The 72,089-nt window shown below is 35.9% G+C and overlaps 1 long non-coding RNA gene across 1 annotated transcript in view; it reads left to right on the forward strand.

Annotated features, from left to right (window-relative positions):
- LOC125147177 (uncharacterized) overlaps positions 1–1,563 on the forward strand; it is a 24,560-nt gene extending 22,997 nt beyond the window's left edge. The window contains exon 3 of the long non-coding RNA XR_007145041.1: positions 1,381–1,563. This is a non-coding gene — a long non-coding RNA (uncharacterized LOC125147177). The remainder of the gene's footprint in view (positions 1–1,380) is intronic.
- The last annotated feature ends 70,526 nt before the right edge of the window (positions 1,564–72,089 follow it).

The following is a 72,089-nucleotide window of genomic DNA, read 5'->3' on the forward strand; positions in this document are numbered from 1 at the left end:
TAGACTCTAATACATTATAGCTGTGATAATGAGTCATGAGAAAAAGCGAAATTAGGAAGTGGAATATACGTGATAAGAATATCCTTACTTAGAAGTGTATGTAAACAGAATTGCCACAGAACATACTCCCATTTAATTTATCCCTTGTGAGGAAAGGAGTATAATTCTTGAAGATGGAGGTAAATGGTTTCCTGTAGAATTTTTATTTCTAAGCTCATAGTATCTCTATGAAAAACAGAAGAGGGAAGAGAGAGAAACTGTACTTTTAGCCCAGTTAGTATATAAAACTCATGCTCCTGAGTCTCTTTAGGATCCATCCTCTGGAGCTTTCACTCAAACTTACCAGGGACCAGTCATGTTTGAAAAAATATAAACGAGGAGAAGGGCATTAACGAGATGATCAAGAAGTTTGGTGAAAGAGAAGACAGCCCAAGGCCAAAGATGTCCCAGTGATTTAAATCTGTTTACATCCCTGCCTCTAGCACAAAAGACCCAAACTAACAGATAACACATATTTTAAATATTATAACACCTTCATTCAACTATCATCATTAACATCAATGTGTTCTTGTGTTTTCAATCTAGCAATATCAGTGAGAAATGAAATACTAGGATAAGAAAAAGATGCTTGTCCATTTTAAGAGGCAAACACTTGTTTTCTAATGATTTCATGGGAAACTTGTTGTACCATACTCCCTTGCATTTTTTTACGAAGTAAACTTCTCTCTAAAAGAAATAATGTCGGTAATGAAAAGGTTATGGAATTTAGAATAGAGCCTGGGTTTGGTCTTACTTTCTCTGTAACTTGCAACAAATGACTTAACCTCTCTGAATCACAGTTTTGTTATTTGTGAAATGGAGATAATGACACCAATATGGGGGCTGTTAGAGGATTAAATATAAATACAAGCAAAGTACTTGCCTCAATGCTAAACCAACTGAGTCACTAAATTAATAGATTTTTGAGTAAGTGAACAAAGTAAATTTTTGTTTAAATCATCTATGCATTTTGTTGGTGAGGGAGGATTTCCTGACCTAGGGTTATGGGTATGGCCAAACACACAGCACTTGACTGAGCAAATAACAATCCATTTAATAAAATGGGTCGTTTGTCTGGGGCACCTTATCTGTGGGAAGAGGATAATGTGATCTTAAATTTAGGCAGTTAGAGGCCCTCCGAATTTCTCCCAATGTTAAAGTAACATATAATATTGAGTTTTAGTTTTAGTTCTGAAAGCAGAGTAAAAAGCTTAATCTTCCTGTGGTCATCTTTATCCAATATTTTCCTTTAAAGAAGAAAAAATACCCATGATATTTATAGTTTTTAGATGACTAACAATCCCACAGATAGTATTGTAATCTGATCATAATTTTACACAGAAAAGAAGAAGGAAGAAGCGGAGGAGGAGAATAATTACTTAAGCCAAAGACTTCTTGGAACCAATTTGGGAAGTTACATCAAGTGATGCTGGCTCTATTGATCTCGTCTTTGAATTAATATTACAAATTTAGGTAGGAAATGCAGGAAAAAATGGGATAAATGGCAGTGTTTGTATAATTTAATTATTGGCTGGTTAAAATAAAATGAAAGCAGAAAAAAAGTGTCTGTTTTTCTCTAATTCTTGAAAAAATAGTAATCAATGCCTTTTGACATACAGCCAAGAATAACAGAACAATGAAACACAATTTACTCCATTTCATCCATCTAGCACGTACCTCAGCCCCCTGTCTTAACCTCCAGCGATCTCTTATGGATGAAAGTGACTTATCTCACATGACTGGAAATTTCATCAAAATGTCACTTCCCCTAGTTCAGTTCATTTTGCATCTCTAAACTTATCCTTTGTGTAATATTTTGCATATTACCAATACAGTAAAGGAAAATTTTATATCAAACTTTCTAGTTTGACAATCCTTTCTAACTCCAACATCTCTCATTATTAATCAAGGGGCAGCAAGTATTTTCATTGTGTCCTGGTTTCAGAGTATAAGAGAGGAACAGCAGTGTCCAATTTCAGGCTTTTGAGCTCTTAAGTAGACTTTGTAAAATCTATAGGAAGAAAAAAAAGTATCTTAAAACTCACACTTTTAGAAAAAAAGTTCTAAGAGCTAGCAACTTGAAAGATAAATGGTGTGTGTGTGTGTGTGTGTGTGTGTGTGTGTGTGTGTGTGTTTTCTTCTGAATTCCAAATGGCTTGGCTTGGAATGATCAAGGGCCAAAGCCTAAAGAAATGCAAAATGAAATGTGTCAACTAAAGAAAAGGAAAATGAGAAAACAAAGCTAAAATTCCAGAGTAAACTCCAACTCAAAGGAAATTATAGTTCTACCTGCTAGACCATAGATGTGATTAGAATAGAAACTGTCTGGGTTCCTGAAAAGAAGCCCTGTGCTCATGATAATCACTACTCCCCACCTCTATCCCAGTCTTGGGGCTAGTTTGAATGAAGTTCATATTTGGCATAAAGAATATATGCATCTGAAGAGCATAGGGCATTTAGGCCATGGACATCAGTAGAGAACAACACTGCACAATAAGATCTTTCTGCCTTACAACTCAACAGAGGCCAGGATGGACAAGGGACAGCAGGCAATGTGGGATGTCCCTTCCCCCATACCAAGATAACACAAGCCTCACCTTCTCCTACTTTCAAGTAGAAAAAGAAGAGAAAAGGAAGAAAGAGAATACCTAATCAACTTAGTTGAACTAAGGAATCAAATTTTTAAGCTCAGGAATGACGTAATTTACATGAATTTGCAGGATTAGGTACCTTCTACTGAATGAGAGTAGAAGCTTAGTTTTACTAACTTCCATAAAGTGGTTTACTTTTGTATACCTTATTAATGACTATCAGTTGTAAGCTCTCTACATGGATAATGCCATTAAAACAAAAATGTATTTTATTTTAAAGTTAAAAAAAATAAAAAAAATAAAAAGACATCCCAAACCTGAAAGGTTCTCTCTTAAATATGGCCATGTAACCTATTGGATGCTTTCTCCTCAGTCCATTATTGTCTGAATAATTAAATACTAAGCAAACATAAAAATACAGATTTCAAACTGATAAGAGATATTTATGAACTTAAAGTCATAAGGATAAAGATCATTCATTTATGCAAGAAGCAAGCATATAATATGGAAAATATAAAATCACATCATACTAAAGTAAAGGAGACAAAATGGCACATGTGATAAACCTCTGCCAGAGTCATCTCCGAGGCATGATGAATTGGGACTCAGCAAGGTTGCAATCAAAAGATGTGATATCATCAGCTTAACGTATCCAATGACACAGCAAATAGGTGGTGGGGCTGTCCCCCTTCACGCCTTCCACTGAAAAACTGTTCACTACTCTGTCCATTTAAAATACAAGTTTGGCTTTTATGGTGTCTTAAAAACATCTTAGACTTTTATAATTATAAGAAACTTAAAAATTGTTTTCGCATTTGTTTACTTTTGAGAGAGAGACACACAGAATGCAGGCAGGGGAGGGGCAGAGAGAGAGAGACAGACAGACAGAATCTGAAGCAGGCTCCAGGCTCTGAGCTATGAGCTATGAGCACAGAGCTGACGTGAGGCTCGAACCCACAAACTGTGAACTCATGACCTGAGCCGAAGTTGGACATTTAACTGACTGAGCCACCCAGGTGCCTCTATAATCATAAGAAACTTTAGAAGACATTCAGTCCAATCTTACAAAAATACAGGAATCTCTTGCAGTTTAACTGTTAGCAAATAGGCAACTTCATGAATTCTTTCAACGACGGAACATGTAATGCTTTGTTGGTCAGCTCATGACAAGGCAAGCTAGTCATTCTTTAGGGTCTTCTAATAAATGAAACCTTCCCTAGCAAACATCCAAAGCTCTTTTCAAAATAACATGTAATAACAGAAAATAACATCACATAATGAGCCATTTCAATATGGCAGGCACATTTGACTACTTTAGTGATATCCTTTTATTGGATTTTCACAATAAGACTACAAATAAGTATTATTATTTTATCCTTTTACAGATAAGAAAAGTGAGGCAGAGTACTTAATAAATTGCCAAAGCTAGCAGAGCCAAGATTTAAATCCGGTAAGACTCTTGAGCATAGTTTCTTAATCCCTAACTCAGGCTGTCTCCCCAGTGTTACATATATGTTGTGATTACTATTAATTAAAAATTCTTAGTTATATGTAGTGGAAGCCAATAGAAAACTAGTCAGATATGATTTAATTAATCAAATTAGCTCACTGTGACTTTTTCATACTAAATATTGTTTAATATTTACTGAAAATCATTGTAAAATAATTGATACCAATTTTCCCACTGTTATATTATAATCTGAGACCCAGGAATAAAACTGATGACCGTCTATATTCATACAATTTAGTAGTGACCACATTAGAACCAAAATACCTAATCTCTTGATTTTCAGTACAGTGAATCTTCTGCCAACAGATACCATTATCTGCTAGGATATCAGGGTTTAATAAGATGTGTCTGCCTCCAGAAACATTAAAATCCAGTTGTAAAGAACAACATGCACACACAGAATTTCAGTAAACTGCTATGTATGACAAATTCCTTCAGAAAGACATATATAAGTGATAGAGTTGTCAACTATGAGTTGATATAATCCAAAACAGCATCCTGGTCTATGGCAGAAATAGTTAGGATGATAGGTTATCAGTCAGCCCGTTCTCTCTGAATGTGCCCTAGCCAAATCAGTTGCAAAACAATTGGAATATTTCCTTAAGATGGTCATCTATGGATTGTACTGAATAATTCTGCCATTACTGCTGTTGCCTTAGTTACAATTTTCACTGGCATGTTTTATTTTAAGATAGCATCCATCTTCACATGTTTGTTTTCTTAAATTCACTTACAGGCAGTACCCACTTTCGATGTGGTGTGTTCTTGGAGATTGGATCTTAAAGTGGATCTGTCAGGCACAATCTGAATGTGCAGGCTTAGACTTTGCATATGCCCTTAGCCTCATCTGTTCAAAAACTGGTGGAAGTTAATGATGTATGATGTAGTGGCAAGAAGCAAATTGTATCATGTTTTCAGGAACTTTTTTTTAAATGTTTGTTTATTTATTTATTTATTATTTTATTTTAAACATTTATTTATTTTTGAGACAGAGAGAGACAGAGCATGAACGGGGGAGGGGCAGAGAGAGAGGGAGACACAGAATCTGAAGCAGGCTCCAGGCTCTGAGCTGTCAGCACAGAGCCTGACGCGGGGCTCGAACTCACAGACCACGAGATCATGACCTGAGCTGAAGTCTGCTGTTTAACCGACTGAGCCACCCAGGTGCCCCAATGTTTGTTTATTTTTGAGAAAGCACATGTGGGGGAAGAGCAGAGAGAAAAGGACAGAGGATCTGAAATGGGCTCTGTGCTGACAGCAGTGAGCTCGATGCCCGGCTCTAACTCATGAACCATGAGATGATGACCTGAGCCAAAGTGCGATGTTTAACTTCCAGTGCTCAACAGACTGAGCCACCCCAGGCACCCCTGTTTTTAGGAATTTTTGATTTAGCAAATAGGGTAAATGAGAGCTTCCTGAATTTCAAAGCAAATCCAGGTCTATGTTTCTATAACAAAATTTTGTTTTAGTTTTTGCTGTTACCATACAAGGGGGAAAGAACTACTCTGGTTCAGGAACTTGTCCACACCCTACTATAATATTACAGTTACACCTTTCCTTGGTTGCAAATGACAAAGAAACACAATTCATTTGGGTGAGCCTAGCTGATACCACATGGACCGGAGTCCAGCCCAAACTGCCAACCCACAGAAATGTGAGCAAATTCACATTTGTTGTTTAAAGACACAAAGGTCAGAAAGAAACACACGCTCACCTCAGTCCCCAACACACAGAATTCATTAATTAAGGAAAATAAGTAAAAGAAACAAATCAGTACCAAGTTGGTTAGTAGAAATAAATCAAATTTATAAAACATATAATTGCAATGAACATAAAGAAATCAAGCAACCTAAATGAATCAATCTCTAAATTTGGATTGTGTGATATAGCCAGAGTTATGATTATCTCAGCAAGCATGGTCAATTATTTGTGTAATACTGGAAAGACTCCTTTCAAAATTAGGAATAAGAGAGGAATGTTACTATACTTGAGACCAACCTAGTATCAAAGGGCACACACAAAGGCAGGCTTTAGATTGATTGATCAAAGCAAATTAAAGTACATACTCTTGTGCCATAATGTCAGGTCCAAACAATTTTATTGTGAAAAATGGAGGATTAATAAAATAATCAGAATTCCAGAAGGCTTGCGGTTTCATCTAAATACATTCTGGACTATGGTGTGTCCCATACACTTACGGACAGTTTAATGCTTAGGTAGCAAAGGGGATGTTACGGGTACCATGGCTGACTGAGACTTCAGAGACAGAAGCAAAGATTCTAGCAAATCCCTCATAGACTAGAGCATGTTGTGTTGCCCACTGAAAATACTGGGAAATCAAGGACACTCAGTTCTTCTCCTTTGTACATATTGGGTGATGTTGTACTTCCCTAATTATCCTCCACACTCTATTGAAGGTAAACTATTGAGAAGAGATTCTTGGGAGAAGAACAGATAGGAGACAAATCTCAGGAACATTACATTTAAATTTACGCTATTGTGGGAGTGTTTTTTGTATGATTTACTGTAATAAGCAGAATAAAGAAATAGGATAGTCATCTTAATGCCAAATTGTAGGGGAAAATACATGTATAAAATATATATAATAAAAGCTAGAAATTTTTTTAATCTCATGAAGGTCTACCAAAATTCCACAGTGAAGATAACACTGAATTTGAAGTATAAAAATCATCTTTTAAAAATTAGGACCAAGAAAGTGGTACTAATGCTTTCTCTATTAGACATATCATTGGAAATCTTAGCCACACACAATATATAAGAAAAAGAATAGTTTATAATGCTTGGAAAGGAAAACAAAACTGTTATTTTTAACAGTGATATTATCATCTACATAGAAAGCCCAAATGATATATACAAATTGGAACTTATAAAATATTTTTAGTTCAGAAGTTGAATAAAAGGTTAATAAATATAAATTGCATTTCCATCCATCATCAACACATAGTAAGAATGTTGATATTTATTTTAAAAGATAACACTTTTAAAAGCAATCAGATACATAAACAGAAGAGAAAATATGTATACTTGTGCTGGGGCAACTTCAACGTAAATAAAGTTTATCTTCATAAGAACTTTTGGAGATACACAGTGGCTTTCCCCTATTTCCAGTGATTTCCTTTTTCCAGACCAATAGGAGGATTATACTTTCCTGATTATGTAATTTACTTTGGCCAGTGAAATATGAGCAGTTCTGATTTGTGTCTAGGGGGAAGCATTTAAAATCCTGCATGTCCTTTCCCTTTCCGTCATAAATACTGAATCTTTCTGGTGAGATGGTGGCATCATAAGTTGGGGATTCCATATATCTGTCTCTTCAGGATGCTACAATAAGCAGAGTAGATACTGTCTGCAGAAAATACAGAATGCTGTTACTCTAAGGCATGGAGAGTTTGGAAGGATTTGTTATCCTAGCACAATCTAACTTCTGTCATGAGGAACACAATCACAGTCTCTCCAAAACCAGTTCAAATATTTATAATTTGCATTGAAGTTTGCATAGGCTAAGACTTCTATTCATCTGTCTGATGTCGTTTCTAATCCAGCTGAATTTTCAAATTCAGTCCGACACAGTCACCATAACAAACCAAGATTTTAGACCAAACAGTGAGAACTTCTCAGAATGAGAGTGGGGAGTGGGGGTAGGGAGAATACACTTCTCTTTAGAAGCCCTATAGGCATATTTAATTTCCTAAAAGGGTCTTCTGTCATATTGTAGTGTTGAGATTTCCCTTGTATGCATATCAGGCAAATTCTGGAATTTTTGTATCTTTGCAATTGAGATACATGAGTCCTACATGACAAAGAATGAAAAAGTAAATGAAAACTGTATTTTTACTATCCTCATTTATCAAAAAGGAAAATATAAAGGAAAGGAACACAAAAATACATTCACATTTATATTTATGTCAGTAATTTTATTTGCAAAAAGTATTATCTTTACAGTAACTTCTGACAAATAAAACAAAGGTCACAGGAAAAGTATACGAAAGATGATTTAAAGTTCTCTCTGTCTTTAAGTTAGATGAGTGCAGTTCATTCCAATTCTTTTGGAATATTCTAGAAATAAAGAGTATGTGTGTGATAGAGAAGAATCTGTCCTAACAGAACATTTTATAAGAGCTTAGGCTCTAGGTGTCGTGTTTTGTAATTCAGTTGTATAAAATGAGATGTGGACCCTCAATATATGGCATTTCCCATAACAATGCAGGTGCCATTAATAATTGCTCAAGAATGCCATCATTTGTCTTTATGTATTAAGACTAACACAGTTTACACCATGTGTGTTGACCAAAGAGGGCTGCTTGTGGATAGTGATTATGGTTGATGCCATCCCAACAATTATGGCTGAATGGTGTAGAAGTGTAATGGAGGTGGGGAGGACAACCAAAATTTCTGCAAAAAGAGGATTTAGGATTAATTTTTGCTGTATGATTCCCTTCACCTTATTTTCCTTTGCTACAGATTGAATTGTTTCGTCCAAAACGATATGCTGCAGTACTAATTCTTAATACCTCCGAAAGAAACTTCATTTAGAAATAGAGTTGTTGCAGGATGCCTGGGTGACTTGGTCATTAAGCATCTGACTTTCACTCAGGTCATGATCTTATGGTTAGTGAGTTCGAGTCCCACAGTGGGTGAGCTTGAGCCCTGCATCGGGTGAGCAAAAGCCATGTTTGCCCCGCTTTGGGTGAGCTCAAGTCCCACTTTCAGTGAGATCGAGCCCCACTTCATATAAAGAAAAACACGAACCGCGCTGTGGGTGAGCCCCACTTCTTTCTCTCTCTCTGCCCCTTGCTCACTACTGCCCTCCCTCCCTCTCTCTCAAAAAAAAAAAATAATAATAATAATTGAGTTGTTGCAGAAGTAATAATTTAGGACGAAGTTATGTTGCAGTAAGGAGGGCCCTAAGTGTAATATGACCATTGTTCTCACAACATTATATGAAGGAACAGAGTAAAATACCATGTGGCCAACAGAATCAGAGACTAGTGGTATGTAGCTGCAAACCAAAGAATGACAAGATCACCTAAAACAGTAAAAACAGGTATGAATACATGGTTTCCAAAGACTCTCCTGGTGATAAAATTCACAAGAGAAATTATTGTGTGGAAGATAAACTATATTAAGTGAGAGAATTTTATTTATTTCTGAGAGAATTTTATTGATTTTTTTCTACATTGGTGCATGGAGACTAGTAAGTGTATTTTAGACAATATTAGTCCTTGCAATTTTCGAAATATAGCAAGTAGCACTGATTTAAATCCTAATTTACTCTGTATTTTAATTATTTTCCTAAGTTGTTTTTGTGCCCATTATTGATAATCCACTGTATGCTAGGTAAAAAGCAAGAGAAGAGAGGATAAAGAACATCTTCATCATTCAAGGATCCTTACCAGCTTTAAAGTAAAAGACATATAATAATAATAATTATTATTATTATTATTATTAATTTGAGAGAGAGAAAATCCAAAGGAAGCTCCATGCTCAGAGCGGATGCAGAGCCTACCATGGGTCTCAGTCTCATGACGCTGGGATCATGACCTGAGCCAAAATCAAGAATTGGATGCTCAATCAGCTGAGCTACCCAGTACCCCAATGATTATTATTTTCCATAACTTTGGTATTGCTTATATGTTTTCTGAGAAAAACAAATATATTTGAATTAAGGTGTCTTCCAAATGAGACTATAAAAATGCTAAATTAGCTAGTAAGAACCATATCCCCAAACGTAGCCTAACGGAAGTCTTAAATTTTCCAGTTTCTAGACTTGTATATAAACTCCAGAATATCTTGGCTACAGAGAAGAAGGGTTATATCTGTATGGTTTATGGCTTTTTCCAGTCCCATCAAGGACCACCTGGATGAGAAAATCAGGCACTTGCATTTTTATGGCTTATTCTAGTAAACAAAATTAGTTAGTACTGAGGTGCTGATTAGATTTCCTGGGGCTTTTTGTTTTTTTCTTTTATTTTACAGAATTGATACAAAGACAAGAACAGAAAAAAAGGAAAAAGAGAATGAAAATTTCTTTTTTGTAACCCCCATTCATATATATATATTATATATATAATTATTAAATACATATTATTTAATATATTACAATTATACATTATTTAATTAATTTAATTTGTTATTAATTTATTTAATATATTTAATAATATATATTATTTAATATAATTTATTTAATATATTTAATAATATATGTTATTTAATATGTAATATTTAATATGTATTAGATTATTTAACATATTTTTATATATTATTTAATATATTAGATATATATTATTATTAAATTTTTTTTCTCTCCCTCTCTTCTTCCCTCCCATTCTTTAGATGATTTTTATAATGCCAAGGAAATTTAAACATTTGGGATTAAATTATGGGAACACCAATTAAAGCCTTATGATTGTAGCTAACCTCAACTCATGTCAGGGTATTTTGTTGTTTTTTTCTCCCATCTTTAAAATGGAGTGCTCATAAAATTCAACTCACAGAGTTTGGGTGAGAAAAATGAGAAAAGATATAAAAATGTTATGCCAAGTTTACCACTATGTGTTAGTCAACAGTAATAATTATCAGTTGTTTTGTTTGAAAAACAGTCTTTATAAAATATTAATAATTTAGAAAAAAACTAGTTGTTTTAGAGTAGAATTTTTCTATATATTTATATTTTTAGGTGTTTTCTTTTTTTGTTTTTCTGTGCAAGAGAGGTCTCATTATTCCATGTTAAATACATACAGTATCCCATGATGGTCTCACAATACCTTATCAGTCTATGGGGTAAAGCAATTATATCCCTTCCCACTTATGGGTCTACTTTTGCACATATAGTCCACTTTGTCTCTAATTAGGAAAACAATTATTATTTTCCTTACTCTGCTTCTTATTACAGAAGTCATCTTATTTGTTTACGTACTTCACTAATAGCACCTACTATCTCTTCCCCAGTCTTCCGCCTCCTCCCATGAAGAGTACTTCTGATTCAATATTCAAAGGTTGAGAGTTGTAAGTATTTATGATTATTTAGCAAAAATAAGATTTTTCTCATCTCCAAAGAAGAGAGTTATTTTTTACACTCTGAATCAGAAATACTCTATGAACAATGTATTACCTATCACTTATGAATATTCCTGAATACTAAAACTTTCATGTGATTTTCATTAGTTTATGATATATTTTCTAACACAAAGAACTTCTCTTCAAATATTTTAAATAATAACATACTTAATATCATCACTATTCTCATTTACTTTTTCAGAATGTTCAATATTCAATTCTCTGAAGATAATTGATTCCAAAAATACTTGTACAAAAAAACCTCTTAGACTACAATATATAGACTACAAATAATGATGCAAAGAGTTAAAATTTAATTATGCATTCCAGTTATTGAAATCTAGTGCACATGGATTAACTTGACAATAACTGGCACTTGTCATGCTTCCAATCCTCTCTGCTATTGGATGAGTAATTACTGAGGGTCTGTGTGTATAAAAATAGCAAAAAAAAAAAAAAAGGATTCCTATGAGATATCTTTTTTCCGATAGCAACATAGAAATGTCACTTGAAATAATCTATAAAGTTGTATTTGACTCTAACATTGGTGCTTAAGAGGATAACATATGTTTGGGTGAACATACTTCAGGGAGAGGAGCACTTTGGACAGAGTGAGCTTGATTGAAAATGCTATGTTACCAACCATGACCTAGTGAAGTGTTTTACAAGAGTGATTTTTATTGTAGTGAGGCTCTGGAGTGTTGAACCTGAACAGTGAAATTGAATCACTCATGAAGTCATGCCAGATGTTATTCATATCAGATGCTGATTAAATGCATACACTTCACTTAGAGGAACTTAATATTGAGTTATTAAAATGGGAAGCTGTCAGTTTCAGAAATGATTGATAGCTGGAATTAGAGAGATTTACGAGTTCGGTTTGAAGTATCTAGAACATCCCTAGCATGGATTTCTTCAAGTTGGAAAATGATGAAATTATATATATTTTTCATTTTTCTGCCAACTTGCAATTGGTACCTACTATAACAAAGACTCTGAGAGAGGGATTGTGACCTATACTGAGATGGGTTGTAATTCATAGCTAAATGAGCCATGGATCATGCTCTCAAAATCTGGATTCAAAAGTATATGCATATCCTGTGGCACCTGGGTGGCTCAGTCAGTTAAGCATCTGACTTTGGCTCTGGTCACGATCTCATGCTTTGCAGGGTTGAGGCCCGCATGGGGCTCTCTGCTGTCAGCCCGGAGCTTGCTTCGGATCCTCTGTCCCTCTCTCTGCACCTTCCCCACTTGTTCTCTCTCTCTCTCTTTCTCAAAAATGATAAACATTTAAAAAGTCTGTTAAGATGGCAAATTTTGTTTAAAAAATGTTTATATATATCCAAATGGATATAAAGGATAGACTTAGAAAGTAAAATGGTTGCAGGCAATGGTGGAGCCAGATCATAGAGAAATCTGAATGACAAACTCAGAAGTTCAGATTTTACTTCACTGACAGTGGGGAACACCCAGAACTTTCGTTTGCTTGTTTTTTTAACAGAAGAAGACTATCAAAGGATCTAAGTTTTCCTTAAAAATACTGGGCTCTTGGGGCACCTGGGTGGCTCAGTCAGTTAAGCGGCCGACTTCAGCTCAGGTCATGATCTCGCCGTCAGTGAGTTCGAGTCCCACGCTGGGCTCTGTGCTGACAGCTCAGAGCCTGGAGCCTGTTTTGGATTCTGTGTCTCCCTCTCTCTGGCCCTCCCCCATTCATGCTCTGTCTCTCTCTGTCTCAAAAATAAATAAACATTAAAAAAATTTTTTTAAATAAATTAATTAAAAAAAATACTGGGCTCTCTGTCTGCCCCTCCCCCTCCCCCAAATAAATAAACTTTAAAAAAACGGGGTGGGGGGCATCTGGGTGGCTCACTCCATTAAGTGTCAAGCTCTTGATTTTGGCTCAGGTCATGATCTCATGGTTGTGAATTTGAGCCTCTCATTTGGCTCTGTGCTGACAGCACGGAGGCATGGATCCTGCTTGGGATTCTTTCTCTTTCTCTCTTTCTCTCTCTCTCTCTCTCTCTCTCTCTCTCTCTCTCTCTCTCTCTCTTCCCCTTCCCCTCACTGGATTCCACTCTCTCTCTCTCTCTCCAAGTAAATGAATCAACTTTAAACAAAAAAGCACCGGAAAATTCTTTATAGAGAAATAGATACAATCGTATTGTTGGTTTTGAAGACAGCTTTGACTTTTGTGACAGCCACCAAGGGTGTGAATTCCATTTTTTTTTTCTAAGTTGCTGATCTTGTCCTCTGTGATACTAGGCTCCTATAGTATATAAAGTAAAATGTTAGAGTATCCAAATTTGCAACAGAATTATTAGGACTTGAATAATACTTTTGGACTAAATAACAACTGAGTTAACCTGGAATTTCAGAACTCTTCTGTGAGAATGTTTTGAAAATAATACCTTAATAACCCTTTGATACAAACGTAATGCCTCTAGATATAATAGAGTGTATTTTCATTTGCATTCAAATAAGAAATTTATACCACGCATATACAACTTTGAAGAACTTAAAAAAAAAATTGGAAAAAAAGAAAAGAAAAAAAAACCAGACCCCAATTCAATTTGCATTTCAGTATATAAGCTCTGAGTGGTTTAAGTATCTCAAGTGAGAAGTCAAAGTTGACATAAAAAGATAAAACATTTCCTTATTTTCCCAGTCTGAGTTCTGAAGTTAAACTATATAATTCATGGCTTCAAACTGAGAAAGAATGCCCACTTTGCCTTTTATTATAAGTAAAATGTCCCTAGTTTCAGCCCTGCCAAGTGCTTGCTTCCTGGCATTAGAAACAAGGGCCAGATGGCCAACCAGCAATATCAGCACCCTATGGTGATGAACAAGTGACAATTTGCTTGGTGATCAAACATAATTTAAGGTCTTTTAACCTTTGAAATCCAAGATATCATAGTGACAGATTCAATTATTCTTTAAAGTACAAACAATTACCTGCTCTGCCCCCAACCTTCTCCCCACTGTGATCAAATAAATACTCAAACTTACATTGCTCAGGTATTAAGCCTCTTTGCATGTCTCGGGTATAAAATGTTTTATCACATATCCCAAATGAGAAAAATGCCATCCAGGCTGTGGACAAGCAGACAAATGGAGACTCAAGTGGCTTCCTGGAAGAGACTAAACATCCCTACCTACAGAAGTATTAAAAAACTGAGTTCCCTACATGCATGGTCAATTGGGTTTTGCAAAAGGTGCCAAGATAATTCAATGGGGAAAATGTCTTCTTAGAAAATAATGTTGAAATAATTGTGTATCCATATGCAAAAATGAAGCCTGGACTTTTTCTTCACATTATACATGTTAAAATGAGATGGGCCATGTATCTAAATTTAAGAGCTAAAACTATATAACTTCTAGAAGAAAATAGAGGCAAAAGTCCTTGAAACTTTGGATTAGGCAAGTATTCCTCAGATAACACACAAAAGGCACAAACCATAAAAACAAACAAACAAAAAACTATGGATCCAGTTGCCAATAAGTTTATTTTTCTTTCTAGGGCACTTCCTTCAGAGATCCATCGTAATCCATTTTATTCTATGTTATGATTTTTTTTATTAAATTTTTTTTCAACGTTTTTAATTTATTTTGGGACAGAGAGAGACAGAGCATGAACGGGGGAGGGGCAGAGAGAGAGGGAGACACAGAATCGGAAACAGGCTCCAGGCTCCGAGCCATCAGCCCTGAGCCTGACGCAGGGCTTGAACTCCCGGACCGCGAAATCGTGACCTGGCTGAAGTCGGACGCTTAACTGACTGCGCCACCCAGGCGCCCCTATGTTATGATTTTAATAAGACTTTGTATTTTGCTAAACTATGAGATCCCTTAAGGCAGAAACCATTTTTCAGACATCTTGGTATTTTGGCATCTAATATAGTGCACATTACTTTAGAAAGACTTAGTGTTTTTTAAGAAGAAAAAAAAAAACTAATACACTAAACCTTTATCCATTTATTTTATTGCTATTGCTATAAGACACTGAATCATTATGTGTAGATATTATATATAATATGTATATAGTATATGTTATATACATATATGTGTGTTTATTTTTAGACCTAGAGCCATATGTCTAGTCATGGAAGCTCCAGGAAACAAAGCCAGGGCGTTACTTTCCCTTTATAGAAAATATAGAGATCTCAATCATACATTTGAGCTTTCATAGTTTTATATTAATACAATAAAATTTTGGTATAGAACCTTTTATCGATATGATGATTTCCTTAAACAATGACAACAAAATGCTAATGCATGTCCTTTCCTCCAACAAGAGCACAGAAAGATTTATTTTGCTCTACCAGCTCCTAGTTTAGACAACCATGGCTAGAAAAGCATGGTCTTCAGCAGCAAAATAATCAGATCTCATAAATTCTACACTGGTTGAGGTCGTAAGATTTTGATGAAATCTGCTTTCCTACAGAAGTTATTGATACTAATTCTCCCATTTGACCTAGTTACTCATAACAGTAAAGTTTGTCATTGCCCTTATTTTTTGTGCTGACCTCAAAAGCAGGAAGAAGTGTACAGATTTCTGGGAGGGCAAAGGTTACCATGAGCTCTACCCTCTCACTCCCTTCTTGGAAGTCATTCCATTTCAGAGAATCACAGTAAATACCTTTACTATTCTCTGCATAGAATCATCCTGGAACACATTTTAACTTTAAAATAAGCATAAATTTTCTGCAAGTCCCAAAGGCGATGTCAGGAAAAGAGGCAGATAGAACTCTGGAGATAAATTCTTTCTTTACAAAGTTATTAAATTATTAAAGTTTCATGGTGTGCTATTGCAAGAACAAACTTGTCTCTTTGAACTGTATTAAAAAGATGTCACCTTCAAGTCTCCTCTCATTACTATTTGATGTGTGATGAACACCAACAGGGAGCTTTGGTAGCTTTGGATCACGCTGAATCACCAACATTAAAGATGAAGAGGGAAACAAAACAAAACAAAACAAACAACAACAATAACAAAACAACTAGCAGGCCCTCTAATCTCTAGTAGAGCTAGACTGGTTCCTACTGAGAATTTGAAGAAACTTTGCTCATTCATAAAATGCTTTCTTGAGTGACCTAGCCTATGAGAGTAACAATCTAAGGTGCCCATTCATTGTTAATCCATCTCTTTAGATAACTATGCATGCAAAATACTGTCTCTTCCTAATTCCAAGCCTTACACTTCTCCCTATAGCTAAAGCCATTTGAGTCCCAAATCAAGTCCTTTCCCTAAAGTTCTTCCCAGTGATGTGTACCTACCACATGAAGAAGAAAAAAATTGCTGCTTCTTCTCTGTTGACCCAACTTGATGTTTTATTAGACTACTGACCCATGCTTATTACTATGCTATCTACTGAAATCCCAGTGGCATCTCTTTCTTTTCAGAAAAAAAAAATATATGTGTGTGTGTGTGTGTGTGTGTGTGTATACACACACACACACACACACACACACATATATATATATATAGTCCTTCCCTGATAACCCTCGAGGTACACTAGTCTTCTTTTCCTCAGACACATCCTGCTCATTCTCACATGTTTTCTTTTCCTAGAACCTCCTTTCTCAAAATTTTGACTATCTCATTTCTCCTTGTTTAACAGGTCTTAGATCCACTGTTGTTTCCTCAGAGAAGACTTCCAGAATCATTCAGGCTAAAGTAGATACCCCACCCAGTCACTGTCTATAGTATAGCATCAATTATCTCTCCTCATAACACATATAACTGCCTGATGTTATGTGTGTAGCTCTGATTTTCTCTTCCCAGCCAAGCCCAGTCATCACAATGTCATCTATGAAAGCAAATAGCTCATCAGTCTGTTCATACCCATTGAAACTAGTGTCTAGAACAGTGCCTAACATCCCATGGATATTTTGTAAATGAAGATCCCATGTGAACAGGCTTTCAACTTGATAATCCCACTATTGATGGAAAAGGAACTCACCGTTCAGAACAAACCATATTTACTTCCACTTATAAAATAAATAGTTAGGAAGTCCTAATTCTGCACAAAGCACTGGTTGGGTAGGAGAGGGGTGTAAAAATGAACTATCTACAAATGCTGCCCTTCCTTTGTATCATATGTCCTAATTGAGGAGATGCTATATGTTAATTAGTGACAATAGCATAATGTATTAAAAGAGAAATACAAGCAATGTCCATGGGATTTTATATGTGGATGAATCCACCTCAGCTGGGTGATTCAGAGAGAGCTTGCGGAAAGAGACATCAAAGATGTTAGTGTAAAGGTGTTACGGAGATGATCCAGAAAGAGCAAAGAGGATACCTGAAGGTCACATGGGCGAACTAGAACAGAAAGGGAGATATTTAGAAGACTTGGTTGTAGAAAAAAGTATGAATGCTATTGAAAGACAGTATAAAAAGTCAGGCTTTAATCCTTCAGGCCAATGCTTCTCAAAATGGAGTACCTGTATCCCAGAATTTTGGGGGTATAAGAGGAACCAAATGCTATATATTCCACATATGCCTAAATCATCAATTTTACTTCATAGCAATTAATTTAAAATGTATATTGGAGAGAAATACAATGGGGATTTCAATATGCATTAAATATGAAAACATAACAAGATTTGTTTAATGTCTAGCTCATGGTAGGTTACTTTAGGATATTTTGGTCAGAAAAATATTTGAAAACTAATGCTATAGCAGAGGTCAGCAACCTTGCTCACAGGTCAAATATGCCTTTCTTGGTTTTGTGAATATAGTTTTATTGTAACATATGCATGCCCATTAATTTAGACATCTATGGCTGCCTTTGTACTCCAATGGTAGATTTGAACAGTTATAACAGAGATCAGATATCTAATGCAAAAGTTAAAATACTATCTGGAACTTTAAAGAAATCTTTTGCTGTCTCCTGCTATAGGTAATGGCAAGCCACTGAATATTTTTCAGAAAGAGTGAAATGTAATCATAGTATTTTGGAATTTAACTGTATAGAATCATATAATATGAGATAAAAATAAAAATGTTTCAGAAGCAAGGCGACAGGTTAGGGAGAAATGAAAGAGTCCAAGCCAATAGTTACGAGGATCTAGAAGAAAGTGGCAACAGCACGGAAAGGAAGAAATTGAGAGAATAAATAGTTTTGCAGTAGAACTGCATACCAAATAAATAGTGGCATGGAGAAAAATGAAAGTTGATTAAGTTCTAGAGTCAAGGTTGCTGAGGAGCTGGGTAGCCAAAGCAGGGAACGCGGAGGTGTATGTGCAGGGTTAAAGCACATATTGAATATGTTTGCAAACTTCATGAGGGGTTATTGTGGACACATCCAATGGACTCCACTTGAGCTGAAAAGTAGAAATCAGAAACATAAATGGAAAAACAACAGGTTACCTTGATGTATTATTTATAATTCTAAGAGTTGCAAGGAAAGAATTTGTAGAGAAATAGTGCTAAAGGTAGAGAAACAAAATTTAAGAATGGGAGAAAGAAGAGAATGCTGAGAGAGACACCTGTGCTGATTTTTGACTCTTTAACTGACCATCTGAATAGTGGGTCCGTTCATTCTTCAACATGCTTCTAGGTACATGATGTACCTCATACTATGGTGGGCATAAAGTACTAAATTGCAAATCAATGCAAGACATATTGTTATCAAGAGATACCACTTTGGTGCTAAAAAAAATGCAAGGGATAATTTTTCATCTTAGATTCAAATAAGCAGGTGACTTTTCTAGACACAAGGAACAATATATTGTATCTAAACATAACACAGAAATGGAAGGAATATGCAGCATTGAACACTGGAAGAAGAGAAAAATCTCCTCCCAGATTTAGCAAATAACCAGTGGACATTTTGTAGAGCACATTGAAAAGAAGAGATCTTCATAGGAATTCACAATAAATAAAAGAGTGAAAGCCTTCCTCAAATAGAATAAAGGCCTTGAGATGAGAGAACAATCTGTTCCAGTGTGGACTAAATGGTACAAGAACAATCTGGAAGAGAAATCAGTGGAAGCTGGAAAAAATGGAAACTGAATCAGAAAAGCAACATATACTGCCTCAAAATCTCCCTTTAACAACTCTGGTGATGTTCTATCGATTCATTAAGGAAAAGGGACTAGAACTTTATGTTGGAAGTCATCTGATGTTTACAATTTGTTTAATACATTTAGAATCAATTCTAGAATTACATTTGGGTGATTCTCACTCCTTGATATGGATTTAGTTGTCATCAGTCAAGTTTTTGGTTACCATATATGGTTACAATTAAAGAAATTTTCTAGTCAGTAAAATATAGCTAGCTGGAGTGAATCCAGACTGACAATTTTAGTGAAGCCTAGAATGCTGAGTGTGGGAACCACATAAGTGGCACCCTCTCAGAACATATTTTTGAAGAGAATCATTTCCTTTGGTGTATGTTAGACTTGGCCTTGGCACAAGCCTTCTTTCTCACCTACTTACTCAATTACACTGAGAAATCTTCTACACAGAGTGTTTGGGGATTTGAATGTGAGGAGCTGCAAAAAATACAGTTGTGCACAACATAGTAGTCATCTACAATAAGCGCATTTGCTGAATTTGTTATGTTTTACAGACATGTTTCAGTTGAGCCTTACATCAACATCATAAGGCATGTGTGAAATTCCTACTTTTCTATATGAGAAAGAAGAACGTGTACTGGGAGGGAAAGACCATGCCAAAGGGCATGCACAGATAGTAACCTGAATTTGTATTTCAGTATCTTTTGAACTGTGTTTGGGTGGTCATTTGGTTTCCTCATATTTCAATACAAACAATAACCATCTGTAGCATATTTCTCTAATACATATCACAGCACTTCACTTCTGGAGAGGCAATTTTATATATATGTGTCTATATATATATATATATATATACACACACACACACACACACACACATTTATATATATATATGTATATGTATGTATACATATATGTACATACACACAGAAATTCATCTATATATAAAATGTGTATATATAATGTGTGTATATATATGCATGTATATGTATATGCACACACATATATCTTTTCCCCAAAGGTTATTCTGATTCTCTGGGGAAAAAAACTGAAAGGATTCATTTTAAGTATTCACATCAAATACGTGAGCTCATATACTCAGGGTGGAGAGGATCAGGTGAACATTCTAATTCTGACATGAAATACAGTCCTTACATAGTATAATTGACCATAATTAGCTCAAAGTGGAAAGATGTGGACAACCTACTAGATGTGGCCCATAAATGATCAGTGTCCAGGAATTTAACCCTGTCAGTATATTCTCCTGACCTGCAATTAGTCTTAATGTGAAAGCATTGAAATTGATGCATCCACTCAAATTGTTATCATGGTTGATGAAATAGTAGTATTTGGAGAAAGGTAAAAATGAGGGGAGACTAGAAGGAAGGAATGAAAATGCACGCTTCTCACTGTGGATATTTTCAAAGTAAAATCATCAGTCCTTTCCTTCCATTTCATTACTCAGCCCAAATGCCATCAAGCCAAGTTGAGTGGGAATTGTATACAGGGATGGAATTACCATGGCAACCAGATTAAAAAGTTGTCTCCCTGCTGCCAATTTAGCTCACTGAATAATACTTTGTTTTTACCTTTCTGGAAAATTAGATGGAAGGTAATTCTGAAACTATGTATAACCATCAATAGCTTCAAGCTATGACTTGGGTTAGTTTCCCTAGGGGTAAAACATATGAATAATTTTGTGTCCCCCACAAGATAAAATACAGAATTTCAGGTGGCTAGGAATTCAGACTATTATGATCTGTAAATCACCAATGTCTCGATATTTCAAGTGCTGTTTAGTCATTTATTGAAGGTCTCAGTTTTCAAGATCGGAGCATGGGGTTGTGAGCAAGAGCTCAAATAATCATGATGTTAGAGAGAATGAGATGGCCTTTTGTTTCCAGTGATATGGTGGAACAGACACCCTGACACACCTTCTTATGTGGTTATCTGCAACACTGTGAAAATACTAAAAATAAAAGTGAAAAAAATGCAGCGATGCATATTTAAAGATTAATTCCTCTGTAAAAACCAACAAAACAATCAAAAACAGTTAAATAAAATGTCATTGTTTTAAAGACTTCAGAGAGCTATTGTCTAAGGACACTAAACTGCCGAGAGCAATAATCTCTTCCTGGGGGAACAGAGATCCGTCACCTCTGGGGGGCATTTATTGAGTGGGCACATTCACAGAGGAGCGAGCCAGCTGTAGACAGAGGGATCAGCCTGGCCCAAGAGAAGAGAGTGCACTTTAAATGGCTCTGGACTGACTAGTTGTATTTATGGAAAAAAATAAAATAAACCTGAACACTTTCTCACACCATCCACAAAAACACCTATGAGATGAATCATAGACCTAAATGTAAAAAATTAGATTTATAAAGCTTCTAAAAGACAACTATCTTTAGGGTCTATAGATAGGCAAAGACTTCTAAAAACACAAAAGCACAAATGATGAAAGAAAAAATAAGTAATTGATTATAACACATTAAAAACTTTTATCAAAGACATCTTTAAAAAGACTGACAGACTGAGAGAAAAGTATCTATACTACATATATCTGACAAAAAAAACAAAGAAAAAAGATGACCTTCATACCAGCAATCATATATACATTATAAAAGATCTATTTTAAAATAATTTATATATGATAAATGATAATTATTTATATACGATAAAAATCTGTATTTGTTATATATATACAGAAACCACAAATCAATACAAATACATAAACAACTTTGGGGCTCCTGGGTGGCTCAGTCTGTTGAGCGTCCAACTTGAGCTCAGGTCATGATCCCGCAGTTAGGGGGTTGAGCCCCACGTCAGACTCTGTGCTGACAGCTTGGAGCCTGGAGCCTGCTTCGGACTCTGTGTCTCCTTCTCTCTCTCTGCCCCTCCCCCCGTTCCCACTCTGTCTCTTTCTCTCAAAAATAAACGTCAAAAGAAAACAAAAAAAAATACATAAACAACCTAATAAAAATTGGCACAAAACACACTTCACAAAGGAAGATATGCAGTCAGTGAGGAAATGGCAACAGATCAGTATCATTATAGGTCTGGGAAATATAAGTGCAGGATTAATTATATTAAGGAACTGTATTTCACTTATCTTGAGCCAAATAATTTAAAGTTTCAAATGAATTTATTAATATGACTTATCTCATTGGGAATTTTCTCTTCTATTTTTTAAATGATAAGCTGTTTAGAACTTCTCCAAAATCAGGGCATATAAGATGCAACCAATTTGCCTTCTGTTAAAACTACACTAATTGAATCAATTTCCCTTTTTACCATGTATATGGAGAAAGGTCCAGGTAATTGTAGACAATGGGCTACTTGACAGCTTATATCAAATAACTTACAGGTATATAATGATTTTTTTCATACTCTATTTTATTTAATACTACTTTTGAATGTGGCATTTTTCAAAATTTTTTTAATGTTTGTTTATTTTTGAGAGAGAAATGAATGTTTGTTTATTTTGACAGAGTGTGACTGGGGGAGGAGCAGAGAGAGGAGACACAGGATGTGAAGCGCATCCCAGACTCTGAGCTGTCAGGACAGAGCCCAACTCTGGGCTCCAACTCAGAACCGCGAGATTATGACCTGAGCCAAAGTGGGAGGATTAACCAACTGAGCCACCCAGGTGCCCCTTGAATGCTACCTTTTAAGGTGAGTATCATTTTTATACTATAGATGTGAAAATTCAGGCTTTAGAATACCAAGAAATTTGCCCCCAAACAATATTATTAGCACACATTAGAGACACAAACCTTGAACTTCTAATTTTAAATTATGTATAATTTTCACAAAATGCACAAAATGTTTGCCACGTTCCAAATTAAGATCATCATCAGGAGTGAATTTCATGCTGCACTCTGAAAGTCTTCCTTCTTATACTAGTTTAAGTGAACTGTACCTGAGACTGAGAGAGAAAAGGAACTTTGTCAAAGTAGGAAGCATATGAGCATTTTAAAGCACAAGTCCTGAAGCCATTCATATTTGGGTTTGAATTCCATCTCTGCAATTTAGCTGCTTTGGGACTTTGGATATATTACTAAATATTTCTAACTTTAAGTTTCTTCATCTATACAATAAGTGTAATAACAGCATATATGATACAGTGATACTAGATGAATTGAAATGATACACAAAAGTACTAGCCAACCATAGACAAAAGCTTGCTATTATTTACATTATTAATAAGAACTGGAATAGGGATCCAAAAAGAGGAAGGAAAACTCTTGGACCTAACATTTCATTGGCAATTTGGGCTCACATAAAATATTACTCTGAGAAGATTCCTCAGCGGAGGCCTAAGAAACTGGTTATTTAGTACTTGGGGACATCTCCACCCTACTCACTGTTATCACTTTGATTCATGCTGTTGTACTAGTTTGTTTTCCTTTCCTGCATTTCATTGTGCTTGTTTGTTTTCCTTTCCTGTATTCCATTTTGGCATTTCTCATGTCTGATGCACCTCACACTGCCAATGCACTTGACTGCTTAGCCTTACACATCAGGGAGGGATTATTTATTATAACTGCACATTTTTGTTTCGGTACAACTGAAGTCAAAAGTCTTCGCATGTGTCAGCATACTGATAGATGTATATTCAACAAAGAAGAGGATTTCAGCAAATCTAGGATTCTTCCATAGTTTATCTGCATAATTTAAGCAAATGGAAGGTGGTGGGTGTTTCCCATAAATGTTATCAAGACAATAATTTCCCTAGACTGTACTATTTTGATTTTGCAGAAGTAGTCTAGGTACCTAACTGTATTTCCTTTTCTCAAGAAGAAATTTATGAATTTACCTTTGTTTATTTCTCTGATAAAACTTAACCTTCAACAGTAATCCTGAAAGTGCATATTTCAGTTATGAAATGAATTATTTTTTAAGTAACAATATAATTTGTTTTACATTCCTGTGTGTCTCACTTATCTTCAAAGTAAAAGATATTTCACTTAGTCCTATAGAACAATTAGGTAGATGCACATTTTGTGTGTGTATGTAGCATTTAATAAATTTTGAATGAATGCTTCATTTAACTGATGGATGATTATCTGATTAAATTGATGATTTTTCTCTGATTTAAGAATACTGACTTAAATTGGCTTGTCTTGACACCATTTAAAACACATATGAACTAGAAAAATAAACAAATTATATCACAATTTTAGACTGTCTGACTTTTAGTAAGTGCCAATTACTTTTAGATCCTTAATAAAAAAATAAATAAATATATATGTGTATATATATGTATTTTTTTCACAGAGCATAAGGAGAATATTAGTACCAAGTGATGTCTACAACAAGTATGAATAACTAGTAGCTGCCTTAACAAAACAGAAAAAAGTTTGTTAACTACTTCTATAATTAAGAAGTTTATTTCATAATTATAAGTAATTAATTTAAAACTTTCAGAAGCCTATAATTAAATTTTAAATTTGAAAATATTCACCTCAGATGTGATTTTCTGTCAAAGAGTCCTTATATGGGTACAACTATTAAAAGAAGACAAGATTATGAAGTAATGTCTTGAAATTAGGGTATCAATAGAAGAACAATAAAGTTTCTTTGTTGTCTCCTGCTGTAGTAGTTAATTGGCCTTTTATAAGCCACATGAATGCCGAACTTCTTTAATTTAGCCTTGCAAATATATATATTTAAGGATGCAATTATAATCAGTCAATATGTAAACCAAACTGATTATAACCAATATATAACCAAACTGAATGTTGAAGAAAGGAAAGCAAATAGATGTATGCTTAAAAAAAAAAACATAATTTGAAAAAGGCATTTATCTTTTCTTTTACTCACAAAATATCTTGCAAAGTATTGGCCACAAGTTAGGTAACCTATATTAACTGTTGATTGATTTATCCTTCAGTCTAAAGTCTTAATATTGTTTTAGGAATATTTATTAAAATTGGTAATAAGCTCCCTCCAAAAACTGAGTTAGTCTTCCTCCTAGATAGACTAAGAATTAGATTTACATGAGATACGTTAAGAAGAAGAAGAAGAAGAAGAAGAAGAAGAAGAAGAAGAAGAAGAAGAAAAAGGTTTATTTTGTGTGCATTGGAGGCCCAATGATGAAACTGAGATCTAAAGAAAAGACAAAGGCAGCCACAGTTTTTATATTTTTCAGACAAAGAGACAATAAATCAATGAGTAATTGACAGGACAAAGAAGATTTACCTTTGGGAGCTATAGTTAGTAAGGAATTCTATACAGAATATGGGCTTGGGTAGTAAATGAGTAAAAAGTAAGGGTTTTTGTACAGCATTCTCAGATCCAAATTTCCTATATCCGGTTATAAGGATGTGTTTTATCTCCTGGTAAAGAGAAGGTATCTTTCATTTGGGAGATTTATTTTGTGCTTCCAGAGGGACAGAGGAGGATCTGAGCATCCTTCTTACACAGCTTATCTCTTAAGTAATTCATGTTTAAAATGATCAATATGCCAAAGTGGCACATTTTGGGTGGCCTGCCCTTGGCCTCCACAGGGTCATACCAAAGACTCAATGCCAAGGTGAATGCATCAGACATTCAAGCAATTCTAAGACATTCTAAGACAATTAGAAGCTTCAAGAATCTACTCTTCTTCTATACCTCAAGCCACAAAGCTTGTTATTTTTTTAATTTACTGTGCTTTGATCATTTATCATTTGTGGTTGTTAGTAAATGAAACTAGGCTTACATTTTATAGACACGAATGCATTTTATGTGTTTTTGAGCCCAGCATTAGTCAGTGGTAGCTTTGTTCATATAATGCTATTAACTTATGGGTTAAAGCAAAGAAGGACCCTTGAACAATTTGGAATTCAAATAAAAATGCTTCTTGATTTATCTTCTTCATAATTCAATCAGAAGTGAAACAGCTAAATATATACAACTCAAAAAACATTCCTTTAAACTTTTATTCAATTTTATTGTTTTTTTTTTCCCCAACAGATCCAAACATTTTACTTTTCTATTTAACTTATTAGGGGCATCTTAAGATAAATAATGTCCCTAGATACTTATTGCCAGCTAAATTATTTGCCAGCTTCATACCTTCACAACTCCTACTTAATGGTCAAATTATTAGCATTTGGTTCTATTTCTACTAAAGCTACCAGCGCCAAGGTACAACAGAGAGGAGTATTAACAATATTCTTTTTTTTTTAATTAAAAAAAAATTTTTTAACGTTTATTTTTGAGACAGAGAGAGACAGAGCATGAACAGGGGAGGGTCAGAGAGAGAGGGAGACACAGAATCTGAAACAGGCTCCAGGCTCTGAGCTGCGAGCACAGAGCCCAAAAAGGGGCTCAAACTCACAGACTGTGAGATCATGACCTGAGTTGAAATCAGATGCTTAACCGACGGAGCCACCCAGGCGCCCCAGCAATGTTCTTAAACTAAATGTTACCTCCGTACTTATCAATACAAATGACTCTTATGTAACCTGATATCAAGGCATTATGCAACACAAGTCTCATTGTGTCCCCATTATGCTATCGTCTGGAAAATGAGCTAGAAATTTACTAATGAAAGATTTCTAGATCATAGTTATATTTGAAAAGAACATATTATCTAACTTGTAATTTTCATATTAGAATTAAAGACTTTGAATGCATTTTTTTGAGATTTAACCTGAAGTCTTTCAATTAGATAATCTATAAAACATTATCTGAACATCTTACTACATATTACCTCCATTGTAGTAATTTAAATAAATGGTAATAGGGGCGCCTGGGTGGCGCAGTCGGTTAAGCGTCCGACTTCAGCCAGGTCACGATCTCACGGTCTGTGAGTTCGAGCCCCGCGTCAGGCTCTGGGCTGATGGCTCGGAGCCTGGAGCCTGTTTCCGATTCTGTGTCTCCCTCTCTCTCTCTGCCCCTCCCCGGTTCATGCTCTGTCTCTCTCTGTCCCAAAAATAAATAAAAAAACGTTGAAAAAAAAAATTCAAAATAAATAAATAAATAAATAAATAAATAAATAAATGGTAATATATTACGGTTGAAATGACTACATCTTTGAGAATTCTGTAGACAAGGTATATGAGTTTCCTGCCTGTCATATTTATAAATAAACATTGAATCGAATTGCTTTTATAATATTTCAGCATTGGATGACATTTATTCCTACTTGAGATTTCAAATGAGCTCAAGGAATGACTTCAGAGTCAAGCTGTGACCATATAAATATAAGCTTTGAGACAAACAAGTAGACTTCCTTTCTCTGTCACAGGATTATATCTTTTGCCGTTGCCAAGCAAAAAGACTTTGCATATGCCAGTAGAATCTCTTTTTGTAATGGTGACCTTATGTGCTTTTGACATCCTCTTTCCATTTGATGAAGGGAGGCACTCAAGTCAGCTTTGCTAGGAAAAAGCCTCATGAATAATAGCTTGACACAAAATCTTCAGATCTAGCATATTATGCTGTGATAATCAAATCCCCCTGGATTTGCATCATCTTTTGATTTAAAGTAGAGCCTACATACCAGAGAGAAGATCAAACTCTAGCACATGTTATTCATTCAATTTTTTGTCTTCCATATGGTCCTTGCATAAAGTGTGTCTTTGCTATCAGATTTAAACATTCTCTCCATTTTTCCATTAACTGATAAAGATTCAACCACAGTATATGTCATATTCTACACTAGTACATTTCCTTTTACTATTATTCATAATGCTTTTAGCTAATTATTACTAATAATTTTCCCAATTAGAAAACTCAACCCTGATCTCCATCCTTCCTGGGAGCTCTCTGATCTCCCTTTTGGGAAACTCCAGTTTATGTCATCTTGGTGGAAAGTAGTGCAGAGATTCGTTACTCTCATGATCAAGGTTGGCAAATCATATGAGTTCTCTGGTAACTCCAAGTCTTGGTCAAGAATATGGGGAGATGCGATAATCAATCTCTGCAGTGGCAGTGCCAGATTGCAAACCAAAGTATCACTGACATTTGTTATGATTCTTGCTATACAATGCTTCCTGTTTCCCTTAGCCTTCCTCCCATTTAAACTGACTTCTTGGTCTCTTGAGTGCTTAAGACAGACTAAAACTAATTTCCTAATTTGTAACCAAAGTATTCCAGGTGAAACTAAGACTCTAAGGGAGGTATAATCATTCCTGACATGCATAGCTGGTAACAGCAGAACACAATTATGCATTTAGATCAATTCTAATACTGACCCTAGTTCTCTTTCCCCTACACCAAAGTTTCTTTCTTCAGATAGCTAGATTCTGTGTAAATATATTTTTTTAATACACTAGCTCCTTAACAGAGTAAATATGTTTTCAGAATGAAAACAAATGGAATTGATTCATATGGTATGTTTTATTAGTTATCTGTTTTCTCTTATCGTGCCTAGAATCACAACTGATGCTTCTGAGGTTATCAATAAATAAAAAACTGAGAAAAGCTTTATCATAAAATTCAATAAAATTTTTGTAATGAATAAATAAATTTAAATAATATGGAGACAGGCCAGCTAATTCAGTAACGCTCAAATTCAAGTACATAGCTCTCTTTTACTTGGTGTATTTAATATGTACAAAGCGGAACACCATTTTTATTATCTGATCAAAGAAAACCTTCTGTATCCTTGAATTTTTTTTATATCTTTAAAAGACATGAATCTAAATTCTTAAAGGAAATATTTTGATATAATTTAACCTAATTTAATTTAATTTTTAATTATAGAAACATGCAAAAGGACTTTTATTTAGAGGCTTATGTTTCTTTCAGCTGAGGTCAACTTTGAAATACCCACCTGTCAAGCTTCCAGAGTTATCAACAATTCTAATGCTTTGGGTACATACAAATTTTAGCATCTTAAATGTATTCCATTTTCTTTCCAGTAAGTATTAATTTGATCGTATCACAAATTCATGCTTCATTAAAGTATTTTGAACTCATTAAAATTCAGCAAGATCGCTCCATCCACACCATATTTTTTGGTTTAAATAAATTCCTCTAAGGTAGGGATTACCAAGCCTTTGATCTCTCACAAAAAGAGACATAGAAGCTTAATCTAGAACACACTTCCTAAGTTTTTTGAATGAATGAATGCATTAAAATATATACATATATATATTTTTTTAATGTTCCTCAAAGATCTGTGAGAATGAATCAAAATTAATCTCTTAAAATGACAATATTCATGATTCTACCTTCTTTTGGAAGCCCAGGCTATATGACTACAAAGAAAGTCTGCCCCAAATTTCAAAGACTTGGCAGTGAATTAAATCTAACCTAAAATATACATTGAGACAAAGGTATTTCTCAATTACTGTTTAAAAAAAAATTGAAAGAGCAAAGATTATAAATAGATAAATAAGTAAGCCCAATGAATGAACAAAGCAGATTTTCATAACGAGGTTGCAGTTTCCAGTTGGTATGCTAACTAGTTTAAGTTTTTTAAAAACACTATTCGTATACTTCTATTACCAGTAAGCATCTTAATTTAATCCCATCATTTCCCAAAAAATCACTTTGAATTTTATTTTTTGTATTTATAAACTCTACCTTTATCTGATGTTTTAACTCCATAAAAAATGCTACACTTCCTTAAACATAAATCCACAAATCTTTATTGAAACCTATCCTGCACAGGCTGACTTGGATCGTATATCAGTCCAGTTGCTGCCCTTGAATTACAGGGATTGTAAACCACAGCGGTCAAAAATAGTTACTTCTGATTCTTTTTTGTGAAGAATTTAAGAATTCTAAACAGTTAGGAAACCCATCAGAATTTTTTTATGTTTCATGTTTCAAAATTTTGTTTTTATCTGAAGTGAAAGATTATAAACTCCACTAAAATTTGATAGTCAATATAACATTTTAAATAATCGTCCTTTTACGCTTTGGATTACAGTTTCATTAGATTTACACAAAACACCTGAATTTCTCTAAAATTAGTCCTGCTTTTCCTCTTTTCTTTCCTTTCCTTTCCTTTCCTTTCCTTTCCTTTCCTTTTCTTTTTTTTTCTTTTCTTTCCTTTTCTTTTTTCTTTTCTTTCCTTTCCTTTTCTTTTCTTTCCTTTTCTTTTCTAACAGTTAGTTTACCTGTTCACCATTGAATAGGTCTCTGCAGAATAAAACACCAGGTTGCCATAATATTCACAAATTAGTCCACGTCAATAAAATGATCAGCACCTATTTAGTGCTTCAAAATATGTTCTTTTTCTTAGGGTACTGTGTATTTATAGGCTCAAGAAGTGGTATGGAATAATCTAAGCTGTGAAGCAAAATAGTTTGAACAGGTGTATTTGTGTTTAAGATGACTATATTAAAGACATAGTTAAAAGGTGTATATTCCTGTTAAGATAACTCCTTTTGAAGGAGTGGGCGAGCAATAGTCTGTAGTCTACAGATTGAATCAAGAAATTTTCTTGGATGAGAAATAAAGGAGCCAGAGGTCACAAACTATTCATATTTTTCATCAAGACACTTGATTCAAATTTCTCATGCTCATATGTTCATGTCTATCCTTCTTAAATTTAGTACAACTCCTGTGAATGGCTGTGAATCACAGGATGTACTAACTAATCATACTAATCATATGATGTACTAACAGGTATAACCTTTTCTTAGCCTCCTTCCCAAAATGTAAGATTTCCAGGGTAACTATGTGTTGGCTGTGCATCACCTAACAGGATATTCCAATCAGTACAACTGAATGTTCTCCCCTATATTCTAAGCAGCACATTCCCTCACAAGACTGGAATATTTTACTGAATTCAATAGACAAGGTGGGCTCAATACCCCGCATCCTTGCTACAATCGTGTTTTGTTTTGTTTTGTTTGTTTCTCCTGCCTAACGTGACATGAAATAATCAGTCATAATCCTTAAGTTTCAGTTTATTCACATATCACCTGCAAATTAAACCCCCAAAGCTGAAATGAATGAGATGTGTCTTGCCAGCATAGAACAGAGAGATCTAGTAAATACTCTTTATCATATATTTTAACTAATGGAGTTGGGAGCAGTGATATCTGATCAGTTCTCTCCTCCCTTCCCCTCCCCACCCCTCCTCTTTTTTCTCTTCTCAGCTGTCTTCAATGTATTCCAGATCCTTAGAGAAATTTGTTAAATCTATACAGCCTTTTGTTATATCTCTTGAAGAAATGGGTACGGAAAATAAATCACTATTTTAAAGGAAAGCATATGGAAATTGTCGAAGGACTATGTGGCAAAATGTTGGGGAGGAGGAAGTGAAATAAGAGAAAGACCTAGAACAGCTATTCAGACTAAAAGGTGGTAAATGGTAGATAAAAGTTATTGACACTTTCCATGAAGGCTTTGAAAATATTTGAGACACTGGACTTAAATTGCATGATCATTTAAGTACACATAGTTCTTAGAATAATGCTTGGCATATAGTCAACACTGTGTGTGTGTTAACTGCTATTAACATATTATTATTATTGTTGCTAATATTTTTATTCCTGCGGTCACCTAGGGTACTGGGTTTGACCTTGTGTTTGCATGTTTGTCTTGGTTTTTTGGATACTTAGGAAATGGGATACCACAGAAAAGTGGAAAACGTAAAGACACTTAGGCTACACATACTAAATAGTATCACAATTTCCCCCTCCTAACCTGGCAAATTCTCTATTTAAATAGATTAAATGTATATTACACACACACCTAATCTGTTTATTAGTATGAAGTGGGTAAGAAAAATTATTTAGGTTAGAGTTGTAGTCAGAAGCTTTAACCCTCATGAGATCTGTGCCTTGTCAAAATAAATAAATACAGAAAAAAAAAAAAGTTCTTAGAACCTTGATTTCTGTCTCATAGGCCCATTGTGAAAGTTAATTACATTAACTTTATAAAATCCTTTTTATCCATGTATTCATTTATTCATTAAAAAGTAATTATTTTCATGGTGAACATTATTATAGCTACACAAGATAAAATTGTGAAAAAGATGATGTCTGCCTCCATGGAGCTTTTATTCTTGTCTTTAGGAGATAGAGAATGAATAAGTTAGTACAAATAAATAAACAATGTAATTACAAAGTGTGGGGGCGCTAATAAAGCAAACAGCCTGATCTGATAAAGAGTAATTAGAATGTGGCAGAAAGTATCTCTGAGGAGGTCTCATTTAAGCTGGGACTTGAAAGTCGAGTAAATGCCATACAGAGAGAAAAATAGAAAGTGTAAAGAGTCTGAACGTGGAGCAAACTTGACATATCTGAAGATCAACAAAGAGATAAGTATGACTAGAATGAAGTGAGTAGCAAAGGAGATCAGATGGGACATGGAGGCAGAAACAGTATATATGAGTCAGGCATAGAGTTTGATATTATTCTAAATTCAAGGGGAGCCATGGGAAGACTTAATGAGAACAATGGTGGGTAACATATCTGATTCTTTTTTTTTTTTTTTTAGATCACTGGCTACCTTAAGAAGAAAACATTATCAAGAGATAAGCACAGAAACAGGGAAACTGGTTAAGAGTCAGGTGTTAACCAGTCATGTGGTAGCATTACAGATAGAAGTAAAGAAAGCTTATCTTTATTTTGGAGGTAGAAACAAGGATTAATGGATTGCTTCTAAGTGACGAGAAAAAGGAAATAAAAGTGACTCCAAGTTTTTTAGCTTAAAGATCTCAGTGGGGGATAGTGCCATTTACAAAGGAGGAAAATTCAATGGAAGGAACATGTTTTGACTGATATATTTCACTGCAATGGGGGTTGGTGGGCTTGAAGACATAAACTTGCTATATTTATGATGTTACACTTCAAAGAGAAAATGATTCTGGCACTCTATGGGATCTATGGTGACATAGAGTTGGGAGTCAAAAGCAAATTGTGTTTATTCTAAATATAAAACTGGGCGGGATTAACTAAGGAGATTATATAGGGAAGCATGATTAAAAATGAACTCTACGGCACAAAAACCGACATTCAGATCAATGTAACAGAATAGAGAACCCAGAAATGGGCCCACAAACATATGGCCGACTAATCTTTGACAAAGCAGCAAAGACTATCCAATGGAATAAAGACAGTCTCTTTAGCAAGTTGGTGCTGGGAAAACTTGAGAGCGACATGCAAAAAAATGAACCTGGACCACTTGCTTACACCATACACAAAAATAAACTCAAAATGGATGAAAGACCTCAATGTAAGACAGGAAGCCATCAAAATCCTCGAGGAGAAAGTAGGCAAAAACATCTTTGACCTTGGCCGCAGGAACTTCTTACTCAACACGTCTCTGGAGGCAAGAGAAACAAAAGCAGAAATGAACTATTGGGACCTCATCAAAATAAAAAGCTTTTGCACAGCAAAGGAAACAACCAGCAAAATTGAAAGATGACTGATGGAATGGGAAAAGATATTTGCAGACGACATATCAGGTAAAGGGTTAGTATCCAACATCTATAAAGAACTTATCAAACACAACACCCAAAAAAACAAATAATCCTGTGAAGAAATGGGCAAAAGATATGAATAGACACTTCTCCAAAGAAGACATCCAGATGGCCAACCGACACATGAAAAAATGCTCAACATCACTCATCATCAGGGAAATACAAATCAACACCACAATGAGATACCACCTCACACCTGTCAGAATGGCTAACATTAATAATTCAGGCAATGACAGATGTTGGCAAGGATGCAGAGAAAGAGGATCTCTTTTGCACTGCTGGTGGGAATGCAAACTGGTGCAGCTACTCTGGGAAACAGTATGGAGGTTACTCAAAAAATTAAAAATAGAACTACCCTACGACCCAGCAATTGTAGTAGTAGGTATTTATCCAAGGGAATCAGGTATGCTGTTTCGAAGGGGCACATGCACCCCAATGTTTACAACAGCACTATCAACAATAGCCAAAGTATGGAAAGAGCCCAAATGTCCATCAGTGGGTGAATGGACAAAGAAGATGCGGGATATATATACAATGGAGTATTACTTGGCAATCAAAAAGAATGAAATCTTGCCATTCGCAACTATGTGGATGGAACTAGAGGGTATTGTGATAAGTGAAATTAGTCAAAAAAAGACAAATATCATATGACTTCACTCATATGAGGACATTAAGAGACAAAACAGATGAACATAAGGGAAGGGAAACAAAAATAATATAAAAATAGGGAGGGGGCAAAAACATAAGAGATTCTTGAATATGGAGAACAGAGGGTTGCTGGAGGGGTTGTGGGAGGGGGGATGGGCTAAATGGGTAAGGGGCATTAAGGAATCTACTCCTGAAATCACTGTTGCACTATATGCTAACTAACTTGGATGTAAATTAAAAAAAGAAATTAAAAAAAGAAAAAAAATGAACTCTGGAGCATTCCAAAATTTAGAGACCAACTACAGAAAAAGAGAAAAAGAGAAAAAAGAAGAAGAAGGAGGAGGAGGAGGAGGAAATAGAGAAGCAGAGAAAGAGTATGTAATTTAAAAAAAATCAGCCAGTTGTAACACACCAGAAACTAGGAGAAGAAAGTGTTTCTAAAAACACTGGATGGTCATGGGGAAATTACTTAGTGTCTTTGTGATACTCAATTTCTTCTTCTCTAAAATGGGATGATAATCTCACCAACCTGGGAGTGTTTTTGTGAGGATTAACTGATCTAATATACTTAATGCACTTAGTTACATAGGAAGCTCAACAGAAGAGTTTGCTCCTAAGAAAAGTATGAAAGACTATTTAAATGCTTGCTAAGAGGTTGAGTAAGAAGAGGGTCTGATGAGTAAATTGACTATTGGTTTGTCAGCATGGTAGTTGCTATAGCATTAATTAGGCAGTTGAGTAGCAAGGATGTCAGTGGATCACAATGCCTCAAAAAGTGAATGAGATTATTAATAGAAGAAGCTACATGTAACCAATTCTGTTGAGAGGGGTGTGTGTGTGTGTGTGTGTGTGTGTGTGTGTGTGTGTGTGTGTGAAAGCAGACAACTAGGTGGAGGCTTGAAATGCGTTTGGAGAGAGAACTAAAAGAGAAGTTTAGGGGCACGTGATTGGCTAAGTCAGTTAAGTGTCTGACTCTTGATTTTGGCTCAAGTCATGACCTCACAGTTTGTGGATTCGAGCCCCACATCAGGCTCTACACTGACAGTGTGGAGCCTGTTTGGGATTCTCCCTCTCCCTCTCTCTCTGCCCCTCCCCTGCTTGCTCTCTCTCTCTCTCTCTCAAAATAAATAAACTTGAAAAAAAATAAAGAGTATTTTTGTTAGATGGTAACATTAAAAACAAAATGTGAACTTCTGGAGTAAAGCCTTGAAGAAGTAAATAAAATGCCTATTATATAGTAGATTTTTGGCAAAATAAGACCTAGTTTTCTCATCAATGTTTATCAATGATTATCACCATTAATCACCAAAATATCATTAAGTCAGTACACTTCCCAGAGCTAACCTAAGAAATGAATCCATGCTATCTCAAGTTGAATGAGAAAGAATAGATCAGCTCACAGAACTGAATTCCCTGAATAGGATAGCCTCAGGTATGAATCAAAGGTCACACACAATAGCATCAAATCCTTATCTTTTTTCTATTGTCCATTTACCTACTCTCCAGGTCTAATATGCTCCTACAGTAGAGAACCTGGAGGAAAAAGAAATATAGTAAAACCTTGGTGTGCAAGCATAATTTGTTCTGGTAATATGCTTGTAATCCAAAGCACTTGTATATCAAAGTGAATTTCTCCATTAGAAATCATGGAAATGCAGATGATTTGTTCCACAACCCAAAACTATTCATGTAAAAATGATTACAATACTGTAATATAATACAAAATAATAAAGAAAATACAAAATATAAAGAAAAATGAACAAATTAACCTGCACTTACCTTTGAAAACCTTCACGGCTGGTGTGAGGGAGACCAGAGAGAGGAGGGTTATCGTGTAAGTCAATTTCCACTATCACTAACAGATGTTGACTATGGGACAGTATTAATAAATTCTTGTCATACACGGTATTTAATGTAATGGCAATAAGGTAGCAGAGGAAAGGGTCTATATGTGCAGGCAGCCTGACCTAGAATGAAGCAAAGCATCCCTAAGCATACTCTTGTATGGAAAAGCAAAGACTGTCCATAGGTGCTTTGAAGCGACAAAGTGACAAAGACACCTACACTAGTGCCAATTGTGGGGACCTTCCAGCTTTCTGAAAAATCACCCATTTCTGCCAAACACCAAGGCCTGCGACCGAGCATCTGAGCATGAGAGATGATCACCCACAATCCTGAAGAGAGAGAGAAAAAGAGAGAGAAAGAAAAAGAGAGAGAAAGAGAAGAACCATTGGCTCAGTTGTGATCATGTAACATTCGGTGTCACGTACTACTTGTATTGCAGGACATCGCTCATTTATCAAGTTAGAATTTATTAGAATTGTTTGCTCTTCTTGCAGAACACTCACAGAACAAGCTACTCACAATCCAAGGTTTTACTTTCACGGTCTTGATTAATAGTTCAGGTGAAAACATTTGCAAGCGTATGATTTCCCTCTCTGGCTTCAGTCAACACCAATCCCTGAATGTAGCCAGGGACATAGAGGGCTTAAATTGGCCAGGACTGCCTAAGTTTTGGGGATTTGGGAAAAAGTGGAGTCAACACCAACCTAAATGAATAAAGGATAAAATATGTTTATTTCAGAAGGGAGAGAAGTAGCTTCCAAGGAGGTGCTCCCAGATCAAACAAACAAAAAACCCAAAAGTGTGTCTATTCCAGCCATCCAATAAAGAACAGTTCTACACCTCATGTGCTTTCCTGTCCTCTTTAACTGGGTCTGTGATCTTTCATGTTCTTTCTTAGGGTGACTAGAAGGCATGTCACCATGCTCTGCTATTCCAGTTATAGATAATTATCCTTTTTTTTGGACTCCATCCTGATGAAGTTATATTTATTATTCTCTTCTTGCTTCTCCCCTCTTGGCTGCTGGCTTCCTCTCTTCTATTATTTCTAGGGACCGGGGTACCTGGGTGGCTTACTCGGTTAAGTGTTAGAATTGGGTTCAGGTCATGATCTCATGGTTCATGAGTTTGAGCTCCACATTGGCTTCTCTGCTTAAGCACAGAGCCTGCTTCAGATCCTCTGTCTCCCTCTCTCTGTCTGCCCCATCCTTGCTCACTCACGCCATATCTCTCTCTCTCTCTCTCTCTCTCTCTCTCTCTCTCTCTCTCTCTCTCTCTCAAAAACAAGCATTTACATTTTCTATGGAGTACTTATTTGTAAGGAGAGGTACCAGGTCATCTATCCTTCTACTTCCTGGTCAACAATTCTGCTGGGCCATTGGAGACTTCTCTCTACACAAGAAAATATTTTTGTGTTTGTGCCTCCAAAAGAAATTCTGCATTTGTGTGTGAAGATCCTGATGCCTCTGTTAAAGGGCTGCAAGGGAAGGAAACTTCCACCCTCACTTTGAAGGGAATCTCTTAGAATAGAAAAAAAAATCTCTTTTAACTAACATTTCCTAAGTTCTTCATTTTTATACGTTCTACCCTCACAGTATACAAAGGGGAGTCTATTATGTTTTCAAGGCCTAGAGAGAAAATTCTATCCTCTTTCTGCTGAATATGCAATAAATTTCTATCTCCTCTCTCTTCTCCAGTATCCCGATATATCCTTCATGTGAGTGGATGGATGGTGACTGTAAGTGGACCCAGACTTAGTATTCAACTTTTAATTTGCAGTCTCTGCACAGTGACTCAGACCTGTTCTGAGCAAAGGTCAAACTACTGCCATCGTAAAACAAAATGCTCAAAAATATATTAAATGCATACGTTGGGAAAAGGTGTTCAACCTCTTTCTGGGTCACAGTTGCATTCTCTTAAAGGTAACCCCAGTCTGATGTTTTAGCAATAACTTGTGATCATTTCTGACTTGCAATGTCATGGTCCTCCTTTAGAACAGCTTGCCGGAAGTAGTGAATACGCCTTTACTGATTCCTCAGTGGGGATCTTTTAAACACTAAGTTTGGCTTCCATATATTCCTAAGAAGAGGAGTTTACTCAGACTTACTCAAATAATGACCTACTGTACCCCTAAAAGCTCTTTATGCACTTAATGAAAATACAGGAAAATAAGACACTATTTTAAAGTACTTTTATGGAAGGGGGGTGAGAGAGAAAGATGAAAGGCCACATGTCTTTTTCTGTTCCTGTCAAGGACACCTTCTCTTGTTGTTTGAATGAATATTCCTGTAAAACCTCTTCTGCTTATCCTCATACTATAAGATAATGATGTGCATAAAAAAAAAATTATTGAATGGGGCACCTGGGTGGCTCAGTAGGTTAAGAATCCAGCTTTGGTTCAGGTCATGATATCATGGTTCATGAGTTTGAGCCGTGCATCAGGCTCTGCGCGGACAGCTCAGAGCCTGGAGCCTGCTTCGATTCTCCATCTCCCTCTCTTTCTTTGCCCCTCCCTAGCTTGGGTGCTCGCTCTCTCTCTCTTGAAAATAAATAAATATTTTAAAAATTATTAAAGCACATGTACTCGTTTCTACTTCTTCCCACTTTCTCTCAGTTCCTGACTTAAAAAAAACTACATGGAAGGTTACAGTCCAACATATTTTTTATTTTAGCTCCTAAGAAATTGACAGACTAAGGGAAGCATGATGGACTATGCAAACCCTGTAATTGTGAGAATCCAAGAAGTCAGTTCTTCTGTGAAAGGCTGGAGAGGTCAGGGGCTCTGTCATCAGCATTTTTTCAGACAAGACCACCCTGTCCCAGACTCAAGGCTCTGTTAGTGTGAATGAGTCTCTGGCTGAGGCAAACAGGATCTCTTCTGGAGGCTTTCATGAGATTAAGTGATGTGAACTAAGAGACAGATTGGCAACTGGGAGACATCTCTTTCAATGTAAGAGGCACAGTATTTACATTTTTACATATCTGAAAACCAGGTGTATCTTAAATGTACAAGAGTGACACATGATAAATCGATATTCAAGTAAATCTGAATCAGCTGATTTTATAAGAATAAAATAAAAATTCTAAGTAATAACCAAATGTTCTTTTATAGTTTAATTGCTGGCTAATTTTTCTTTGTCATTGGTGATTAAAATGATAATGCTCGATTCCAAGGAGCAACTGCAAAAATAAACTAGCGATAAAACGAAGCTGACATCCTACCTTCACAGAATCTTAGTGGTGTCTTCCACAGGGGTGTGAGGTTATTAACAAAGGTTTTAAGGTCTCGTTTAAGATAAGGGCTTGGTTAGCTGTTTTTGTTTTTGTTTTTATTTTTTTTGTTTTGTTTTTTTTTTTCCTTTGCCTTCTTTTCGTTTTGATAAAGGCTCAATTAGAATTGGGTAAATTAGTAAGAGTCAAAGATTAGTAGACAGAATGAGGCAGGGCTTAGAAGTAAGCCTTGAAGGGTAAACAGATGTTTAATACTAGCTACTGATTGCTCTGGGAAGGGGATAAGTACTCTAATAACAGTAAGATTAGTTTGATGGTGTTCAAAAAATGGATTTTTGAAAAATTCCCAAGACAAACAATAAATTTGATTCACACCAGTAGAACTATGTCATAATTCTTATACGGATTGGGATTATAACATGCCGAAGTAGTGTCTTCTCAAATTCTTCACTTATACCAATTTTATTTTATTTTTTTAAGTTTTATTTATTTATTTTGAGAGAGAGAGAAAAAAACATAAGACAGCATGAGTTGGGGAAGGACAGAGAGAAAGGGAGGGAGACCATCCCAAGCCGACTCCATGCTGTCAGCGTGGAACCCAATGCAAGGCTCCATCTTACAAACCCTGAGATCATGACCCAAGCCGAAACAGAGTAGGCCACTTAACCAAGTGAGACACCCAGGAGCCTCACCTGTACTAATTAAAAAAAAAAAAAAAAAGTTCTAATTTATAATATGTCTCATCATTTTAAGCCTAACTAGATAGACAATCTTGCTAAAAATGAACCCAAAGGGAGGGAAAGTGCAATTTTTATACTTGGGGCCTAGCTAGCATCAAGGAAGAGAACATAGGTACTGTATTCTATCATTTCTGGCACCTCTACCGACCCACATTTTGCATTAAAGAGAAATAGGTAAAATATGTATTAATGGTATAGACCTTGAGGATCAGGGATACCTTCCAGTTATACCTATTTAGTGATGCTTTGACTTAAAAGGACAAAAAGATAGTGTTAAAAAGAAAAAGGAACAATATGGAGTCACTTTTGCTAACTCCCACCAAGAATTAATACCTAACCCAAATGCAGTTGCAGCCTCTCCCAGGAGTGGAATTTTTTTAAACCAATCAGTCTGGAATTTTCTGATCAGTACTAGTGAGGTAATCTGCATAATCAAACCCCCTACCATTTCCCCCCCTCACCCCTTCTCCCCTCCCCCCCCCACACCTCACCCCCTAGGGAAGGTGACCTTACCTGAATCAATCCTTCCTTTTCTTTCGCTAATAATGTTCTCATCCTGCCTGTGTCTGCCTATAAAGGCTTCCATTTTGTTCAACTGTGCATAGCTCTTATTTGCTAGATGGAATGCTGTTGATTCATGAGTCTTGAATAAAGCCAATTAGATTTTCAAATTTACGCAGTTGAATTTTGGCTTTATAACAATAATAAGCAAGACTGACAATTTCAGAAAATATTTTAATGGCTTTGGAAGTTTTATAATTCCTCCTATTTATTGTGCTGTAAGTGTTCAAGGGGAACAGATTTTGCCTAAGCAAAATACACCTCTTTGGGAAAAGGCTTAACTTGAGTTGATTATTTTTAAGAAACAGACACAGGTTAAGTAAAAGTTAACCTTCAGTAAGAGAAATTTACATTTGTGAGGGAAATCTCCATTTGTAAAAGTGTCTCCTTCTCTGTATGAGGAAGAGGAGGAGGACTAAATCTCTAGAAACTCTTATCAATGGAGAAGACAGGAACCTAAATCTGCATAACAACTTTACCCTTGTTTGCTTACTGTGCTTGTCAGATAACCTTCCTTATCTGGCTTCCTCAACCTTTGCAACATCTTCTTTTATCTTTAGCTGGTGATGGTATTTAAAGTGGTGGCTTGAACCATTTCAGAAAATTACTCAGTTTTCCTGGGCATCTCCCATGTATCCAGGAGGTATAGATGTTATTAAACTTCTGTTTGTTTTTCTCCTGTTAATCTGCATTTTTATTATAGGGGGAGGGAGTCCTCAGCCAAGAAACTAGAGGAGTAGAGAGAAAACTGTTTGTTCTCCCCCATGGTGCTGTGAAATAAGTGTCTACTCTTGAAAATTTCAAGTTATTGAAACTCTGTAGAGCTAAGGATTGAAATGTCACCTTGATTTCCCCTTCAAAGATATACTTCAGGGTTGGGCACCCATACAAGTGTCCAAATAATTTTTCATTCGACACTCAGAACAAATATACCAATCTGTTTAACTTAAATTCTAGAGTATGTAAACATTAAGAAGAGCACTGTAGAATCCTAAAGACCCAAAGGTAAGCCTGAATGTTGGCTTCACAAAAGAATTGCACATTCTCTTAAATGGAGGTGGTAAAAGTGATGAGGAGAAACTCTCTAAAGGCCTAATATACAAGGGAAGCCATTTTGGATTTCTTACTTAGTTAACATGACTGTCTACAAACTTTGTTCAAACCCAAAGCCTCATTTATAGTCTACCATGCATGCATTGTACAGCTGTTTTGTGAATAAGTAACCTTAAGGAAAACTAACTTGTCCTTGAAATATCGATCAATTCTCTTACTCTCAACATTACTTCATGATACAATTTGAGATTCTTGACTATATGCTAATCTATCATCTTTTTAGCTTTTACAAGATGTAGAAAGTATATAACCCTGTGAAAATTGTTCATTCTCCTAAACACTTTCTTCCCTGTGAAGAGCATTTTTTCCAGGCAGCTGTTTTAACTTGGGCTCAAATAAAATTCTCCTTCTTGCTTTTAGCGATTCTAAAAGGGTTGCTCATTTTGTGTCAACAGAAGTAGGAAGCAGAAAAGGGACAAAACTGTATTTTTTCCCCTCAGATACAACTTACTGTTGAGCAAAAATTCATTCATTCATCTAATTAAAAGATATTGAGCTATTTTGTGTCAAGCATAATCTTAGGTGAGAGTTTTAGTAAAATAAGCTAATTTCCTATTCGTGGAGTTTACATTCTGAGTCACAGACAAAATAAATAATCAGGATACTATATAAAATCACAGATGGTTGGTAGTGCTACAGAGTGAAGAAAAATAATGAAGGGATATTGAGAGAAAAATGATGAAGGGAAGGACACCCAGAGGAAATTTATTATTCTACATTTCTTTCCCCACAATTTTTTTCTTTAATCTTTCTTTCTCAGTCTTCAGTTAAACAGACTGTTACTGTTGAAATAACCCACCAGTTGTCTTACTGTTTGGTTTTTATTTTTCACAGCTGTATCATTTCACTTTATAGTTTTAGAAAATTTCTCAAGCTTTTTTATCCAACTTTTCTTCATCATTGTTTGATTGTCATATTTTTAATTATTAAAGACATTGTTTTACTCTGTGATTGTTCCTTTTTCATTCCAGTCTATTTTTATGACTCCAATGTCTTCTCAAATTTTTCCTGAAAACATTATATATATACTTATATATAGAACATATGCATATATATCTGTATATGTGTTTAAATTGTGCTCTCTGAATTATTATTGTTTCTTTTGGCATCAATTGTTTCATTTATTGACTTTGATCCTGATATTTTTGCTCTTGTTTCCAAAATAACATTGATTTTTATTTGTCTTATCGACAAAGTATGAGGTTGGTGTATTCATTTAGCTCTTGTGGTAGGTAGAATAATGGCCTCTGAAAGATGTCCATGTACTAATCCATGGAACTTTGAACATGTTATATTAAATAATGGCAAAGAGTACTTGAAGTGACAAATAGGATTAATGTGCTATCAACTGAGCTTAAAGCGGAGAGATAATCCTGAATTTTCTGGTAGGTCCAGTGTAATTATAAGTGTCCTTAAATGTAAAAACAGGAAAGTGTCAGAATGATGTAGGGTAAAAAAAGACACTACTGGCCATTGTTGACTTTAAAGATGGAAGAGGGTCATAAGGCAAAGCGCAGGTGGCCTCTGGAAACCAGAGAAACAACAGCAATAATAACAATGAATCAAGGAACCAAATTCTCCTCTTGAGCTTCCAGAAGATCTGCAGCCCTGTGAACTTCTTGATTTCAGACCTCTGAGACCAATTTTGGACTTCTGACCTCTAGAATTATATGATAATAATAAATCTGTATCATCTTAAGCCATCAAGTTTGTGGTAAGTAGCTGAAGAAGCTATAGGAATCTCTTATAGCCCTCTGATAAATGGAGTTTCTCTCGGGGTTTTTCTACTGATCTTCAGATCTTTTACTGAAGAGCACTGTTAGTTTTAACTGGCAGGGCAGGGTACAGGTAGGCTAAACTATGTGGTATTCCCTTCTCAGAAGCTAAAATCTATACTAGAGACTGTTAGCCAGGTCCAAGTATACCATTCAATGTTTAGAGTATACTGATCATTTTAAACTGCCAGTAAATACTGTTATTGCAATTACAACAGTGGAAATAGAGCAGTTAAAGGCCATTTACATGAATGGTCCATAGATGTTGGCTAGCAGTAATTATTATTTAGTTTTTGATATATTCCATCTGCTTTTTTGTTCCCAGGAATCGCCAAAATTTTGGATACTTTGATGTTCATTCTCCAATTCATACCTGTAAGTTTTATTCCTATTTGTACACTTTTACTCTCATTCAATGGGATTTAGTAAAGACATGTGCCTAGCAATCAAACTTATAGTAGAAACCAAATTTAGTTCTTATATTCTTTCCTTTCCCTAGAAGTAGCCACCTCTAGAATGAAAACTAATAGTTGGTTGTTAAGAGCTCAGGAGTGGTTGGAGCGTTTTGGACCAGATACTATTCAATGCTCAGAAAATAAGGTGAAGTATCTTCTTTAGGCTCATCAATCTAAAGAAAGTGCTTTTATTCCAGAATGTTAGCATCAGAGAACCTATTGTGCCTGAATAACTAGCCATAAAATGCAGGGTCGAGGAAGTTGATTTTTGCTTCTTGTGCCCTCAGAAACTCTTAGAGTCCACTCACAGGATCTCTCTACACGGGCAGTTACCTGTGGACCATGGATTACTCTGCTGTATCAAATTTCTGCTCCCAATTCCTTCCATATTCCTACAGGTTTTACAGCCTCTGCCTGACAACAATGACTGTACATCTTCATCCTGCAAGTACCATCTGGCTTCAAAATGACTGATCCGCCTTGTCCCCTTTTCTTCTCTTTTTTGTTATAATGCTTAACACTTCATGAGGAGAAGTGGTGATCCTCTTAAACCATTACTAGCTGGCTGACTTTATCATACCACTTACAACTAGCCAATAGATTGCATGTACATATGAATACAGACGTTTTTAAAACACCAATGGGGGCAACTGGGTGGCTCAGTTGGTTAAGTGTCTGACTTTGGCTCAGCTCATTATCTCATGGTTCCTGAGTTCAAGCCCTCCATCTGGCTCTGTACTGACAGCTCAGAGCCTGGAGCCTGTTTCAGATTCTGTGTCTCCCTCTCTCTCTCTGCCCCTCCCCTGCTCATGCTGTGTGTGTATCTCTCTCTCTTAAAAATAAATAAACATTAAACAATTTTTAAAAAATCAATAAAACCATATTCTCAACATTTCTCCTGATAGCAGAGCTTTAAGCGATGGTTGATTAGAATATTTCTATTCAGTGGTGCCTGGGTGGCTCAGTCGGTTAAGTATCTGAGTTCAGCTTAGGACATGATCTCGGGGTTCATAGGTTCAGCCTTGCGTCAGGCTCTGTGCTGACAGCTCAGAGCCTGGAGCCTGCTTCAGATTCTGTGTCTCCCTCTCTCTGTCCTTCCCCCATTCACTCTCTGTCTCTCTCTGTCTCTCTCTCAAAAATAAACAAACAAAAAAAAATAAACATTAAAAAAATATATTTCCATTGAAGGAGGGCCACTCTAGCAGAGCTGGTCCAGAGTTTATATATACAACAAAGAGTTTACATATACAGCAAAACCTTATTTATATTTGGATGGTCATTACGCTAGTTCAGATGAAAACTTCTTGATTTTCTTTTCCACGTTTCTACCCATTATTATGGATGTTGAGTAGTATATATACTTGTCTGAGAGTATTCTCTGACAAAGGCAAGTTTAATTTTCTAAGCGGCCAGAAGATCAAATTCTAGAGTGAATTCATTCATATGCTTTGGGACCTTTGAAACCTATGAACATTGATTGCACTTGGCAAAAGAATATTTACTTCATCCAATCAAGTGGGTACAAATATTTATAAACAGGTAAGACTTGTCGTCAAAATAAACCAGCCCCTTTGGCCAATTCAAACATTTAAAGAGCCAAATCCTTGGTTTTCAACCATGTAAAACCTGACAGATTAAGTCTGCCTGCCTGTCAGAGACCAACCTGAAATGTCAGAACAATACCTCAGAGATATGCCTTACATTGTGGGAGTGCAATTGATATTCAAGCCAGTTAATAAAATAACAGATATGCTAATTTCTACACAAAAATGGCATTGCTAATTAGTCTCTTAAGTAAGACCATTTTATTTTTTTTTTTTTTTTTTTTTTTTTTTTTTTTTTAAATTTTTTTTTTTTCAACGTTTATTTATTTTTGGGACAGAGAGAGACAGAGCATGAGCAGGGGAGGGGCAGAGAGAGAGGGAGACACAGAATCGGAAACAGGCTCCAGGCTCTGAGCCATCAGCCCAGAGCCCGACGCGGGGCTCGAACTCACGGACCGCGAGATCGTGACCTGGCTGAAGTCGGACGCTTAACCGACTGCGCCACCCAGGCGCCCCTAGACCATTTTAAATGTAAAAATGTATGTGCATCTTTCCTGCAAACTCTTTGCAGAATGGAAGTCATTATCTAATGACTCCAACATATGGTGAAGGTACAAACAATATGTTGGAAGCTGACTTTTAGAACAGTGAAGAGTGAGAGATCACTGCATACATAATAACTTTAATTTTTAAAAGAATACTAATTAGATAAAGATCTAATGAAGGGTACCTGATTGGCAGCAGCAGGGAAGAATGTCCCTGCTGTTCAGACTGAAAGCTCAGTAACAATTCTCTCTTCCATCAAGAGTGTCTTGGGGAAACAAAACAAAAAGGAAGGAAGGAAGGGGGAAAGGCAGAAAGAAAGAAAGATGCAAAGAAAGAAAGAAAGAAAGAAAGAAAAGAAGGAAGGAAGGGAGGGAGGAGGAAGACCTCTGATAAGAGAGGTCAATGTCATTGCCTGAATAGGTGTTTCCAATAGGTCTCTTATACTTAGGCTGAGGGCAAAGATACAGGTAATGACTAACAAGAATCTGTAATATAGTAGAGTTACAATTCACTGGCCTTTTAATATATCTGGCTGTAATGCTGTTGAAGCCATTGTTATTGATTTGGAGTATATATTTCTAAGAAGTTTAGGACAGATAAAATAAGTGTATGTGTGATGTGTAGATATGATGGGAAGGGAGAGAGGGAAGCAGGGAAGGAGAGAGAGGTTGGGTAAAGGAAGATAGCTGACAAATGGTAGGGGCAAAACAACCTTTAACTATATTCAAGGACTTAAGATGATTGCCAAGAAGTACCATTTCTCAGAGATAAATTAATCAGTTCCCAGTATTTACACTCGGTTCCTATCAAATATCTATAGAAGAAAAAAAGAGAAAAAAAAAACTGTCATGAGAAAGTAATGTGAGAAGTTTACAACAACTAAAGAGATTACCCCCTTGAAGGCAGGAAGCCAATTTCTATTAACTGTAGAAGGAAAGACAAAATATCAGTTCTCTGTGACAGGAAGCTGATGGCAGGAGAAGATAAAGATTCAGCAGCTGTAGCATCCAGGCGTGCAAGGCACTGACTGACCAGTAACATCTGAGTAAGTATGTGACATTTGTGTGACTATAACATCTGAATGAGCACATATTGTTATGTGGAGCCAATAAATTTTCAAATGAGTTTACTGTGCCAGTGATAATTTAAACCAACTCTCCCTCTTCAATCGTGAAGTAATTTGTTTCAGCTAATAGTATCCTTTCTTGTGGAACTGATATCCTAAAGAAAAATCTGGACTGCTGTGGCATCTTTAAGTGGGTACACTTAACATCCACGGTATTTCTGGACACACGTTAAATGTCAGAAAACTGTAAGGCTTTGTTCTCACTTTCAGTAACAATTAGGTAGTACTGACTGGGCTTTGTTCTAGAGGCAACCTCAGTTGTGATTAAAAATGACAAAAAGAACCATTGCCTGGGTGGTTTGGTTACTGAATCATTTTAACGTCGTTATCCTCTTTTTTTGGTTTTTTACTTGTCTAAGAGACGGAATTCTTTCTTTACCGATAAAGACTTGATCTTGCGCTTAATATTACCTTTGTCTCCAGAGTTGTCCGTGACTTTTAGAGCATGACAGCTTCATCACAGTGTCTCAAATTGTATTTTCTTTCTTGCTTTCAAGAGCAGGTGACTCTTACTTCTAACTGGAAGTGAAGCTCTACGCTGCCTAACTATAGCCGACAAGGTGGACATTCTGATCCCACTGGAGTTAGAGATCCATCATTTTTTTTTCTTTCCTTGCCAGATACAGATACTAGAATTAGATGCCTTATTTTGGGAAATAAGGGAAAAATAGTAGAAATGAATTCAGGAATAGATGTGAGAGGGAATTAAGAGCTCATACATCATAACATAATTGATGTAAAAGTCTTTTAATTCACCTGTAAATATTTAAGAACTTTCCACGTAGAACTAAATCTGGGTCCTGTGGCTCTTTCAACACGGTGAGGCTCCAAGTAGGTCCCAGAATTAAAAAGTTCTATTTGAAAACTTCTGGATTTTTATAGGTCTTTTTTTTTTAACTTCTTAAAATATATTTTTTATCTTATTTTAGAGAGAGAGAGAGTGCATGAGTGGGAGAGAGGGAAAGGGAGGGAATCTTTTTTTTTTTAATGTTGTTTTATTTTGAGGGGGGAGGGGCAGAGAGAGAGAGAGAGAGGGAGAGAGAATCCCAAGCAGGCTCCATGCTATCAGGGCAGAGGCCGACGTGGGGGCTCAATCCCATGTCCCTAGGATCATGACCTGAGCTGAAATCAAGAGTTGGACTCTCAACCAACTGAGACACCCAGGTGCCTCTTAAATTTTCTTATCAAATGTTATTCATTTTGGTTTTCCTAGCATTCTGACCTCTTGTCTCTAACTTCATTCATCTGTGGCTATCTCTAAAAGTCGATTTATTCCTTTTAAATCATAATTATTAATAGTTATTTTATAGTGATTAATTCATTTATCAGATTTTTATTAAGTAATGTCCTAAAAGCTGGTTGGCCATGCAGTAGTTCACAAACAAGGCATTTACTCTCCCAGTTTTAATACTGCATTGGGGGAATCAGAAAAGAAATGATAAACAAGTAATACAGTTATTTTTAGAAAATAATCTGTGTTACAAAGAAATTAAAAACTCAGTAATGAAAAAGAGAATATGTGGCAGGCAACATTACAGAGGGTGCTTAGCCAAGTCTCTTGGGGGGATGACATCTGAACAATGTCAGGAATGACCGAAAGAATCAAATATGCAAAGAGCTAGAGAATGAGTATTCCAAGCAGGCAGAACAGGAAATCTAAGTATCGTGAGACAAGAATGAGCATGGCATTTCCTAGGAACAGAAAGGAGGCTAAAATGACTGAAAGTTAATGAAAGAAAGAAAAAAAAAGGTGAGATAAGGATAGAGAATAAATAGAAGCCAGATCTTATAGGCTAGGTTTAGAAGGGATACTTGAGATGAAGTGTTAATCATTCCATGAAAACTGGATACAGGGCTGGGGATTAATTATTAAATCTTATTACACTTTTGTGGCCTACAGTCTCAAGAGAAAGAAATAAAATGAAGCAAAGACAACTTAAATACCTGCCATGTACAAAAACATATTTGGCTTATGATTGGCTCTAAATAAATACTAAATAATAAATAAATACAAATTAAACCGATTTAGATATTCTTTTATTTACCTTTTGACTGGTCTCATTCATTCTATTTAATTTTTCATTTCGGGGTCCCATGCTACATACAGTTCAGTCAAAATTCCCAGCAACAGGCATTTGATTGCTGTTGTTTCATTAGGACAATGCATTGTGGAGAATGAAAGGCTATTCAGTTCAGAGAGCAGCTGTTAAATTTTCTATGGACTAAAGGGGATGTTTGAGCAAAGAGGGTACTCGTCTCAGAAAATTCAAATCCTCTGGCCTTCAGCCAGCTCAAGGAAATGGTCATTACATGTAGGACCATTCTCATCATTTCTTCATTGCACATTTGACTCGCAAGCCACTTCACCAAAAATCTCCATTCCAGGGGCGCATGGATGGCTCAGTCGGTTAATTGTCTGACTTCAGCTCGGGTCATGATCTCATGGTTCATGAGTTCAAGCCCAACATCAGGCTCTGTGCTGACTGCTCAGAGCCTGGAGCCTGCTTCAGATTCTGTGTCTCCCTCTCTCTCTAATCCTCCCCTACTTGCACTCTGTCTGTCTGTCTGTCTCTCTCTCAAAAATAAATAAACATTAAAAAAATTTAAAAAAAATATCCACTGCAGCCATGTGCTGAAAGTAAACATCTACCAAAATACTCAGGATACGTGACTGCTGTTGTCACAGGAAAAATAGCCCTCGGAAATAAATTTGCAACCTGGAAAAACACCAAATCCAACTCTGATCTGGGGCCATGGGATTATTCCTCTCAAACTGGGGAAGATCACATATTTATTTTTAAAAATGGAACATCGTGGTGTTTTCAAAATGGATTTTAAAGTGGCTGTGTGGGTGACTATCTTGACAGTATGTGGCAGAGAAGGCAGTGGCAGTTTGAGGTTTCATTTCCGTAGAGGCAGACTCTTATTTCTTTGCAGTAATAGTTTGGGGAATCATATACCATCTGTAAGCCTTAATTTTTATTCATTGTGTTCATAACAAATATATTGCATTTGGTTTCTTATTGGGAAATATTTCAAACACTATGTAATGCATGGATTTAAGTGTTAAAGCCCATTTTCTCTTCCCTCTTCCACGTGGATCATCCGACAACCCTACTATCCTCTCCAGTGGTAGCCATTAGTTACAATATGACGCTTCCTTCTAGATCTCTTCATATACACCCACAAAGGAATTTAAATACACACGCCCACACACATATATACTGTTTTATGTCATTATTTTTGAACATCAATTGGAAAGGTTGTCTGCTTCATAAGAGCATATTGTGAAGATCTCTCTATGAAAGTAAATACAAACTTCATTCTTTTAAAACTTAGCTTCCAATTTCAGGTGCAGCTGTCCCATAATTTAAGTTGCCAGCTAATTATTCTTCTACTGGTAGACATAAAAAAAATGTTTTAAGGTTTTCTTCTGGGAAGATTTCTAACATCATGCTTTTATACAAGTTTTCTCCCTAAATAAAATTTGAACATTGGACTCAAACTTTGCACCAGGATCATACCTAGAACTTCACTCTAAATTTCTAATTCAATGGGAGTAAAGTGCTACTAAAACTCATAAAGATTTCACAGAGCAAATCTGCAAAAATTATCACCCATTACTAATAGACATTAAAAGATAAAAATCTCATTGTAGAAATTCTGCATCTAGATTATTTTAAATTTTTCATAAATATACTTCTTACAAATACTTTTACTAACGTTTCATGGATATAATGAGTTGGGCTGAAAATAGTATGTACTACTCTTCTACACAAGAGTTATTTTGCATCTGTTATTCTAATGTCCATGTAATGGAAGATACAGGGCAATTCAATAAAAGGAGAGAACATTTTGTTCCATTTAGCAGCAAGTAGAGAGGTTACATTCTCCAAACATTTGCTATGTAAAAGCTGGATCATTTATTAAAAATAAGCATAGCCAATTAATTATGAAAGTAAAAAGGATAAACAGTTAGTATTCCAGAATAGAGAAGGAGAAAAGAAAGGAAAACTCACATGGTACACTATTTCAGTCCCTAGAAAAAAAAAATGAGTCTTAGTTATGTTTTTCTTGTTTTTTTTTTTTTTGTTGTTGTTGTTGTTGTTTTGTTTTTTTTGCAAATACCCTCCACTCCCGGATCTAGCAAGGTACAAAGCTAAGGCATCAGTGAATAGACTTCTAATAATACTTGCAACAATAACAGCAAATTTAAATAAAAAATATATATTATGCATGGAACATATTATGCATATTATGTGGAACTTTTATAGATATTTAACAAAAGGCTAATACTTTCCTTCCAACCTTTTATTTTTGGGTTCTCTACATCCACAGTAACCACCCATGAGAGAATGTTATTGTTTATTCTCTGAGAAAAACACAAAAAACAAAAAGCATGTAATGTTGTATTCACTCATATACACACAAACATGCACACACATACAAATGAAATGTATGTATATGACTAAGTATATGTGTGTATAAATAAATATTCCTTATAGCAACCCCATAAGATAGATGTTATTACCCCCATTTCTTAGATGAGGAACATGAGTTAGGAAGAGAATGTAAGATTTGCCCCAAATCACAGGGGTAACTACAGGAAATATTAAAATGAGACTACAATTCAGTATGATTCTGAATCAAAACCTCACATCCTTCCCACTATTCCAAATGCCTACTTGGTTTAAAAGTCTCGGGGTGCCTGGGTGGCTCAGTTGGTTAAGTGTCCAATTTCTGATGGGATCATGATCTCACAGCTTGTGGGTTCAAGCCCCTCATCGGGCTCTGTGTTGACAGCTCATAGCCTGGAGCCTGCTTTGGATTCGGTGTCTCCCTCTCTCTCTGCTCCTCCCCCTTCATGCTCTCTCTCTCTCTGTCTCTCAAAAATAAATGATTTTTTTTAAAGTCTTGGTTTACAGTGGATACCATTATAATCAACAGCTAAACCAACATAACTATAAAACAAGTGGTTCCAGGCTGAGAGATGAAAATAAACTGGAAGAGACTTACATAAATAGACCTTTTAGTCATGGCATAAATATTACTGGGGAGAAACTATTGGACTTACTTATGTATATACTTATGTGTGTATATAACATCCTAAGACTTCTTTTTCCAAGAGTTTGACATTGTCTCATTCAATCTTCCCAGTGACCCTTGTGTATTTGGTACCTAGGGCTGGTGTAACAAGGTACCATAATCCGAGTGGCTTAAAATAGCATAAATTTATTCCCTCATAGCTCAAGAGGAAATAAACCTAAAATCGTTTTCAGTGGACGCTTCTGCCCTCTGGAGGCTGGAGGGGAGAATGCACTCTTTGCCCCTCCCCGCTCTGGTAGTCAGCACGCCTGCCCTTGTGGCTCCATCACTCCATCTGTGCTCCTGTGGTCACACTACCTCTTCCTCTTCATTTCATATCCAATATCTCTTTTCCATACATTGGATTTAGGGCCTATTCAAATAATCCAGGATCATCTCATCTCAGGATCCTTAATTACTTCTGTAAAGACTTTTTCCAAAAAGGCAACATTCACAGGTTCTGGAGATTAATTACATGGTGGACGTATCTTTTGGAGGACCTCTATGTAGCCCATTACCCTCTATAAGGTAGGTATAATTATCACTATTTAATGAGGATGGAAAAGAAGCTTATTGTGGTTAAGTGATCTAAAAGAAAGATTTCACAGCTTTTCTATGTCAAAATCAGTTTTAAAGTGTGCATTTGTCAAACTCCTAGCTTATTACATGAAATGCCTCCTAAGGGATCTGGTCACCTATTAATTCCAATGTGTGTTGGCAGGGGTTGGGTGAGGGTAGGAGATGGGTTCCCACACCACCAAGCAATTCTTGGACACTGGCTACAATCGAGCTCAATTCTGACACCACCATCCTGGAGATAGCATCACATCCCAGTCCTATAAGACACGTGCGTGCCCCTCCCCCCCACACACACACCTCAGATGCCAATCACAAGTCCACAATGTTACCTGTGCTTCTGATTGACCTACTATATGTTCCAACAACCCCTCCTTGGGTTTGATTAATTTGCTACTGTAGCTCACAGAACTCAGAGAAACATTTTACTTACTAGACTACTGGTTTGGTATAAAAGGATATGCCAAATGGAAGAGATACATAGGACCAGGTATGTGGGAAAGGGTACATGCCCTCTCCAGGCATGCCACTCGCCCAGTATCTGCTCTCCTGGTATCTGCCACTCTACCGGTATCCCGGTAGATGTTCACCAACCCAGAAACTCTCCAAGCCTCATCCACTTGGGTTTTTATGAAGGCTACATCTCATAGGCACAGTTGATTATACCATTGGCCAGTGGTGACTGATTCAACTTCTTACCCCTCTCCCCTCCCTGGGGACTGAAAGTTCCAACACTTTGATCACATGATTGGCTCCCTTGGCAACCAGACCCCACCAGTCTATAGATGGGGTCCAACAGTTACCTCGTTCACATAACAAACTACAAATTTTTCTCTCATCATAGCAAATTCCAAGGATCTTAGGAGTTCTGCGTCAGGATGGAGAAGAAGATGAAGTATATATTTCTTATTGTAAATCATATCACACATGCTTATACCTTAAAATATTTTATGTGCATGTACTCATTTTTTAAAACAAATATATTCTGTTTTCTTCTGTTTTTCATTTATTTATTTTGAAGAAGAGAACAGGGAAGGGGCAGAGAGAAAGGGAGAAAGAGAATCCCAAGCAGGCTCCATGCTGTCAGCACAGAACCCAATGCAGGTCTTGATCTCACGAACAGTGAATCATGACCTGAGCCAAAATCAAGAGTCAGATGCTTAATTGACTGGGCCCCTTACGTGCCCAGAAATTCTATATATTCTTTTTTTTTTTTTTTTAATTTTTTTTTTCAACGTTTATTTATTTTTGGGACAGAGAGAGACAGAGCATGAATGGGGAGGGGCAGAGAGAGAGGGAGACACAGAATCAGAAACAGGCTCCAGGCTCCGAGCCATCAGCCCAGAGCCTGACGCGGGGCTCGAACTCACGGACCATGAGATCGTGACCTGGCTGAAGTCGGACGCTTAACCGACTGCGCCACCCAGGCGCCCCTATATATTCTTATTCCATAGAATGGATTAGTCTCTGTGAGTTACTTCCTGGGTGTTTTGAGGAAATAATAATAACGATGCCTTTGAGCATTATTATAATGTAAAGATAGCTCTACTGAATGATCTCATAAGTGACAACTGGCTAAGTGCCTATTACCCAGAATAGTGATATCAGATAATATAAAGTCTATTATAACACCAAAAATGAAGTCACTTCCATTATTTTACTTTTCATTATTGCAGTTTTATAAGAAAATGAACATTTCCCTTAACTTTCCAAGGGCGCCTTCACAGCACATTTATAATTATCTATTTTTGTTTAAAATCCCCTAGAAAAATGAAGCAGGTGAATAATTCTTGATCATGAAATAGTCGCCTTTAAGTACTGACTAGTTGTTAACGCTTAGCCCCCTTTTACTTAGGCTGAAATGCAGCCAATAGGCATTGACACAATGACATATATATGTTGTTAAACATTGAAATACTCCTGACCGGGCAGGTAAACAGCCACCGTTCAAGCTTCTGAGTGTTCCCTCATTCATTTGCCTCAGATCTTGATCCATCCCCTGGAAGTCACCAGGTCTACCCAAAATTCAGCAAATTATTGACAGAGGCAGGGGCTTGTTTTCTGTATGATTGCTGCCATTGCTGAGACAGATAGCAAGCATTTTGAATATCATCCCTCAATAATACCATATAGATGTGTAATGCATCAATTAAATTGATCCCCACAGGCTCATATGTTTCTTAAGGACTTATTTTTTGCTCTGTTTTGTGTCTCCTACATGTACTACAGCTCATAAGTCACGCAAAAGGAGGAAAAATAATTTCCCCTGTACCCTTCTAGGCTCTTGGCTAAGATACCCCCAAATAACCAGATAGATTAATAAGAGAAAAACACACTGAATTATGTACCTACATACAGGAACCCCATAAAGAGATGAGACTCAAAGAAGTAACCTGAACAGAAAACTTTTATACCTTTGAGCCAAAGAAACAACGTATTTGTGAAGAACTGACAAGACAAAGGGGTTTGGGCTAGAGATAGTAAAATAGTGAAGTAGTAACAAGGTTTGCTAACACGGCCCTAAATTCCCTGTCTCTGGGGATAAGGATGCTTGGTGATAAGGGAGGTTACTTTTCACAGGTGAGATTGATATCCTGCTTTCAGAAGGACAGAGGAATACCAGAGTGTCTTTTATATGCTGGCTGTTTCTCAAGTACCTTTATTTCAAAATAATCAACATGTCGAAGTGGCTTATTTTAGGGTGACATATTTGGAACCCTTCCAGCCACAGTACCAAAAATGAATATTTTTGATATATAATAAAGATCTATTAAATTATTTACCAAATAAAATAATTCTTAGAAGATACTGTCTATCTGATTCACTTAAGTAAGGATTTTTAGTACTGTTTATTTGTATTCTTTTTCCTTTAACTATGTGTCCTCCTTGAAATTTTACTATTCTGAGTGATTGTTTTCTGTGGTAATTCACATTTAAGCCTAAGTGCTTATTTCCAAAACACTGATATTCAAAGGAGATATTCTGGAAGAATGATTCTATATCTTTGTTAAAAATTCTTTCATCAACAATTTTGATTTAATGGACAGAAAAACATATGAACTGGAAAAAAAAAAGGAAAAAAGAAGAAGCAGGGAAAGAAATCCAGGGTTAACAGTGGTCAGCAAATTAACACTTGTCCTGTGATGAGCGCATGAAACGCAATCAGCAAAGCCAAACAAAAGGAATGTAATTTTACGTATATTGTCAACATATCAATAACTGGATGATGGGTACTGTACTGTGTAATCAACAAAACAAAGCGTTCTTGGATTTTGTTTTAAAAACTTCACCTTCTTTCTAAAACTCTAACATGTAAGAAAGCTTCCCAGAGAGAGAAGTCTATCCCATCCTTGCCCTTACTCCATTCTTTCCCTAAATTTTGTTGCCATTAATAAATAATATGCCAGGCACAAATCTCACACCACCGACCAGGTGAAAAGTAAAATTACTTATTTCCCTATAATAAAACTTAATTTTTATTTTAAGCTTCAATTCTGGAAGGATTTGAAAACTTAGGCTTGGTCATCCCAAGGACTCAGTGATTTAAAGTTTTCCCCTGCCTTATGCTGGGGTTTAGTGTACTAAGCCTCTTGGAGTCTATTTGGTCGCTAATGAATGCACTGGATATGAAAGGAAGGTAGCTATCTAGTCATCAGTCCATGCCGCCTCTCCATAATGACATATACTGAGACAAACACTGTTCCTTTAATACACATTTTGTCCACCCAGGAAAATAACTGGGACAAGCTAAGTTCTATCTGCTCTGTAATCATTAGCCTACAGCTACATTCTTGACCACAGGCCTCTCAGGTCTGGTTTACCCTCAAGTACTTCGGCTTTTCTTGAGCACTCAGGTAACATATCACTCACTGTTCACATTCCACTGCTGTTCAGGGAATGCTAAGTATATCAGACCCATTGACTGTGTATCTAACTTGGCCATCTCTTCTTCTCCTTCTCCTAAAGCATGCTGGGCATGCCAGTACTCTGTGAAGCTGGCTACCTTCCTGGTTTCTCCCAGGTTGCCCTCCTGCTTTTACCGCCTCCAAACCTATTTGGAGTTTCTGCCCTCCAATAGGAGTTTCTGCCCTCCTATTTGGAGTTTCACCCCTCTAGACCTCTCATTTCATCTCATTTGGAAGGCAGGGCACAGGGTCTATTCTCTCTGATTCTTCCTACACCTATGTTTAGCCTATGGAATTTACATCTACCATGGGTCAGATAGTCTTTGATATATTGTTAAAGGCAAAAAAATATAATATTCTGAATCTTGCGGGTTTAGGAAGGTGAATCCTAATTCTAATTTAATCCTAGTAATTAAAATTTTTGCATTTCAACTACTTTTTCTGCTAAAAATTATTATTATGCTACTAGTTTCAAAAGTCAACTTAAAAACTCCCAAACCTATGGTGATGGTTCTGAGGTCACATACATTTGTCTAAACCCATTGGACTATGCACTTAAAAAGAGAACATTAAATTGCATTTAATTTATACCTCCATATAGTTTACTTTAAAAAGATAATAAAAACTCAAAATTTACTGAGTAAGTCTCTATTTCTTGGTATTTTCTCTTAGTCAATTAGCAGAGAACACCCTAAGCACTATCTTATATGTGGAATGTAATAATTGAGATAAGAGGGTGTAGGAAGAGGGAAAAACACAAAATAATATATCCTCCAGGATATTAACAACAGCAATAATAGTTGGTGATGAAAGCTAATGCAGATTCCTACTGTGTGCCAAAAAACCCCACAGAATTTATATCAGCTAATCCTCAGTACAATTCTATAAAACCACTTTATGATTAGTTAGATTTCACAAATAAGACACCTGAGGCTTAGGAGATTAAGTGAAGTATGTAAGATCGGGCAGCTTGTTTGTGGCAAGGAGTGATTTAGCAGCCTTCAGTCTAATTTCCAAGCCCTCACTCTTAACCACAACTCTACACCAATACTTAAAGGTATTTTCTTCTGGTCGAAGCTATGATCATAATACAAACTAAAATGACAATGGCAATGTTATGATGATGATGACATGGGAAAGATATGATACTGGCCATTTTTAACATCAACACCTGTCATGCTCAGTGTCTCTACATTTGCCCATTTTTTTACTCACAGAAGTCTTATGACAGTGTTACTTTTATTATCTCAATATTAACAAGGAAAAAATTGAGTCTCGGGGAAGATAAACAGCATGCTTACAATCTTACAGCTAAAGTGTTACAAGTTAGACAGGAATGCACATTTGATTGGCAGTAGACCTCACTCAGCCACTTTGATTCAATCCTCTCAATAGCTTGTTTTTCTCTTTTAAAGATAAACACGTTATTTCTACTGTTAAAATGTTTGGATTCCCAAACTGAGTAACTTGACAATATTCCATTATTATTATTTATTTAGGATTGTTAACTAAACAATAAGTGTCACTGGTTTTCAAGAACAGTACATGCTGTCATCCTGCACAATGATGGGGGCTGATAAGATGGGGAAAAATACAACTAACCCCTTCCTCAACTTTGGTTTGTATCGATACCTTCTTCTCTATATATTCACATTCAGCTATCCATCTGTCTTTTGTCGATCTGTATCTATAGGTCTGTTCAATTTATATGCTGTTTTATGTGAAGATAACATGTGAAGATAGGATGAAAATCAGGAAGAGCAGTAACTTTCATAGCTCCCTTTTGTTCTTCCTCACTACCAGTTGAAACGCAATGCATTATAACCACTTCTTGAATCCACGAATGCACATAAACTCAAGAGCAATTATTTACTAGTCTCCCATGGGTTCTTAGTACTTACTGTGAAAATACATTGCTCTACAAATTCAAGAGGTTCAGGGAAAAAGGGAAATGGGAGGCTAATGGAATAGCTCCAGCCAGGACGTTCAGAGCCTTGCATGAAATCCATTCAAAGCAAAGAGGTCTTGGCCAGCATTTGAAGATCATAATGATGTGAAATAAACAGGAAGCAACAATTGGACCTTTAGGTTGGACATGTGTATTTGGGACTAAGGCATTAGGAAGCCCTTGAGGGTAGAACAAGGGAAAAAAGGAAAGCTTGAGAAATACAAGATGAGCTTTGATGATCTCCAGGCAGGCGTGAAGCTAGAGGCAGTGTTAAAGCTCCATTTAAAGTTGTATTTTCAGAGTTATTTTCTTCAATACTGCTTAACACTGTAATTTTATTAGCCAGTGGACTGAGACAAAGATGACTTCAGCAGCTCAACGTAAACTGAACATGTCTTAGCGACTCCCATGAAAAGTCACTGCATTCTAAATGACATGCTGCCATATACAGCATCAGAGAGAAAAATAGTTTTGCTTTCGGGAGAAAATCATGCTTACTCAAGAAGATTTAGTATTTACATATTATTGGAAAATCTCCATAGCCTCAAAGGCTAAGGCCATTTATATTCCTCCAGCAGTTTTGCAACAATTTGTAACCCTAAAAATATTTAAACAATTTAATTTTGCTTCAAAATGTGAAAACCTACAGGAATAAATGGTTCTTCCAGCTACTGCTATATGTACAGAAATATATCAAGTATATAAAGAGCATAGGTTTACATCTTTGAATTAACATTATTTACTTTAAATAAGTTTCATTTGTGAAAAACTAATTCAAGAACCCTAGGGAAGCAGTGATTTGCAAAGGCGAATTTGTTCAAATATTAGCTGAAACAACCAAACAATACAGAGTTCAATATTTCATTCCAGGAAATAGAAATTAGGTAATTCTAATTTTAAACAGTTAAACTGTTTACAGGTATCCCTGTATTAGAATATACTGGTGTTTTTGAAATTAAAAACAATATGCAGGCGAAACTAGAATTATGGGCTTATGAAAGTTGATATGCTACTTTATCAAGCCATATCATTATGGAATGAAGCTACCGGGATACAGAAACTGTAAGAATAACAGGGGAAAGTGGCTGCCGGTGTCAGAGACACAGTGAGAAGGTGGTAAGTTCCTGTTTCAACTTACTAAATTGACCTTTCACTGCCCAGTAGGTACATGTAGCAACTAGGATATATGGTTAGAACATTTAGGTGAAATTGTATGATGTTCAACATTTTGCAACCACCACCTAAAGCCATCAAATTGAATAGCACACACTATCTGCCATTGCAGATGTGTATCAGTGATCAAAAAAAAAAAAAAAAAAAAAAAGCCCATACAGATAACATGACTCACCTAAGTTATGGACCATTAAACTTATGATGCCCTAGAGGCCATGGAAGCAAACTGCACTTTATTGCTCTCTCTTGCAAGGTTTTCTTTATTTACACCTTTCTTTTCTTACAGACTGGGAAAAATAAAAAGTGAAAATAAACTGTAATGGTTGCAGGTCTGTAGAATCCTTATGTCTCCTTTAAATCTTCATAAATAAAAAAGTGGATATTTCTCAAATAAAAATAGCACTTTAACAAATTCTCAAGTGGAAAACAGAAATATGAAATTATTTTATATTGAAATGACATTTTTCTCTTTCATCATGCAATTACCTTCAATAGTCTAATGAAGAAAATATAACAAACGGCATGCAGTTGCCACAGCAACATTTTTTCCTTACGTATAGACAACTTTTTTCCCTCTTTTTCCATTTCCTTTGCTTTGTTTTAATAGGATAAAAGCCTCTATCATAAGTGCAATTTTGCAATTTCACTCGTCCTGGTTTCTGGTTTTGCTTCATTATAATGAATAAATTTGAAAAAAGATATACATCCTAATAATGGAATATGCTCATACTTAATTAGTTGGCGGCATTAGTTTGAAGACACAATGCTACTGACAAATATAGTGGTTTCCTGCTTCATGAAGTAATTAATAGTGTTGTTTATTGTTCTGTAAGTTTTCTCTTTTGTCAGACATAATTTGTTAAGTAAATTAGACACTAAAATGCATATGGACTTAACAGATACCAAATAATAAAGTATTATCAAGGATTTAATGATACAGAAATAGCTCTGGGAAAAAATAGTTATTCTGATGCAAATAGTTGCCATGGTGATAGCTTGAAATCACTGTGTGATTTTTTTAAAAATATATTTTAGGAACGTGTGAATTTTACTAACATTAAAAAAAATCTAGACTATACCAGATTTACCAAAAACTAAAAATAAATTTAAAAACCCTTAGCTTTATTTTCCAAGTTTTCATATGTTTCTATTTTATATCAACCATTTGGATATCAGCTTGCCCCACCAGTGAGATGTTTACTTCCAAAATGAAAACCACATCAAATGGTACACGAAATTCACGTATTGCTTGAGAGGGATTGGACTAAATGAACTTCGTATCATTACCAAAACCAAGGCTGTGTGATTTCATATATAAATACATGTGTATAATATAATAGATCATAAGTAGGAAAATGTGCAGTGTCAAAGTCAAGATTAATCATTAGAAATTCCTACATAAATTATAAAGCATAACTAAAAGCTATAATGGTCTCAGGTCTGTAGAATCCTTATGTCTCCTTTACATACATAAATTGATTAAAACATATACATACGTAAATTACATTTACATTTATATATGTAATTTATGATAAAAACAAAAGACTGTCAAATATATAGTATATACTCAATAACAGTTACATGAGCAGATTAATACTCTAATTATGCCATTTGCCCAATCCTCATTTTAATAATATATGTTGAATCCCTGCACTATATTCAGTAGTATTTCCACATAATATGTAAAGTTTAAAATACTAGAAAATATATTACCTAAATCCAGTGAATTAATTATACTTGTGGGGATACAAATCCTAGTGTTGAAAAGCAAGCATCACCTATACAAAATAATAATAGACAATGGAGAGTCATCCATTACTTTTCAAGATGCAAGGCAATATAATACTCCCTAAGTCAAATGGAGACTGTTGGAAAGGTCATCTAAAAATACTGCCATATGTAGAGGAACGATTCAGTGACTATGTCGAATGAGTTAAATTAAAATGAGGCCATGGATGTATTCTTATATATTGGTCTTAGGACATCACCTATCATAAATTTTGAAAGAATAAACAGAGGAGAGAAGACTATCTTCACACTCGCTCACATTTATTTATAAACTACTCTATGCTTTCCCTGACCAATAGATTGCTCTCAGATAATCTTGAATTACTAATGACTGGGTCAAATATTTATGTGTGTGTGCATATGTATGCATAAACACACACATATAGCTAATGTATAGACACATATATAGCTAATTTTGATTAATAATGTTATTTGGCAAACATTTGCTTAACTGTTTAGAATCTACCATCACATCATGGTGGATTAATTTATTTGATCTCTGTAGCAATTCTGAAAAATATCCCAAATGCAGATTCACTGATTGAGACACAGAAGCAAGGTAGTTAAGAGTCTGAATCAAAGTAAGGACTCAAATCCAGGATTTTGGATTAAAGACCTCACACACTTACAAATCTCGTATTTTCTTTTATGTTGTTTCAGTTTCACATATTGTATTTTATGATTTGAATGTTTACTCTAAAAATCTCCTGTGCCTCTCTAACAAAATCACTGAGTAAGCATCCTTTAGACAGGTACCAATATTTCTGTGTCGCCTCTGATAGGTGCTGATTCAATGGCAAGTGCTCAAGAGCGGTCCAGTGGATGTGAACACCTAGAGTTCTTTGTCGATTAGACAGTCTACCCAAATCTTCTCAAAAGAATTATTATTGAAGAAAAATAATATCATTATTAATAATAAACAAAAGCACTACATGGAAACACATATTTGGAGATTCTAAAAATTCTTACTAAATTCTTACTAAAAATTCTTACCGTCCTATGTAATCTCAAAATGAGGCTTCACCTCTGGTGTTTGGGGTGAAAAAGAGGTGAGACTAATTTTAAAGAAGAGAGAAAAAATGATAATATTTATTTGGTATCTAATATGTACCTTTCATATTGTTGAGATTTTTGTCCACAATTAACCTTTGAGGTGATCATTTTGATGCCCATTATAAAGATAAAGAGAATAAATGGGACAAAGGGAGATGAAAGCGACTCAAAGTATCATGCAGTTTGTAGGTAACAGCCTTGAGATTAAACCTAAACTTTTCCCTATTCCAAAGTTCTCACCAAACTAGCACACTCACATTTCATCATTTATAAAACATAAATGTGTGTGTATGGGGGGCAGAGATTAGAGATGTTTATAATTTATTTAATCTTCATAATAATACTGAGAAGGAGGTATTTCAATTTTCATTTCCAATTCATAAATGGGAAAATTCAGTTTCAAAGATCATTATGTGGCCAATAAGTTATAAAGACAATGAATAAACCTTCTCGATCTATTAAAAATGCTGGTTTCTGACTAAATCTGGGATAGTAACCTACAAGAATGCCTGAAGTTATCCAACTAACCATAAGCATAAGCAGAGCAAGCATGGGAACAAATCACAACTTTGAAGTTTGCATCTTGATATAGAAGGGTTTTATGAATTTATATCTTCATAGTCTGCGAATACTTGACATAAAAAAGTGAAAACAAAGCTGAAAATATATTTCTCATTCTTTTCTTTTACATGACTAGAAAACATTCAAACTTATTTCTAATATATTTCTGTATGTTCATTCATTTATTTACCCAAAAATATTTATTTCATGTTCAAGGTACTAGGGATATGTAAGTAAATAAGTAAGTGATGATATTAAGTGTAGGATCCTACAACCTACATTTTAAACAGAAAAAAAAAATAAGTAAACAAATAATATAAAGGATGTTAGGTAGTTATATATGAATGGAAATTTACTAAAACAGGAACACGTACATATGGTGAAAGCCAAAATGGGGAAAGAATTGATACAAAGTTATGTATAAAATCCTGTGTCCATGTAAGACAACCTGAGAGAATTTCAGGAACAAGTCTTTCAGGTAGTTGAGCAGATAATTTCAAGTAGAAGGAAAAGCAAATTAAAACAAAACAAAACAAAACAAAACAAAACAAAAGCTGAGAAACAAGAAGAAACACAGAGCACCCTGAAGTGGACTCCATATCCTCCTGAGTATCAGGAGCATGACTTAGAGAGATAATCTGGGGGGAGAAGGAAATGGAGACAGATCTTATACAACCTCATAGACCATCTACTCATGTTTACCCTGAGTGAAATGAAAACAAGATGGAGTGTTTTGAGCAAAAAAAAAGTCCCCTGACATATTTTAGAGGATTCATTCTGGCTGTGTTAAACAAACTAAACAAAGAATTCATTTGAGAGAAGATAGTGACTTGAACCATGGTGGTAATGGTGGAGGTTGTGAAAGGGTTTGGAACCTAAACATGTCATCAAAGTAGAGATGACAGTATTTGTTGTTTCATAAAATGTAGGATATGTGAGAAAAAGAAACATCAGGAGTAAGTCCAAATATCTAGTCTGAGCAACTTTAAGAATAAATTGGCTATTGCTGAAAGAAAAGAGGGTAAGAGAAGCAGATTGTAATGAGACTGGAGAAAGATTGGAGCTTAGTTTTAGGCATGCTAAGTGTGAGACACACATTATATATCAAAATGGACAGTTGAGCAGGCAATATATGAGCCTGAAGTTCAGGGAACAAGTCAGAGCTGGAAACATAAATTGGGTTTGTCAGTATATTGACGGCATATAAAAATATGAGGCTAGATAAAATTGGCAAGAGAATTAATTCTGATTTTTTTTTTAAATAATGAGAAAGCATTCAAGGATTGAGTCTTAAAGAGATATGAGGGATGATGATGAACCAGCAAAAGTTAGTGACAAGGAAGTCATTAAGAAAGAGTCCTGGGGTATGTATTGTCTTGAAAATTTAATGAAGAAAGTATTTCATGGGGAAAGCAATACACAATGTCAAATGCTGCCAACATGTCAAGTAGGAAAAAAGCTGAAAAATGACCATTGGACTTACCTCAAAAGGAGGGAGATAAATGGAGTTGATAGCAATGATAGTAAGTAAACTTGAGAGATTTTGTAGATATGAGAGATACTACAGCTGAGCATATTTGTATGACCAGCAGAATGGTTGGTCCTTCTCACTGAATGAGAAAACTGATGATGCACAACAGAATGAGAGAGGAACTAATGATGTCCTTGAACAGGGGATAGGTGGTAGAATTTCATGGAGGGTTGGCCTTCAATAGAAGCCATAAAAGAGAACAGCAGTAAAAGAAAATAGTAGTAAAGTAAAGACCAACTATGTCGTGTGACTTGATACTCTAGTATTCCCTTCCATAAAATGGGTATAAAAATAGCATTTACCTGATAGGGCCACTCGAATGATTACCTGAATTAATAAGGTAAAACACAACACTGAACATGAGCTAGGTAAAAGGAAATGAGCTGAGAGTAAGATGGGGGGAAGTAGTGTTGGAAAGGTGATAATATTTAAAAACAGTTTTAACATGTTACATGTTACCATTAGAGACATAGAAACCCTATGCTACACAAGCAAGAATTATGGAATATTTATATCTAAAGACTACATGTCAGGAAGATAGTGGATTTTTCAAGGTTCAGGGGGGTGCCTAAAATTTTTAAGGAGACAGTAGTTCTAACTGAGAAACACATCCTTAAAGATAAAATAGAATGTAGTGAGGAGCGATCCTTTCCCAGTAGAGAAAGAGACTAAATGAGAAATCATCCAAATTCTTCCTGAAATGTCCTTTCTTTTCTATTGCAACAACTATCCATGTGTCAGTTGCACTGGTGACACAACCCTATTAAATTATCAGTTGTAGTTTCCAAATAAACCAAACTTACCATCTTCACTTTTTTTTCTCACAATGTTCCTTATCCTTCTGTATTTTTCCACCTGGTAAACATGTATCCACTTTTGAGGAATTAGACTAAACGAGTCTCTGTGTAGTTCTATTAATAGTACTTAGAATACTTTATTGCATCATCAGTTTAAGTCTTTATATACTTTTATGAGACTATAAGCTCTTGAGAGAGAATCTTAGCCATCTTACTTTCCCCTCTACTATAGCAGAGTACATTAAACATTGCAGATACAGAATAAATATTTTGGCTAGATAAATTGATACAGTAAACTATGAGTTAATTATCAAATAACTAAAGTTCTCAACCCTCATAAACCTGTAATCATGATAAATACAGATAACTGACCAAATTGCTATACTACTAAGATACCTTTGTGGTACAACAGAGAAAAAAAATTAGTTATAGGTATATATTTAAATAATACAGTTAATAAACAAGCTCACATGATTTACTCAGTAGATGCAATGTGAATCTGTACTAACCACTGGTATTTCAAGTTTACCTAATTTTCCCATTATTTTATAAAGTGTGTTAGACTACAACAATCTCTCCTTCCTCTAAATTTGTCAAGAACTTATTGTCTGTATTATTCACCTCACTATTAATCATGTACTGCCTTATGATCTCTCTTACACTGTTATAATAAATAAATTGAAATAGGTGAAGGTGATTTAAGAGGTACAAACTTCCAGTTATAAATAAGTCATGGGCGGGTGGGGGGGGGCGCCTGGGTGGCTCAGTTGGTTGAGTCTGACTTCGGCTCAGGTCATGATCTCATGGCTCATGAGTTCAAGGCCCGTGTTGGGTTCTGTGTTGACAGCTCAGAGCCTGGAGTCTGCTTCAGATTGTGTGTCCTTCTCTCTCTCTGCCTTTCCCTCACTCATGCTCTGTCTCTCTCTCTCTCAAGAATAAATAAAACATCAAAAAAATTTTTTTAAAAATAATAAATAAATAAATAAATAAATAAATAAATAAGTCACGGAGATGTAATGTCAGCATAGGGAATATAGTCAATATTATTGTAATAACATTTGTATGGTGGCAGATAGTAACTAGACTTATTATGGAGATCAATTCATAAAGTATAAAAATATCAAATCACTATGAAAGTAATAGGTGCTATATGTCAATTGTTAAGAATTTTTTTTTTAGTTCTTTCTTATTTATTTTTTTAGAGAGAGAGAGAGAGAGAAGGAGGGAGGAGCAGAGAAAGAGGGAGACAGAGAATCCCAAGCAGGCTCCATGTTGTCATCACAGAGCCCAGAGAAGCAGGACTGGATCTCATGAACTGCAAGATCATGACCTGAGCTGAAATCAAGAGTCATTTGCTTAACCGAGTGAGCCAACCAGGCGCCCCAATTGTTATATAATATAACTAGGAATATTTCAACATGACTAGAGCAATATAACATTAAACCAAACCAGTTTTAATTCTCAATTTAATTTTTTTTCAACGTTTATTTATTTTTGGGACAGAGAGAGACAGAGCATGAACGGGGGAGGGGCAGAGAGAGAGGGAGACATAGAATCGGAAACAGGCTCCAGGCTCTGAGCCACCAGCCAAGAGCCCGACGCGGGGCTCGAACCCCCGGACCGCGAGATCATGACCTGGCTGAAGTCGGACGCTTAACCGACTGCGCCACCCAGGCGCCCCTTAATTCTCAATTTAAATTACATTCAATTTATCTGCCCACTACCATTCCTGCCCCTGCTAGCTACTTGACCTAGTTCCTCGTTCAAGAGAAATACCTGACCCCTTAATTATTTAATATTATCCTGAAAGACCTTATCTCATTCTTCAGCTAAGATCACATGCATTATCATATGAAGAAACTGTATTTAAAGTGTTTAACTGATAGAGATCTCCCTAGTCATGAGAGGATAACTTGTATGTCTTTCCTAGAGTAGAGAAGAAATGATGTATGATGGGGTTGGGGAAGGGGAAACAAACAACAGCAAATCCCACCCCTTTTTAGTCCCAGGGCAATTGGGAGAAAAGAAAAAGAATGGGTAGTCAAAGAAGTCAAAATTGAACTACTGATTTCTGCTCTCTGAATATCTATTTGGAGGGTATGGATGAGTATACTAGCTAGACACGTTCAGGCAAGACATGGTGATTGAAGTTTAACAATAAGGGTTTGGGAATACAGGTGATTAGCTTCTGTGGTTGTGGGTAAATCATGATACCTGCAGGCTGGACAGATATCTTGGCTGGAGCTGAAGTCTTCAGACACTCATTGGTCAGGTGAAATAGGAAGAGTTACCGAGGGAGATCTAACAAGCCACAAGAGACAGATGATAATTTATCTAAGCCACCAAGACCAAGAGAAGAAGCAACACACAGGTGGGCGTGGAATTAAGTCCTAGAGATCCCAGGAATAAGAAGGCATTATGCCAAGGATTCTGACTCTTCAATTATTGAGAGAAATTCCCTTCATGGGGATGCCCTATACTGGGGAGGGGAATGAGTGGCTCCGAGTGAGGCTGAAAACTTGTATCACAAATGTTCAAAGTAAAACTACCTGAATGGAGTATTTAAATGATAAAATCAGATGAAACTTTAAACAGGATTGGGGATGTATTTGGATTCTGTAGCTGTTTTTCCTGTTACCCAAATGGTGGAAACTTCTAGATGGGTGAGGCGGGTGCGGAAAGATCAGGTTCTTTCATTGCTGAATGGAATATGAGATGTAATGACTAGAGGCCAACCTGTTATGAAATGATAAAGAGGAAAAAAAAATAAGGTAACTAAAAGAGGGAAAGAAAAGACAAATGACAGTCATTTGCTTGCATGTTTGATTGTTTATGAGGGAGATTGAGAATATATGTATACTGAAAGGTCAAGAGTCAGTGAAGAGAGATTGATGATATAAGAGAAACTCTTTGGGACACTGTACCAGAAAGTAATAGCTAACACCCAATATCTGTTGAGTGGTTACTGTCAGGCACCATTTGAAGATTTTACATATATTAACTCATGTAATTTTTATATCATCATAACCAGCAGATGAGGTGGCACCCCAAATATCTATATTTTATAGAATAGAAAACTGAGGCACAAAGATGAGGATGGAAAGATTGGATAGCCTTGACTTATATTTTTGTTACTACTCCATAAAACACAGCCAGTGCTGATGCAATGTGTATCATCAATGCATGATCAATTGACAGTTCTACAATAAATACACCATAGACCTACTGGAACAACACTGACAAATGAAGGTTGACTCCTGATGGCAATTTCCCAGCCATCCCATGACATCATTGTAATAGCACAGACACAACATTGAGCTTTTTATATATCATGGAATTTTATATGTTATTACATTAAGTGGCATTGTTGCAAGTTGGATTCTCTGGGAGGTATGAATACAGGATGTTTATTCAGGCATGCCCTTAGGATGACCCTGTGGTAAAAAGGAAAAGGAAGCAGGACCAGGAAGAAATAGGAGGCCTCATAACAGCATTAGCTCAATTCATAGGAAGTTTTAGAATTGGAATGACCTTTTGGCGTTGTCCCCAGCTGGGCCAAGATGGCCAAAACTTTATACTCCTTCATTTGTCATTGGATCTAGGCAGTGTGTGACTTTAAGCAGGGGACTAATATTCAAGTACTTAAAGCAGTTTCAAAACAGGGCAACAATCTCTCACTAAGGGGGTAAGTGGACAGCACATTACAGTGTCTGCTGCAGGCTTTTATAGAATTGAACCATATAAAATTTCCACTTCCATATTTCAAAGGTATCAGAATATCAGCTATTTTATATGGTTCAGATTAATATATATTATTTATCTCTAAGTTGTTTTATGTAAGAATTAGAAGGGTACTCTGTAGTCATGTGTAACATGACTACAGTTGGGTAGACCAAGTGTATTTTTAAAACATCACATAACTAAGATTCCCAACAGAGTGCTAAGAGCCTAGTAAAGATATCAAGCTAGTGCAAACTCTAAAGGGGAGAGAATTTTATGCTATTATATTAAATGGCATTGTTGCAGGTACAATTATTCATATGTATAAATATATTCCTTTTTCGTATTTGTTCTTATCTAGCACATGGTCCTGGAAACTTCACATAGCAAGGGCTCCACAAATAAGTTCACTTTGGATAAAATGATCTGGTTAGAACATTATCCATGTGTACTGATGGGTACAATCTTGCAAGTGTAATATGATACTGTGCCATAGCCATGGGACTAGGACTGAGAACCTACTTTTTTTGGACTTGCTTACACGACTTTGTTGTTGAGTATACTAGTTTCCTATTACTACTGTACAAATCATGACAAATTTAGTGAGTTAAAACAATACCAATTTATTGTCTCGAGGTCAGATGTCTTAAATAGCTCAGCAAGACTGCATTCCTTGTTGGAAATTGGAGAGGAGAATCCATTTGTGGCCTTTTCTCACTTCTACAATCTGTTTCTACAATCTACAAATCACAACTCTTACTCTCTGCCCTCCTGCCTTCCACTTATAAGGACACTTGTCATTACATTAGGCCCACCTGACTAACCCCAAATAATTTGACCATCTCAAGTCCTTTACTTAACCACATCTGCAAAGACCCTTCTGCTTCTGGCAAGACATGGACATCTTTGGGGACCCATTATTCAGTCCACCACACTGGGTGAGTTGGTGCAAACTTAGTATCTTTCTTGGGCCTCATTTTTCTTATCTGGCAAGTGAATAAATTCTCCCACATATCTTAAGTCCCTTCTAACATTCTGTGCTTATGGATTTTACGACTAGTAAAGAGCAAACCATGCTTTAAGTTTTCTGCTTTACACTATAGAATTAGTATAATCTAAGGAGACATGTCAAATTACCACATGATAAAGAATAGCGGTGCAACATCAGAACATGAATAATTTGTAATGGAACGTTAGCTTGAGAAAGAACTGAGAATGCTGAATGTTACGTTCCTCTCATCCTGTACCCATAGATATTGTTAATTTGAGCATCTAGTAATTTCTGGAAGCCTTGTCAATCACACGTCCAGCTCATATCTGAAATATTACAAACCCCAAGATGCATAATACTCCAGATTGCAAAAATATGTTTTTTTTAATTTCACCTTAATTGAAGAATAATTGATGCATAAAATTGTAAGATACTTAAGGTGTACATTGTGGTGATTTGATACATATATACATTGTGAAAGAATTCTTCCAGTAGTTAACCAACATATCCAAGTCCATCACCTGTCATATTTATCATTTTTAAAATGGGAACATTGAAGTTCTACTCTCTTAGCAAATTTCAGTGATACAGTACACTAGAACTTCATCTTTATTCATCTTACAGCCGGAAGTTTGTATGCTTTCACCAAACTCTGTATTTCCCCAACTCCTGCAAGTCCCTGGCAAACACTTTTCTACTCTCTGTTTCTAAGGAGTTAATTTTTTTTTGAAGTTTTCCCCTATAAATGATATCAAACTGTATTTGTCCTTCTTTGTGTGGCTTATCTCACTTAGCATAATGTCCTCAAAGTCTATCCATGTTGTCACACACAGCAGGATTTCCTTATCTCTCATGGCTAAAAATCTTTTATAATATACCAATAGCATGAATTGCTTAGGCATACATGTCTGGAAACAAACAAAAAGCCACATCACTTTTCATGTGAGCGGGTTTTTTAAATGTTTATTTATTTATTTTGAGAGGGAGAGAGCACAAGCCAGGAAGGGGCAGAGAGAGAGAGGGAGAGAGACAATCCCAAGCAGGCTCTGTGTTGTTAGCACAAAGCCCAACACTGCGCTCAACCTAACATCATTGACTCAATGCCAAGAACCTGAGCCAAAATGAAGAGTCAGATGCTTAATCAACTGAGCCACCCAAGTGCCCCTTATGTAATTGAGTTTGTGAGTTTGCTAACAAGCTTAAAACTACTAGTTGTTGCTATTTTAATGAGTGTGTGTGTGTGTGTGTGTGTGTGTGTGTGTGTGTGTGTGTGTGTGTGGTGATTGCTGTATTGTCATTTCAGTGGCCATCAGTCTTCCAGTTTATTCCACAAGGACAGTTCTTGGAGTTGAACTTTCCCTGGCTTTCTTTTGTGTGGAGTGTACTGTTTCTTCTACCTTCAAATGGGAAAGAAAACTTTTTTTTCCCCTTTGATTGAAAAAAATTGTTATAATTTATTTATTTATTTTAAAATTTTTATTTATTTATTTTTAGAAAGAGAGAAAGTGTGAGCAAGTGAGAGGCAGAGAGAGAATCCCAAGCAGGCTCAATGCTCAGCACGGAGCCCAATGCAGAGCTTGATCTCACAACTGCAAGATCACAACCTGAGCTTATATCAAGAGTCCGACACTTACCTGACTAAGCCACCCAGGTGCCCCCAAAACTGTTATGTTTTAAATGATGTTATGTTTCGTTTTGTTTAACAGAAATGATGTTATGTTATGTTTTAAAGGAATGAAACAATTTTATTCTTGTCTTAGCCCATTT

Source organism: Prionailurus viverrinus, chromosome D1 (assembly GCF_022837055.1).
Source record: "Prionailurus viverrinus isolate Anna chromosome D1, UM_Priviv_1.0, whole genome shotgun sequence".
In the NCBI taxonomy this organism is placed as follows: domain Eukaryota; kingdom Metazoa; phylum Chordata; class Mammalia; order Carnivora; family Felidae; genus Prionailurus; species Prionailurus viverrinus.